Here is a 60948-nt window from a genome sequence, read left to right as displayed (position 1 = left end):
GCCCAGGCTGGCCCAGAACTCCTGATCCTCTTGCCCCTTCCTCCCAAGGCATGCATCACGCCTGGCTCACTTACTTCTAACACACAGCCTGCTACCACTAATATCTCAAGCCACCATATATATATATTTGAGGCGAGTCTCATTTAAAAAAAAAAATAATGTCACCACTATGCACTTCAAAGTATTGCCTTAATAATGACCTCATTAAATTTTAACATCATAATGGGACTATCGACAGACACAAATGAAGAGGAGGGACACCTTTGCTTTTTCCTTCTTTCTCTCTTCACTTTCTTTTTATTTCACTTAAAACAAATTTATCCTGTACTGTGTGTGTGGTTTTGTTTGTGTGTGTATGTGTGTTTGTGTGTGTTTAGATTCATTTATTTATTTACGGGGAGGCCAGAAGAGGGCACCAAATCTCATTATAGATGGTTGTGAGCCGCCATGTGGTTGCTGGGAATTGAACTCAGGACCTCTGGAAGAGCAGGTGGTGCTCTTAACCTCTGAGCCATCTCTCCAGCCCCGCCCCGCCCGTGTGTGTGTGTGTGTGTGTGTGTGTGTGTGTGTGTGTGTGTGTGTGTGTGTGTGTCGTGTGCACCTGTGCTGCAGGTGCCAGTGCACACCTGGAGGCCAGAGGAAGAGGGTGGGTGTCGTGTTCTATTACTGCCCACCTTATTCCTTTGAGACAGGGTCCCACCCTGAACCTGGAGCTATGCTGGTGGTCAGCAAGCTCCGGTGGCCTTCCTGTCTGTCCCTCGCAACACCAAGATTACAGGAGCCGCATCTACAGCTTTTACATAGGTGACAGGTTCTAAACGCAGGTCTCCGTGTAGCAGCTATCTCCCCAACTCCTCCTTCTTTTTATGTATACGTGTGTGTGTGTGTGTGTGTGTGTGTGTGTGTGTGTGTGTGTGTGTCTGGGTACACATGCATGTGGAGAGGCTATATGAAGGCCAAAGTTCAACACTGGATGTCTTCCTCGGTTATTCTTCACCTCATTTTTTTTTTGAGACAGTATCTCTTACTAAACCTGGAGCTTGCTGATTTAGCTAGACTAGCCAGCCAGAAAGCACAGGGATTCTCCCATGTCTAGTTTTTTTGGTTTTTCTGTTTCTTTTTTTTGGCTCCATGCCTACTTCTTTAGTGCTTGGATGATGAGCACCTGTTGCCACACCTGGCCTTTTTTTTTTTTTAAAGTGGGTGCTGAGGATCACATCAGGTCCTCAGGCTCGCACGGCTAATATTTCACTAGTGCGCCATCTCCTCAACCTTTTTCTTTTTCTCTTTCCCTCCCTCCCTTCCTGCTTTCCCCCTCTTCCTCCCTCCCTCCCTCCCTTCTTTCCCTCCTTCCTTCCTTTTTAACAGGGTCTCATTATGTAGCCCTGGTTGGCCTGAACCTTGCTGTGTAGACCAGGCTGGCCTCAAACTTGCAGCGTTCCTCTGCTTCTCCTGCGTGACTGGAGGCCAGGTGCACAGCTCCACGCCTGGCTTGCCATTTTCCTGTGCACTAGCATTTCCTGAACTCAGAAGATCTTTATCTGCAGTTTCTCAGCAAGACCTCTTTAAGTCATTTTTCTATTTTGTAAAGATTAATTTAGCTCAAGCCCAATAATAATACATATTGTCATTTACGGTGCGGCATAAACTATGATGTTGCACCGTCTTTCTGACTACAAATTAAAGAGTCAGGGAGCCTTGTTGGCCTCTTCCCAAGGAGGCTTCATCTACTATACAGAGCCAGTGACTCCATGTCCAGCTGTACACTAAAGTCATAGCAGGGGCTCAGTGGCAGAGCTATGAGTTATAACACTAATCTTCACAAATAGTGGTGATCAGCTGGGCGGTGGTGGCTCACGCCTTTAATCCCAGCACTCGGGAGGCAGAGGCAGGGGGATCGCTGTGAGTTCAAGGCCAGCCTGGTCTACAAAGTGAGTCCAGGACAGTCAAGGCTACACAGAGAAACCCTGTCTCAAAAAACCAAAAAAAAAAAAAGGTAATTATACTGGGCATGGTGTTGCATGCCTTTAATCCGAGCACTCAAGAGGCAGAGGCAGAGACAGGTAGATCTCTATGAGCTCAAAGCCAGCCTGGTCTATACAGTGAGTTCCAAGACAGCCAGGGCTATGTAGAGAGACCCACATCTCAAAAAGCATCATCATCATCATCATCATCATCATCATCATCATCATCATCATCATCATCATCATCATCATCATCATATGGTCCAGGTGAGGGAGCTTACTACATCACAGTGATTTCTTCTCTCTCTCTCTCTCTGTCATCTTCCTAGGAGCCCTCTTTTCATCTCTTGCCTGCCCATAGCTGGGGCCATTTGACCTGCTGGCTTCCCTGCCACAGTCCCCTTTCTCTCTCATTTATCCTCCAAAGCTTGACCAATGAAATCTGTCCAACACACAGATTTGATTCAGGTGGCACCTTAAGATCCCCTCCTTTTGCCTCACGCTTATATAAGGTGCAAACGCTGTTGTTATCCTTACAGGGGTTCTAACCCAGAGCCTCAAGTGTGTCAGGGGAGGGGAGTCTGTCTTTGTGCTACATACACCCTAGTGGCTAAAATGCAACTTTTTTATTATTATTACTTTTCCTGAGACAGGGTTTCTCTGTGTAGCCCTGGATGTCCTGGAACTCTCTCTGTCAGCCTGGCTGTCCTGAGCCGGGCAGTGGTGGTGCACAACTTTAATCCTAGCACTTGGGAGGCAGAGGCAGGTGGATCTCTGTGAGTTCGAGGCCAGCCTGGTCTACAAAGTGAGTTCAGGACAAGCAAACACACAAACAAAAGCCCTGGCTGTCCTAGAATTTGCTCTGTAGACCAGGCTGGCCTCAAACTCACAGAGAGCCTCCTACCTCTGCCTCCCAAGTGCTGGGATTAAAAGTGTGCACCACCACTGCCCGGCTTGGCACATTCCCTTTTAATTACCTGTCTTCCCTTGGTCTGCTCCTTGCCAGGACCAGCTAGCCTGCCTGCCTCCCAACACTAAGGACAAAGGCTTTATCTTCGCCTCCCAGAGGTTGGTACAAAATATTATCATGTCTGCTTTGCACAGAATACTCTCGTATCACACTGAAATGTGGCTGCTTAATTGTGTGTATCCTCCCATCAGGTATTAGTCTCCGAACGCATAGGTCTGTGCTCTATTTACCACAGATCGTCTTCTTTCCTGTTTCCTCCTGGCTGGGCGTGTAGCAGGCTCTCAGTGAAGGGTCACCCGATGGCATTAGTTTTTAAGAGTGTCTCTCCCCAGCCTTGTGTGGTGGCGCACGCCTCTAATCCCAGCACCAGGGAGGCAGAGGCAAATGGATCGCTGTGAGTTCGAGGCCAGGCTGGTCTACAAAGTGAGTCCAGGACAGCCAGGGATACACAGAGAAACCCTGTCTCAAAAAGCAAAACAAAACAACAAAACAAAACGAGTGTCTCTCCCACCTAAACTGCCCTCCATCATACCTTCCATAGCCAGCTTTAAGAAGTAACATATAGTCCGGGCGTGGTGGCGCACACCTTTAATTTCAGCACTCAGGAGGCAGAGGCAGGTGGATCGCTGTAAGTTTGAGGCCAGCCTGGTCTACAAAGTGAGTCCAGGACAGCCAGGGCTACACAGAGAGACACTATCTCAAAACAAAAGACAAAAGACAAACAAACAACAACAGAAAAAAGAAGCAATGTGTAGGGACCAATAACTTTGATATGCTCACTTAATCTTCTCCACAATGCTACCAGGCCACCACCTACAGCCATGTACTGTCCACAGATAAGGAAACGGAGACAGGGAGACAGGAGTCAAGTACTAATCCAAGGCCATGCGACTAGTGAGGGCCAAGTCGGGCTTGCGACACCCAGGGCCCCGACTGACACCTCTGCAGCACTGACTCCATTCAGCTATTTGCCTCACTATTTTTTTCTCTCCCCCCCAACCCCCCCCCCCCAGAGTGAGGGAGGGTCCTGGCCAGCTAGATACCCTTCCCTCTCTCCCTCCCTAGGGTGGATGGTCTGGTGCCTCTTCTTTCTCAGAGACTATATAACAAGCAAGCGGGACGGGCTGCCCTCTGAGCCTCCAAGTCCCACTGACCTGACGGGCTCTGCTTGTCTCTCTCAAACCTGGGGATCTGAATCCTGGTCTCAGTGGACCCACATCATCTCTCAGCGAGGACCTGCCTGAACGGCCTGCCACCAAGGGGACCTGCAGAGCCTGCCTCTGAACCTCCACCTGATCCACTCTCAGCCATTAATAACACCTCCGTCTTCTTTGTTTGTATGTTTGGGGTTTTTTTTGTTTTTGTTTTTTTTTTCCTCTCTCTCTCTAGAGTGCCTCCCCACACTTCCTTCCTGTGCTTATTTCTCTTTAGAGCAAGGTTGGGTATTTTTAACCTGAGGTTTTCGTTTATCTTGTCTTGTCTATCTGATGCGGACTGGGCTGAGCTGGGGGTGGGGTGGGGTGGTTGCTGGCATGCTGCCAGGGCTAGGAGTGCCTGGCTAGTCATCAGTGCTGAGCCCGGCTTCTGCCCTGCTCTCCGGTCAGAGCTCTCCCTACCTGCCTTCTGAACTGCATGCCGTACAGTGCAGTACAGGGCTCTGGAGCAAGGCTTTGGCCACCACACAAGGCACCAAAGATGCTCACACCGGGGATGTTGGCAAGACTGACTGTGCATCTAGGAAAAGACCAATGAACGCCTTGAGCCTCATGGTCCGTGCATCCTTGGAACTGCCACCAGGATGTTTCTGTGTCCACATTCCTGATCCTCACTTATGAGCATGGCGCGTGTCAGGGACTTTCAGAGCAGCCGCCTCAGGGACTCCCTCCCCTTTCCCTTTCTCCCTTTGTTCTCTAATCCTGGGGAATTGAACCCAAGGCCTTGAGCTCAAGGCCCCTGCGCTGAGCCACACACCCAGATATTGCTGCAGTCTTCTGTGACGTAGCTCAGGAAGCACCATGCTCCATCCTGCCCACCGCCCCCCCCACCCCCCCACCCTTTACCCCCTCCCCCCCTCCCATACACATCTGCTCCCATACTGCCCTGTCTTGGCCCCATCCTTGCACACCTGTCATTTTCTACTGTGTTCTCTTCTCCATCCTCAGCCTTCCACACCTGTCTACACGTCTCTGCACCCAGGAGCTTACCAAAGAAACTTTCATTCAAAGTCTAAACAACTGCAAAGAAAAGATGACTGGGTGTTTAGAGCTTTGTGTGTGTGTGTGTGTGTGTGTGTGTGTGTGTGTGTGTGTGTGTTCTTTTCTTTCTCCATCCAGTTTTCTTAAAAAGCAAAACAATAACAACTAAACAGGTTGCTAGCAGAGAGGTTTCTTCCTCCTCCTCCTCCTCCTCCTCCTCTTCTTCCTTTTTAGTAGCTGACAGTGACTCAACCCAGGCTGCCAGGCCCACATCTAATGTTCTCCAAAGTAATTGATAGTCATAAAGATTGCCCGAGGCCGGACGGAATCCTACTTTGTACTCTGAGTCACGCTGTAAAGGATTAGATAGATGTCCAACATTATGCTTATGTCTGACAGCAGCCTTTTCAATTACATTTATTTACTGTGTGCATATGGCTGTTTTGTCTGCTTCTGTGCTTGTGTGTCACATGCCCGAATGCCCAGGCCAGAAGAGCGTGTCGGATCACCTAGGACTGGAGTTACAACATATGGGGGCTGGGAATAGAACCAAAGTCCTCTTAGCCATCCCTCCAGCCCCTCTGGCAGTACTTTTGAATTTTTTTTAATTTTTTATTTGGTTTTTCGAGACAAACCCTGTGTTAGCCCTGGCTGTCCTGGAGTCACTTTGTAGACCAGGCTGGCCTCGAACTCACAGCCATCTGCCTGCCTCTGCCTCCCAAGTGCTGGGATTACAGGTGTGCGCCACCACGCCCCGGCCTCTGGTGGTACTTTTTAAAGCCTGCGCTCCTTTTAAACATTCCCCCTCTGTCTGATGCCTTAGAGAGTCTTCAGCTAGGCGGCCTGGCTCCATGTGGGCTGGCGGCACGCAGGAGTTGTCGACAGCACCAGATATCTACAGTTCCCATCTCCAGCCTCTGCCCTGGCCACACCTCTGTTTCACACTCTTGTACCTGTCCCCACGCCTCCCGCTGGTTCAGCTGGCCCGTGGTGCTCCCATGTAGCAAGGCTCTCTGGCCCTGTCCAGAGCCAAGCTCTGTTTTGGAGCCCCACTTTTGGGATTGGTTGTTTAGTCTGTAAACATTAGGTGAGCATCCCAGCAGACAGAGAGAGCTGTGTGGGTCAGACACCAAGAAAGGCACAAGAAAATATGTCAGTGCTGCCTCTAAGGGGCAGCACATTCTTTTTTTTCTTTTCTTTTCTTTTTTTTTTTTTAAGATTTATTTATTATTTATACAGTACTCGTGTCAGAAGAAGGCCCAGATTACATTATAGATGGTTGTGAGCCACCATGTGGTTGCTGGGAATTGAACTCAGGACCTTTGGAAGAACAGACAGTGCTCTTAACCTCTGAACCATCTCTCCAGTCCCAAGACAGCATGGTCTTATGACTGTCACCTAAAGAGCTGCTTCAGAGGTGTTCCATGTCACAGTGGTGGAGGCTAAGGGGACCCAGGCAGGGCTGGGTTCATCAGAAAAGCCTTCCTACATATGGGGGAGATTGGAGCTAGACTTTCATTGTCAGGAAGGCTGGCTAACCTGGGCTAAACAGGTGCATAAGGTAGGGAGCCCATTCTGGCTGTGGGGCCAAAATTCCTTGTCGCTTTTACCAGGAAGTTGCCTTCTGAATTCTGGGCTGCTCCTTCCTCCAGGCTAAGTGGCTGATAAAGACTAGGGGCCAGCCTCACCAAAGAGGAAGCAGACCGGCTTCCTGTTTGTTTGTGACTCTCAGAGCCACATGGCACAGCCACGTACAGCAATCAAACAAAACAATCTGGCCCAGAGTGTCTTGGGGAGCTCGTTTGCTGACCAGCTCAGCCTCCAAAGCTGGCTGCCTCAGCACTCCATCCCAGAGCAGAGGGTGCTCAGGAGGGCAGGCCTGGAGCAGCTAAGCCTGCAGATCCGGAGAGAGAGAGAGGCAGCAACTTCTCCAAGGAAGCCAAAGCCATATATTCTCAACACTAAGCCACTGGGAAGCTGAGGGCCCAGAGCACCACTCTCCTCCCCACCCTACAGGTCATTTCCTAGAAGAGACCCTGGGTACAACCCTGTTACCGGTGATAAACCAGGTACAGGGATCTCTTGGGTCCCTTTAAAAACCAGACAGCCAAGCCAATTGTAAGATTTATTAGCAATAGCAAAAGCCACCTAGAGACAGCAAAAGCAAAAGCAAAACCAGAAACACTTTCATGAATCCACATGACCTGAGTTTGATTTCTCAGAGCCTACACTGGAAGCAAAGAACTGACTTTTTTTTTTTTTTTTTTTTTTTTTTTAGACAAGGTTTCTCTGTGTAGCCTTGGCTGTCCTGGATTTGCTTTGTAGACCAGGCTGGCCTCCAACTCACAGTGATTCACCTGCCTCTGCCTCCCAGTGCTGGGATTAAAGGTTTGTGCCATCACTATCCTATGAAAATTGACATGTGTGCTGTGGCATGCACAAACAACTCTCTCTCTCTCTCTCTCTCTCTCTCTCTCTCTCTCTCTCTCTCTCTCTCCAGTATAATGCAAATAGCACAGAATTGTTATAAAAAGCGAAAGTGCCTCCAACCATTTCTCTCACAGTTCTTTCCTTCCCAGATAACTTGTTAAATTTCTAAGTTTCCCTCCCTCACCCACCCCCAAAATCATTTAGTAGTGCAATCATTTAGTAGTAGTGCATATAATTCTTAGCCTCTGTGTATCTTTTTGTTATTATTTACAAAAAATAGGCATCCACCTGCCTTTGCCTCTCAAGTGCTGGGATTAAAGGCATGTGCCACCACCGGCCTGTTCCTTCTCCTTTCTAAACCAAACATTTACTGTTATTCATGTATATGTGTCTATAATATATGTATTAAAAATAGTGCCAGAGAGGAAAGAGATAAAAGTCCATTCTGTTTTCTTTTCTTTTTTTTTACATTTCCCTTTGTCATTGACAGTCAGTATTAGCCTGTCAGGATTCTTCTCAAGGGCCATATAAAGAATGGGGCAGTAGACTTGCAGGGTGACGCAGGGTGGGGCTAGGGTCAGTGATCCTCTGAGATCCTGGCAGGGAGGAAGTCGGGAATGCTTCACTTTCAGATCGGAACACACTCACAACAGTGTAAGGGATTCCGTACTCTGCTTTGTGGATCCCTTGTGGCAAAAGTCTGAACCCTCCAACCAGTAGGCTCCCATTTAACCACTCCCTGTTTCTTCCGCATTTCACCACCTCATACTTTAACTTTTGGGCTGAGCCAGATAATAAAGAAGAGAAATCTGAAGGAAAAAGAAGAAAGTCAGTAAGTCCTTCACAACAGATGACCCAATCACCCAGCATGTGGACTAAGCCTTTTAATAAAGTTATTTATTTTCTTTATGTGTGTAGGGGGTTTGTTGTCATCGTCATTTGGTTCTGCATGTATATCTCCGCACCACGTGTGTGCCTGGTATCTGAGGTGGCCAGAAAAGGCCATGTCATTCCCTGGGACTGGGGTTACAGATAGTCATGAGCCACTTTGTGGACGCCGGGAATCAAACCTGCATCCTCTGTAAGAGCAGCCAGTGCTAAGCTACCTCCCCAGCCCCTGAGTGGAGCCTTTTAAAAAAGACCGTGTCAGGTGGGTGTAGTGGGTGTAGTGGCACATGCCTGTAATACCAGCACTCCGGAGGCAGAGACAGGTGGATCACTGTGAGTTCGAGGCCAGCCTGGTCTACAAAATGTGTCCAGGACAGCTAAGGTTGCACAGAGAAACCCTGTCTCAAAAAACAAACCAACAACAACAACAAACCTGTATTCTATCTGTATTTTAGTAACCCCTGAAACATCCCCTAGCCTAGGACTGCACATAGTAAGTGTTCATAATACTTGCTGGATGAATGGGGAAACAAACTCATATACATAGCATTTGCCTTTTTAGGTCTGTCCACTTATAAAACACGTCATGTCAGGATTAATTGTGCGCCCCCTCCCCCCGCGCCTCCCCCCTAATTATTTTGGGAATTTACAGGAACACTCTGGGGCTTCAGAAAGAAAATCTAGTGTCCCTTCTGTGCTCTATAAATTCACTAACAACTGGATAGGCTCCTTCAAACTGACTTCGAGCACTAAAACCTGAGCATTCAGCACCGTGAGTTCCTCAGTTGTCTAAGGACGAGTGAGCCCAGAGCTGCCTAGAGGTTCGGTTTCCCCCTGGTAGAACCGTGGGTAGCACCGGTTGGCTTATGGTTAGAACACTTAGTATATTTGCAGCCACGGATGCCCAGGGCATTCTCTATCAGAAAACCATCCACAGAGGGTCACCTTAGCCTATTTGCTTATCTTTAGCGTTGGCCAGAACAGATGGATCTTTTTCTGAACATCTTGTTCCCGTCACCCAGTCTGGAATCCGCAATGGCAATTAGGCTGCTGCCACCTGCTGGAGAAGAGCGTTATAGTCACACCCTGGCCCAGGGTTTGGCTTTGACTGTGAGGGAGACTCCTGAGAAGACACGCTGGATTCCAAGCTTGCCCAGCAGAGAACCTCCCCACCACCACCAGCAGCGTCTACGGTCTTCTTGGGAGGCAGAAACACTCCGCAATCCTGTTTTTTGGCGAGTTCTTCCTCGCAGCCCATCCCTCCACATCACTGTCATATGGAGATGGTGGCCAACTTCTTGTCGCTGCAAAAAGTTTCCTGAGAAACACCAGTTTAAAGGAAGAAAGGTTTGCTCTCCGCCAGATCGCTGCCATCACGGACAGGAGCCGCGTGCAGCCCATAAAGCTGGCTAGGGTAACCAAAGTGCCGGGCAGGACCGGTTCGAAGGGACAGTGCACGCAGGAGCGTGTGGAATTTATGGATGACACCAGCCGCTGTATCATCTGAAATGTTTTTTTTTGTTTTGTTTTTCGAGACAGGGTTTCTCTGTGTAGCCTTGGCTGTCCTGGACTCGCTTTGTAGACCAGGCTGGCCTCGAACTCACAGCGATACGCCTGCCTCTGCCTCCTGAGTGCTGGGATTAAAGGCGTGCGCCACCACGCCTGGCTTCATCTGAAATGTCATCCTATTGGAGTCAGAAAGAGAGGCTCGGAGGTTGCACTGACCCTGCTGCTGGGTCCTGGATATCCATCACTTAACCCATCGGATGACCAGCAACTGTTAAATAAAGCATTTGTATTAAAAAAAGAAAGAAAGAAAGAAAGAAAGGAAAGAAAAGGAAGAAAGGTTTATTTGGACTCACAGCCTGTGAGGCTTCAGTCCACCGTCAGCTGGCTCATTGCTTTGAGACAGAAACGTCATTGGTCATTACAGCAAGAGCATGTAGAGGGACACGGCTTCCCTCATAACAGCATTGGAGAGTTGGGGGTAAGGAGGAAGAAAGGAACAGAGGGCCAGACTCATGCCCACTTCTTCCAGTGAGGTCTTACTGCCTAGTTTCCACCTTCTCTCAAGGTCATTACATTGTGAACCCATCAATGGGTTAATCTTGTGTGTGTGCGCGTGCATGTGTGTGAGTGTATGCACACACGAGAGTGCCTGTGTGCACAAGCGTGTGTGCACACATAGGTACATGCATATACAGTTGTGCACAGCTACCAGCCTATGTGCAGAGACTAAAGGGAGATGTCCAAGTCTTGTGTTTTGCTCTATTACTCTGGATTTTCATAAGATAGGGTGTTTCACCGATCCTGGAGTTTGCTATTTATTTAATTCTTTTCTGGATAGGCCAGTGGCCCACAATCCCAGCAAGCCCTTCCGTCTTTATCCAAGCCCATGCTGGGGTTACAGATACTAATAACAATGCCTGCCTTTTTTTTATATAGGTGCTGGGGATATGAGCTCAGGATATGTATGTATGTATTTATGTATGTATATATGTATATAATTTATTTTTATTTTACATACAGTATTCTGCTTGCGTGTATGTCTGTATGTGGGTGTCAGAGTCCCTGGAGCTGGAATTACAGACACTTGTGAGCTGCCGTGTGGGTGCTGGGAATTGAACCAGGGCCCTTTGGAAGAAAAGCTAGTGGTCTTAACCGCTGAGCTATCTCTCCAGTCCCTGAACTCAGGATTTCATGCTTACGTAGAAAGCGCTGTTATCCACTGTGAAATCTTACTGATTTAGGTTAGAACCCTCATGACTTACTCAGTTCCCCCAAATTACACCTTTGGACATTGCATTAGGAACCAAGTCTTCAATGCATGAGTGTTTTATTTATTTATTTATATTTATGCCTTTTTTTTTTTTTTTTTTTTTTGGTTTTTCGAGACAGGGTTTCTCTCTGTAGCCCTGGCTGTCCTGGACTCCCTTTGTAGACCAGGCTGGCCTCGAACTCACAGTCATCCGCCTGCCTCTGCCTCCCGAGTGCTGGGATTAAAGGCATGCGCCACCAACCACCTGGCTGCATGAGTGTTTTATATCCAAACGACAATAGTAAAATCCTCAGGTTTTTTTTTTTTAGCTAGTTTGTCGTTGTTATTGTAGCTGAAGTTGTTTCTTTTGTTTTTTACTGTTTGGTACTGCAGATGGAATGGCTCCACCCCCAGACTCCCCTACCCCACTCCCCCACCCCTCCACCCCCCACCTTGTACATGGTAGACAAGTGCTTGAGCTCCATCTCCAGCCCTCTCACTTTTGTTTTTATTTGTTAATTAAAAAGCAAGCAAAAAACAAACAAACAAACAAACAACAGGGGCTGGAGAGATGGCTTAGTGGTTAAGAGCACTGGCTGCTCTCCCAGAAGATGATGACAGTCCTGCTCCCTGGATCCTGTGGGATGTCTGTCAAGACTCCTGGCCCTCTGCACCTAAAGGAAGGCTCCCTGCTCAGGTCTTTGCCATCTGGGATGTCAGTGGAGTACAGTTAGAAGGGAAGGGGGGTCCTGGAGGAAAGATGTGCCGAAGAGGACCTTGCCAGAGTCAGAGGAGGCAGCTCAGGGTAAGGGGAAAATCCCTCAAACTGCAAAAGGTCAGGTTTGGTACAACTGACCATAAAGAGCCTTTGCAGGTTCTCTTCGGGTCTGTGACTGTCTAGGACGGGCAGGACCTTAGCTAGCATGTCAGGACCTACTGTGCTAGAAGCCATGATTTTCGGGGGTCAAGGGGCTCATCACTCCCCTTTGTCCCCATCCTTGGCTGTAGCCTCTTCTTCCATTTGTCAGGATGGTCCAGCAGTAAATGCCTCCCAGAGGACAGAGCCAGAGAAATAAGGGCATTTGACCCACATCTAGACCTCATCGTAGACCTATTAGGTTCCCCTTCCTTCCTAAACCCCATTTGCTCCCACATTCTCCTTCTAGTGCTTTGGACATGTGTGTAAGCCAGTGAACAGCAGATGGTGCAGATCTGCATGTCAGGGCCTCAGTGTAATTGCTCCTTGGATCATTGTGGCCATGGGCACAATCGAGGACCCTGGTGACAATACTGTACCTGACAACTCCCCCTGGGGCCTGAGGCCTCCTGATTCTAGCACTCTTACCTTTGAGATGGTCAGATCCCCCAAGTCAGGGGTCAGCCATGTTTTCTAGAGAAGGAGAGAGAGAGAGTACTTTAAGCTCTGCTACAACCCTTCAGTGCTGTGGCTGGAGCATAGACAGTTGCACCCCAAACCACCCCAGCTATGGACATTAAACATGCACAACTTTAACGTGTCACAAGGTATCATCCCTTTGATTTCCCCCTTCAGCTATTTATTTATGATTTATTTATTACTATGTATATAGTGCTCTGTACTATAGTGCATGTACACCTGCGTGCCAGAAGAAGCCATCAGACCACATTATAGATGGTTGTGAGCCACCATGTGGTTGCTGGGAATTGAACTCAGGACCTCTGGAAGAGCAGCCAGTGCTCTTAACCTCTGAGCCATCTCTCCAGCCCCCATTTCGGCCCTTTAAAAGTATAGAAGCAGTTCCAGCTTGTAAGCCATACAAAAACACGTAGTGGCTACGGTGGCTTGTAGGTGACAGTTCATCAGCTCCGAAGTATTTACAGCTTTTGCGGCGAAACTTAGATGGGCCCAGCCTATGTCTTGTCCTGCTAGTCAGGCAGTTTGTTCTCTTCTCCCAAGATTACAACAGCCTTCAGATCCCCCACAGCGGCCCTGCCATTTTGGCTTTTCCTACTCTGTTTGTTTTGTTTGTTAGTTTTTGGTTTTTCGAGACAGGGTTTCTCTATGAAGCCCTGGCTGTCCTGGACTCACTTTGTAGACCAGGGTGGTCTCGAACTCACAGAGATCCGTCTGCCTCTGCCTCCCGAGCGCTGGGGTTAAAGGTGTGTGCCACCACGCCTGGCTTGCGTTTCCTCCTCTTTAGCAGTGGCTGGACCAGAGGGGCTGGTAGAGGAACTCCCTCTCCTCCATCTCCCCAGAGTTAAGGGCAAGAGAGCTCTCTTCCGGCTACAAACTAGGCCCAGTATATTTCCATCCATCCTCTCTCCCGGCTATGCCTCATCTGGGCTTTGCCAAAGCATCCAAGCATCTACCATCAGGAGTGTGGATGACACTGTTCAGGCCAGGCAGAGGCAGTAGGGGAGGGGACAGGAGACCATGGACAAAAGTGTTGCTGAAGAGAAGCAACTGAACCAAGACTTAAAGGTCAGGGCATCTAGGAGCTGGCGAGATGGCTCAGTGGTTAAGAGCACTGAATGCTCTTCCAGAGGACCCGGGTTCAATTCCCACCACCCACATGGCTATCTATAACTCCAGTTCCAAGGGCAACCCTCACGCAGATAGATATACATGCAGGCCAAACACCCATATACATTATATATCAGAGCATCTGGACCTGTGGGGTGTTGGGGAAGGGCAGGCTTCCCAATATGAGGTGACTGTGAGAAAAGATACAGCACAGGAATGGGGTCGGGGACAGACAAGATCAGTGCTGGCTATCAGTGCTATTGACAAAAAAAAAAAAAGGGCCTTGCTCACACAGCCTCCTTCTTACCCAGGTTACTTCCCACAGAGCCGGTGGCTTCATCCAAAAATTATTGGCAGATGGCAAAGGTCATGGGGAGGTCCTAACTACACAGTTCCCCTTGCTGTCGCTGGAAGGCCCCGTTAGACAGCATGGCATTGGCAAACCGGGCATAGGGTGACAACCCTAGCTCAGGGTGGAGAGAAAGGAGAATCAAGAAATCCAGGCTAGCCTGTGCTACACAAGAGCCTGCCTCACAAAAATAAATACATAAATAGCAAATAAAGACAGATGTCCTTTGCTAACCAGCTATTTGACAAATACTCCATCGCCTTTCTCCTTTTTTCACAGAAGCCCATGCTGGGATGACTACAACCCTGCCCCGCCAGCAGGAACCAACCTAGCAAGTTTTCCCCGAAGCGAGGAAAAGGGCCAGCCGCTGAGGTTTCTTTCCCTTGCCTGTTCAGGGTCCACTGTCTTAGCATGCAAGCCTTCGAGCCTGAACAAGGACGCTATTCATCCTCCACGGCGCCAAAGGAGAGGAAGCCACTTCCTGTTCTCTCCCTTCCTGACCAGACCAGGACAGGACACGGCTCCTCATCCCAGCCAGGGAGAGTGGGGTTGATAAAAGCCCATTGTAACAGTCTCGCAAACCTGGAGGCAACGGGGGTGGGGGTGGGGGTGGGTGGGGGTGGGGTGGGGGGGTGGGGGGGTGGGGGGGTGGGGGGGGTGGGGGGGTGGGGGGTGGGGGGGTGGGGGGGTGGGGGGGGGTGGGGGGGTGGGGGGGGTGGGGGGGTGGGGGGTGGGGGGGTGGGGGGGTGGGGGGGTGGGGGGGTGGGGGGGGTGGGGGGGTGGGGGGTGGGGGGGTGGCTAAGAAGCCCCTTCCCAGCCCTTGAACATTTGTAAAAAGAATTATTCTGTGGAAGTGAAGGCAGAGAGGGGCCTCAAGGTTGCCACGAGGATGCACCTCTGCCATCCGCCACAGGGAGGCTAACAGCGGAGCCAGCAGGGGAGCAGCCTGCCACCCTGTGGGCTGCCCTGAGGCAGGAGGGAATCCAGTCACTACCAATAGGCAGCTTTACAGTTCGGGGGCTCCCGGACACCTGGAAATGAAACCCAATCTCCTGACCAAATGCAGGAAACACAAGGGTCCTTAAAAGGGCCTGAGGGAGAGAGAGGGGCCTCTTGCCTCCTCCTCCCAAGGGTGTCCAAAGTAATAAATAGCAGGAAAAGAGGAAGGCTGTGGGGTGGATGCTGCTCTGGAACTTATTAGAAAGAGGCCTTTCTGCTGCAGCCTCAGTGTGCTTGAGCCAGCCACCTCATCATCTGCAGGCCTCCCTGGCCTTGCAAGCAGATGCACAAGCAAGGAGAGACAGCAGGGCTGAGACTGCAAGGGACACCCAGGCAAGCAGTGAGACGGAAGCCTCGGGTACCAGCTTTGTGGGCCAGGAGCCCAGAGATCAGATTCTGCATAGGCTCAGGGAAAGGTGTTGGGAAACCCCCCATCCTTTAGCTCCACCCCAAATCTGTCCAGCTGTCCAACCTGGCCCCGTGGGAGAGCACTGCAGGGTCCAGGTTAGACAGGAGCTTGGAGCCTTCCTAAGGGCCCCTCTGTTTGGCCAGGTGGCGAGAGGAGAAAGTGTTTCTGCCTTGTTCCTAAAAAATTCGTGGGTGGGTGGTTGGTGCTGTTCATTTCTCAGTCCTGGGCCAGCATACATTTAATATTCCTCAGATGCCAAGACACGGCCAATCACAAGCAAGGCGAGGCAGAGTAACCCACTGCAGAGAAATTCCAGCCACCTGCCGTCCAGCAGAGGCCAGGAAGGGCCTGGGTGTGAACATCTGATACTAACTGCATACATCCTAGCAGGGGAGCCCTGACCAGGGTTTGGTGAGTAGAGCAACCCCGTCTGTGGTGGTACTCAAACACAGAAGGAAAGAAACCTCTTCCCCTGCCTCTCCTCCTAAGAACTCATTTCACGACAAACTCACCCAGGGTTTGGTACCAAGGTTCACTTCAGGATGGGGTAGGATCCAGCACACATCGCTAGGCGCGCTTTCTGCTTTTCTGCCTTGCTGGCTATCCCTCCCCCGTCCGGTGATAGAAACACGCACACACAACTGCCGGCAGGACACTCTGTTCTGATCCTCTGGCTCCCACAGGTTACAAACAAACCCTGAAGGCAGCTGGAAGGTCTGAGTGTCATTTACTGACAGCAGCTTACACTGTGCTTTCTTCCCTTGATTGCTTCCTTCGGAGCACTGGCCCGCAGCCCTTGGGAAGGAAGGGCAAACTCTGAGAGAGAGAGCGAGCGGGAAGGCAGATGCACGTGTCCTTAGCAGGTGTGCTGGGGGTCCCCCCACTCCCGCCCCCCCCCCCCCCGGCAGGATGCAATCCTTCAAGTTGGAATCCCATTGGGTATTTAAGAGGACCGAGGTGGGGGGTGGAGAGGAAGTCTTCAGCAGGACTCACATCTTAGTCCAGGCCTCTTGTACTATCCAAGTCCATCCCTGTTTTAGGACTCTGGTGGGGGCAGCAACATCGGGCCCACGCACCTTGATGGGCCGATTCTTCACTCCATGCCCTGTTCCCGCACACCTGCTTCCGCTGGTCAGTTAAGAGGGAACGGGCCTTAAAAGTTAAGATGGACCACTTCCTCTGGCCCCTCCCCAGCTGCATTTGCGCAGGTTCAAATGGCTGGAAAAACTGAGAGCTTGCCTTTTTGGTTCAACCGTGGCACTGTCTTTAAATCTTCAATAAATGACAAGATGGAGGCTATAGGTCTACTCAGGCTGCCAGCCGTGCTCCCCATCCATCACACACACTGCCCTGCCTTTCTTCTGCCGACTGCCAGTGCCTAGGGTGGAAGAGGCCAGCAGGCTCCTAAAAGCTCAGTCAGAGCCAGTCTGCATAGGCACTTGGCAATTCTGGATATCAAAGTAGGTTAAAGAAAAAACGCTGAACAATAAAAGCTTCGTTTTATAATTAAAGATCTGAAGTGATTTTACTTTTATTTCCTTCACTTTAAGCCAATCATGAAATTTCACAGTGATTTCTGGGGTGGGGCAGAACGTAGGCGCCATTCAGAACGCTCGAGGCTGTGGCCTGGCTGGCCTGAGGAGTCGAAGCAGGGGAGGCCTCACTGGGGAAGCTGCAGGAGCACGGACTGCCCGGCTGGCAGGTAGGTGATGTTGCGAGAGCGGGAGAGCTGGTATGCAATGTCCTCAGCTGCTTCCAGCTTTCGCAGCTCTATCAGGCCATCACCGGCTGTGGCCAGCGAGTTGGCGATCAGCTCAGCTGCCTTGGAGTCGCCCTCAGCGGAGATAATGGCTGCCTTCTTCTGCTGCTCAGCCTATAGGAGAGGAGGTGGAGAGGCTGGGATTACATCAAAGCATTGCACATCAGGCTGTGGCCTAACCAGGACCGAGCTAGGCACCCTCACAGGGCCCTCAAGGCACTCTGGGAGCATCCTTCCCTTACAAGGGAGTCAATACTGTCCACCTAAGCCTCCTCTCCGCCTTCATGCCCACTTGTCATTGTAGGACATGCTTCTCTTGGCTGTACAGACGTGGCCACTTGTACTCTGATTGAAAGCCACAGAAAGCTGGAGTCAGATCAATCCTTAGGCCCATCTTTCCTTCTGATGCCAAGTCAAAATGACTTCCATTAAAGCCAGGACACCCGGGTGCAGTGGCTAACAACTGCAATCTTAGTGCTAAAGTGAGAGACAGGAGGATCACTGCAAGTTTGGGGCCAGCCTGGTTTACATAGGACATTTTAGGTCAATCAGGGCTACAAACAAATAGTGCCCACGAAAACCCTAGCAGAGTTGGGCTAGGTGTAGCTCAGTGATAGCACATCTAGGGTTTGAACCCTAGCATTGCAAAACAAAACAAGCAAACCAAAAAAAACAAAAATCACCACCAAATTAAGAGCCCAAATGGCTACAAAGAGCAACATGTGCCTAGGACTCTCCTTGAAGTTACATGTGGAAAACCCTGACTCCTCAACATGTACCCCAAGATGCCCTTGGCTCAGCCTACCACTACCTACAGGATGCATCTATCAGGGCATTTGGTTTTCAGAGTATGGGAAGAGAGTGGCTTTAAGACTCTGGCCCCAATACGGTCTTCCCTCCCAGCCTCCACTGTGGCACTGGGCAGAATTCAGCACCCAGCACATGCTAGGTAAGTGTTCTGTCACCAAGCTACATCTAGGCCTAGCCTAGAGCAGGTCAGCATCCAATTTGAAACGTTACATGTTTTCATACATGTTTATTATGCACCCTAGGCAGTGCTAGACCTGCCACAGACCCTGGAGCCACAGCACACACAGAAGGAAGGGCTTATGCCCTCTACAGCTAAATCCCTTTCCTTCTAGATTTAAGAATTGAACATCTTTAGACTAGAAAAATTTAGCAATGGGGCCTGGCAGACAGCAAACAGCCTTTACATACACGAGGAAGAAGAGGATGCTACACAAATACATCGTGTTCCATCACTCTCTGAAACATCTGGATGGATTCAGCAGCAGGGAAAAAAAAATAGCACATCTGGCATATTTGATCTTTTTCGCTGTCAGTTTCACTATGTAACCATGGCATAAAAATAACTCCTCGGTGAAGCCGAAGACACTCCAGGAGCAACATTTTTATGTGTAGGAGAGGGCTTTTGATCTTAGGTGAGGGGAAATGAGTGGGCCGTCAGTGATTTAGGAGCGAAACCTCGTGACAGCTCCCAAAGACTCTGGGACTGATCACAGGAGTGAGGTTCCCCTGACCCTCTTCTGGTTATCGCAGACAGATGACAGATGACCAGTTGTTTCTAGGCCACCCAGCAGATGGGGAAGCCGAGCACAGGAGAAGGGAAAGGCAGCTCCTGCCATCTGGTTGAACGCTCACCTTTTCCACCACAAATCTGGCCCTCTCCGCTTCCTGCTGAGCCACCTGTTTGGCTTCCACTGCTTCTGTGAACTCCTTCCCGAAGGTCAGATGTGTCTGTGGGGAGAAAGTGAGCCCAGCTGAGGCAGTAATTGCTTAGACAGCATCGCGGGGAGGCCGCCCGGCCACTGGCAGGAAGAGGCCAGGAACGGCTCTCGCAGCAGCTGGAGGCACAGGGAGATGCTCTTCTGTCTCGACTTCCCTGTTCGCACTTCTGTATTCTCAGCTGCTCACACTGCTTACACAGAATTCTGTCACCCGCACTGTGGTCGCCCCCATGAGGAAAACGGCACCTGGGGCTTTAGATGGGGCCCGTGGACACTAGAAGGGATCTACTCAATCCATCACCTCCCTAGGAGACTGATGGGTCCCAGGACCCCCACCACTGACTGTTGCTCTTCCAAGATCTTTTGATGCCCTGTTCCAAGACTTGGGGGGGTGGGGGGGGGAGGCAGATGGAAAACTGAGCCCCTGAGAGCAGGGGATACAGCTAGTTCCCAGGGATGCAGGCGCCTCATGCTCTCTGCTTATGGATTAACCAGGCCGCTTCCTTCTCACGGCACTTCTACCCCTAGACAGGAAGACAGAGAAGGCGGCGTGCAAATCATGGCATCCCCAACACACAAGTAGCTCTGGTAAAGGTTTTAAAAGAAAGGCAGGTAAAGCCATTGGTCAGGGTGAGATCTTCCCTAAGCACATAAGTAGCTGGGACTATCTGGCTGAAGGGGCTGTTCTCTAAAGATAGTACAGAAAAGGGGACAGATCTCAGAGCGCCCAAGGCCTAGCCTAGAGCAGGTCACAGCACCCAACATTTTATTGAGAAGAAGGCACAGGGGCTGGAGATGGCTCAGTGGGTAGGAGCATTTGCTGTTCTTGCAGAGGACCCAAGTTTGATTCTCAGCGCCCACATGGTGACTCACAACCATCTGTAGCTCTAGTTATAGGGCATCTAAGGCATGCACGTGGCACACTTGCATACATGGAGATAAAACATAAACACATGAGTAAAAACATAAATAAATCTAGGGGGGAAAACCTGAGAGGGCCAAGTGAAGAAAGGCTCAAATACAATCAAATACAATCAAATAAAATCAGGTTCAAATACAATCTGCCTCACTTCCTCCTTCAGCCTCCAACCTAAGCGACCCCAAAGTTTAGTGGAGAAAATCTTGGCCCCACATCTTCTACAGTTTTACTCGCCTAAGTCTTCCAGTTTGTTTCTGCTCCTTTCTGAGACAGTCTTACTCTGTGGCCCAGGTGGGCTGGAACTCACAGCAAGACAGGGCCGAGATTACAGGCATGGGCCAGTATGCCCAGTGAAGTCTCTACTACAGCTGTTCTACTCTGCCGGATCCACTCTTGGGCTCTTGTTCAAAGGCTGGATACGGAAATACAATCCTAAGAATTGAAAAGCTAAACGTGTCATTAAAGAATAAAATCTCTTTCAGGGCCAGCTGAGGGCAGCAAATTCCCCAGGAAATCTAATTTTCTTCTCACACCTCATAGCTCTGGTTTCTTGTGGTCAGCCCACATTTCCCCAGGATGGAGCATGTGGTCAGAGTCTAGAAGGATGCCAAGTTTCTCTTAGGCTTTTACTCCATGCATTCTCACAGCCAAGGTGCTTGTGTTAACAGTGGAAGAGCCTGAGGTAAGGCCCTCTGCAGAGCCAACGGCTGCAGCCTGGCATGCTGCCAGGAGAGGGAGCCCTTCCCCTAGGAGAGAGAGAGAGAGGAAAGGGGCTGTGCCTGGAGGGGAGTAGAGACTGCTCACAGAATGGCTGTTTGAACAGCTGCACAGATGCTGAGGGAAAGCTCAGCCTTTCCCAGGTCGGCCACAGAGAGAACAGGAAACACTCTGCCTTGCTACCCGATTTCCCGGAGACCCTGGAAACAGTCAGAAACGCTATGCTGCCTGTACCGCCTTCTGTTTAAGTTACGACACCCAGGGTCACATTAATATGGAGAATATAAAGACTCAAGAGGCTAGCTTACAGCTCAGGGGCATCACCTGTCCCTGCACACCAGGCCTGGGGAGACGGTCGCTTGTCCTCCATCACCTTTCACCAGGGGCCCCCAGGACTTCCATCACTAAGCTCGGACCCTCGGTGCTCCGGAGTCCTTGAGCCAAGCTGGACCTACTAAGGAGGGGAAGACTATCCGCCTCTCCCTGGGCTGACAAAGCCAACAGGAACCACTTTCCACGGAGCTTTGAAAGTAGTCCAGTGGTTAGGGACCACAGGGCAACCAGAGGTTATTAGAAAAATGTGTGTGGCAGATGGGATGTAAAAAATGCTCAATCAAAAACAGACCCGAGGCGAAGATGGCTTCAGGCACTAGGAAGTTTTCTCAACATTTTCAAGCCCCAGATCCGGTTAAGTGGATCTAGGACCAAGCCCAGAAAAAAAAAGCCAGTCACTAAAGCAAAAAAAGCAGCCGCTTTCCCTCAGCCTCCCCACGGATCTTACCAGGGACACGTCATCCAGGATGAGCCCAAATGTCGCCGCTCTCTCTGTGAGGTCATCGCTCACCTGCCTGGAGACCAGCTCTCGCTGGGTAATCAATTCTCCAGCGTCGAAGCGAGCCTGGAAAAGGGACAGGCGGAAAGCCGGCAGGTTACTGAGGAAGGAGGGCTGGGACCCGGCCATGTGCCCCTTGCTACCTGGCCACCTCTAGGGCTGCGCTTTGGGCTTGAGGGTCCTGTTCACTCACCACCACTGACTTGAGGATCTCTGTGGTGATAGAAGGCAGCACCCGTTCATCGTAGTCCTCGCCGATGCTCGTGTAGATACGAGGAAGCTGGCTGGCCACCGGCCGGAAGAGGATGCGTAGTGTGATGTTGACGTTCTGCAGGTCTTTGGGTGGGGAATACACGGGAGTTAAACACGAAAACCACACTTCCTACCGTAAGTCCACTACCAGCCACCTACTGAACTTCAGCTAGACCCTAGAGGAAGGAGGCGGCTATGCTGGTTCCTCGGCAGAGCCCAGCAGAGCACTCAATACCACAGAACCAGGAACCTATGACAGTATGGGGGTGCACTGGCTTTTCAGTACACCCTGAATGCTCTCTGATGAGAGCAGTTCTCACTGGGTGACTAGAGAGAGCGTTTGAAACCGTATGCCTTAAGGCAACACATAAGCTAATGCCAAGAATTCTAGAGTGGGGGCTGGAGAGATGGCTCAGAGGTTAAGAGCACTGACTGCTCTTCTAGAGGTCCTGAGTCCAATTCCCAGCCACATGGTGGCTCACAACCATCTATAATGTGATCTGGTGCCCTCTTCTGGCCTGCAGTTGTACATGCAGACACAACATTGCATATGTAATAAATAAATCTTAAAAAAAAAAAAAAAAAAAAAAGAATTGCAGAGTGAGCCTTTCCAAGGGCTAGTGTGTGCTCAAGTCAGGAATCAGGCCTGGGGTACTGGGACTGGCCACCTGCTGGTTACTAATGAGGCAGCCCGTGAAGCCTTAGCCAAAATAAGCGTATCATTCTGTGAGAATGGGGAAAAACCAAGGGGGGGGGGGGCGGGAACCAGAGGAGAAACCAGTGGAGACAACACCATCGCACACATAGACTAATGGTAGTTATCAGATCCATCCAGAGCCGGCTTCCTGATATCTGAGAGCAGGTGGCAGATTGCCCCACGACACTGATACGACACTGATGTGCAAGGAGTTCTAACAGTCTAAATACAGGCAGCTAAGCCAGCGGCAGGCTCAGTACCCACATGCATGCGAGGAGACAGTCAGCTCCACCTGCTCCCTGACCAGTCAGGCCTGCGCAGAGCCTAAGCCTCCAGCACCACCAGCCAAGAGCCGCCTATGAGTTGAAGTCCTGACCCACGCACCGAGAGGTGGGAAATTTCATGAACAGGGTCTCTCTGTGTAGCCTTGGCTGGCCTGGACTCGCTTTGTAGACCAGGCTGGCCTCGAACTCACAGAGATCCTCCTACCCCTGCCTCTTGAGTGCTGGGATTAAAGGTGTGCACCACTGCGCCCCAGCCTAGGTCCCAAAGTTCAGGTACAAACACAACTTAACACAACTGTGAGACAACACAGAAGGGAAGCCCCAAGGCAGGAGGTTTGGAAGCAGTATTTTTATTTTGTCTTTTTTTTCTCCCCAGAGCTGAGGATCGAACCCAGGGCCTGCAAGCGCTCTACCAGTGAGCTAAATCTCCAACCCCTGGAAGCAGGATTTTAAATTCAGCCTCAGTCTTCTCCATTATGCCTCGCCCCACCTTTGATTTCCTCTTTGCAGCAGGTGAGGCAGTCCCAGCACACTGCAAGGAGCAGCAGGAAGACTTCCTATCCCCGCCCCCCGCCTCAGATTCTCCCAACGAGAGGTCTGTGGCAGGGAGACCGGGCAGCTCTCTGTGCTCCACACGCCCTTGGCCATCTTCTCCTTGAGAGCTGTTACAGCGGCTTGTTCTCACAGCCGTCCTCCTGAGGACTCTTTTTGGTCAGCTCTGTACTCCAGCCTTCGACTCAGTACCAAGTTTGGCACAAGGAGCAAACATCATCAATGGCTGCAGCACACCAAGCCCATGGGACCCCCCTCCTTCCCACAGTTCCCTTTGCTGCCTGCACTCGCTGGGGGAGGGGAATGGTAAGGGCCGGCCACTTCAGGCTCTAACTAGAAAGCCAGTGGAGTATCTCACGCACAGGGCTGTGTGGCCCCGCCTGAGAGAGCAATTTGAGGTCCGCCCCGCTGGAGCAGAGGCCATGGAAAGCGAGGCAAAGGGAAAGCTGTCAGCCACAAGGGCAGACAAATGGCCAAAGACCAGTTTGGACAGTCACTCTGGGGAACAAGCACTGATGGGAAGCGTCAGCCACGGCAGAAGACACATTTAGAGCTCCTCAAAGTTAGAACAGTGTGCAGCTTCTCCCCCTAAGCTTTATTTTACTTTATGTATACGGATGCTTTATCTACATGTAGGTATGAGCACCACATGTGTGCCTGATGGATCCCCCGCAACTGGGGTTATGGACAACGGTGTCACCATGTGGGTGCTGGAAACTAAGCCCAGGTTCTCGGCAAGAGCAACAGTGCTCTTAACCACTGAGTCATGCTTCCAGCCCCTAACACGAAACTCTTAGGTTATAACCCTTTATATATTTGTCTCTGGATTTATCCTGCTGCCTGTGTTTACTTGAAATATGTATTTCAGTCTACAAATCCATACACAGCCCTCTAGAGCAGCCACACTACGAGTTTTGTTTTTCGAGACAGGGTTTCTCTGTGTAGCCTTGGCTGTCCTGAACTCGCTTTGTAGACCAGGCTGGCCTTGAACTCACAGCGATCCACCTGCTTCTGCCTCCCAAGTGCTAGGATTAAAGTCGTGCGCCACCACGCCCGGCCCATATGTGAGTTCTTTATACATTTTTAAATTACAATTTTTATTTACATACTTTATGTGCATGTGTGTGTGTTTGTGTGTATCACAGTACATATGTGGAGGTCAGAAGACAGCTTGCAGGACTCAGTTCTCTGCTTCCACAGTGTGGTTTCTGGAGAGCAAACGCAGGCTTGGTGCCAGGAGCTACTCACTGACCTACTCACCAGCCTGAAATAATTTTATATTTTTAATTAACCTTTAAAACATGCATTTGCGTATTACGCATTATGTGTGTGTAGAGGTCAAAGGACAACTTGCAGGAATCAGTTCTTTCCTCCTATCACATCAGACCTCGGGACTGAACTCAGCAAGCGGAGCACTGGGGTTTATTATATATAACACTTCTTTTCCTTTCCTTCCATTTTTTTTTTTTTCTGAAATGGGGACTCATATCTATAAGAGGCTAGCCTCAAGTTCACTATGTAGTCAAAGACGACCCTGAACTTCTGATCCTGCTGCTCTGCCTCCTCCGCAGTGCTGGGACCACAGGCCGTGCATCACAACACTCACCAACTGAGTTACGTCTCCAGACGCACGCGACAGCACTTTCCTATATTGAGTCTTTATCCTTGGTGTCCCTTCCTCCAAAGCCCTCGAGGACCCCTGCACATTCCCATGCTAGAAACTCATATGCTCTCTCTGGTTTTCTGAGACAGGGTTTCTCTGTGTAGCCCTGGCTGTCCTGGAACTCGCTCTGTAGACCAGGCTGGCCTCGAACTCACAGAGATCCGCCTGCCTCTGCCTCCCGAGTGCTGGGACTAAAGGCGTGCGCCACCACTGCTGCCCAGCAGTATCCTAGATGCTTCTAGAATGAACACAACAGCACAGTGCACCTGCACACATCTTTTCTATAGCCACAGGCGAGACTCACCTTTGCTGCCAGTGATGACTGGTACATTCCGTGGTCGAGAGCGGCAGTCGAAGATAATTGGTTTCTGTACCCAAGGGATGAGAAAGTGAGTCCCTTCCCCTACCACAACGTCCTGTACTCCTCGGAATCGGTCGAAGATGACAGCTCTGTGCCCAGCATCCACTAGGAAGGAACAATAATGAGAAGTCAGAAAAACCCTGTCGCCCTTTAGCACGGAGAGTCCGCTATCTCTGCAAGACCCTTCCTTGCCTCTTTCTTTACTTTAAAATCTGTAAAAATTCCTAATTTCAGAGTGTCTATATGTCCATGTGTGCACGTGCCTTGATGCTCACGTAGAGGTCAGAGGTCAACTACAGGAGTCAGTTCTCTCCTCCCACCAAATGGGTTCTGGGAATTAAACTTAGGTTATCAGGCTTGACAGCAAGTGTCTTTGCCCACTGAGCCACCCTGCCAATCTTTTATTTTCAGAAATAATATCCTGTGATTGGGAGGGGGCCACGTGCAGGCTGTTATGCATGTGTGGATGTCAGAAGACATTGGAGCCTGTTTGTTTCTTCTGTTTTTGCACAGGCTCCCAGGACAGAATGCAGGTCACCAGGCTTGTGCAGGGCATGCTTTTACAGGCTAAGCCACCTCACGGCCTTTTTACATTTTTATTTATTTTATTTTATTTTTAAATATTTGAAGAGTTTAGACCCCTGCCCTTTCCTCTCATTTATTAGGTTTCCTCCTTCTGCGCTGTAAGTCGCCCTAGGGACTTCCGTAAAGGGCTGCTCCTTGGCACGCTTTCCCCTTTAAAGAACCGGCCACTGAATCTCTCTGATCAACCAACCACCCGACCCCAACCCCCACCAACCAGCACCATTCCAGGAATCACCTCCCAAGAGTTCTATAACTCAAGAGACCTTCCCCAGATGACATGTATACACTGGCTCCAATTTAACCTGAAGCTCCCAGAAGCAGGGATCATCACCATGGGAACCCTAAGCTATAGATATTTCCATTGCTTTGTTTTGTTTTGTGACAGGGTCTCAGGATATAGTGCAGACGAGCCTGGAACCCAGTCTCGCCCCGCCCTGGCCAGCAGTGCAAGTATGAGGAGGGTATCTCTCTGCTCAGCATCCCTCTCTGTTTTGTAAGATAGGTTCTTACTATGTAACTCTGGCTGTCCTGGAACTTGTTTCATAGACCAGGCTGGCCTGGAGCCTCCGTTTCATGAGCACTGGGTTTAGCGGCCTTCACCACTGCCGCCACCACCACCTGGCTTGTTTTATTTTTGCTTTTGGAAACAGGGTTTCTCTGTGTAGCCTTGGCTGTCCTGGACTCGTTTTGTAGACCAGGCTGGCTTCAAATTTAGAGAGAGCCACCCGACTCTGCCTCTCCAAGTGCTGGGATTATAGGCTGGCATCACCAAGACCAGCTTTGTTTTTCAAGATAGGTTTTTACTATGTAGATCAAGCTGGACTTAAACTCAGAGATCTCTTGCCTCTACCTCCCGAATACTGGGGCTAAAGGTGTACATCACTGTGGCTGGCTTGCCCAGCATCTTTCTATCAGCTGTTTCTCTACCATTTGGAGGGGATGCAGAGGTGTCCTGTGGTGGACTCAGAAATGTAAAGATATTGTCTAGTTGTACAGATGAAGCCACATGAGCCATGGCACCAAGGCGTGCCTCACAAGCCAAGCAGATCTCTCCCTCTCCCTCCGTCTCTCTCCCTCCCCCGCTCTTCTCTGACTTTTTCAGACAGGGTCTTGCTATGTAACCCAGGTGGGCCTGGAACTCAGGATTCTCATACTGCAGCCTATGAGTGCCGGGATTACAGTCTGACCCCACCAGACCTGGCTGAAGTAGCTCGTTTCCTATTTGAACTTAGAATTGGTCTAAAAACGTTCACTCTGAAAATAATACTCATCAGAAAATCATTCAAAGCCATCCTGGGCTGCTGGAGACATTGTCTTAAACAGCGGGATGCAGCTCTGAGTTGCTTAAAGCGACTGCATCTGTGCTAGGTATAGAGGTGTACACCTTTAGTTCCAGCGGAGGCAAGCAGCTCTCTGAGTTCCAGGCCAGTCAAGAGCTACATGGTAAGACTCTGTCTCAAAAACAAAACAAAACAACATTAAAAACAAAAACAAAACCCCAAACAAACAAACAAACCCACACAAAACAAAAACCATACAGGAGTTGTATCAAATCTGATAGTGTTTTGAAAAAATATCAAAGTTGGAGGGAATCTTTTTTTTTTTTAAGATTTATTTATTTATTATGTATACAGTGTATACAGTATGCTGTATGCATGTACTCCTACAGGCCAGAAGAGGGCACTAGATCTCATTATAGATGGTTATGAGCCACCATGTGGGTGCTGGGACTTGAACTCAGGGCCTTTGGAAGAACAGGCGGTGCTCTTAACCTCTGAGCCACATCTCCAGCCCCTCCTCCTCGTTGCAGGGAATCTTAAGAGGATAAAATAGTTCAGTCACATTGTTTGACCAATGAGAAAGCTCAGGACTAAAAGAAGGGACTTGCCCATAAGGCCATATAATACAGTCAAAGAAAACGCAGTTTAGGCCCTGTGGTACTCTTAAATGCCCAGCAACGTATCTCAAAAATTATTTTCTCTGCAACTAGCTGAGCAAAACCTCCTTTCTCAGGACCTTGTCTCTCAAACCGCTCTAGAGACTTTACCAAGTTACTGCATGCACAGGCAGAAGAAAACCAATGAAATCCTGCCACTCTGCAGAGGCATCTGGGAAATACAGCAGCACTTCAAATGGCTAAAACACTAGAAACATCCAACCAGCAAGCAGACAGGAGGGCTCCTCCTGAACAGAAGTTCTAGGTCGTGCCTCTAAATCTGTGGGTCATGACCCCTTGGCAGGAAAAGAGGAGGGGGGGTCCAAATGCCCTATTATAGGGGTGCCAAAGACCGTTGGAAAACCCAGATATTCACATTACGATTTACAACAGTAACAAAACTAGAGTTATGACGTAGCAATGAAATCATAACTGTATGGATGGGGGTCACCACAGCATGAGAAACTGTATTCAACGGTCAAAGCAGTAGGAAGGCTGAGAACCACTGCCTAAGTGAAGACAGGGCCTCTGATAACACACAACCATGGCTTTTGGGGTAGCGGCAGGTGAGCCCCCTGAAGCCCACACACACACCTTCAGAGAGCAGCTAACATCAGGAGTGTCATATGGGCTTTGCAGACCAACAGGTATCATTCAGAAAGCACCACCCCGCTCGGGGGTGGGGGTGGGGTGGGGTGGTGTGTCTCACCGTTATACAAGGCAGAGTTCACCACGCCTCCTGCAACTGCTAAAGCCAGGCCGAACTTTCCGATGGACTCAAACACCTTGGCAGCCATGACTCCTTCTGTTGCATCCACTCACACCTAAACGAGGGGTGAAAAATAAAACAACTTGACACCAACTTCTCAGAGAAAGCCCTCTCTGGGGCACAGTGTTCACTTCTCACTCATCTAGAATACTCCTTGGGAGCTCTGACTCACTCACTGGACACCCCATAGTAACACACTTTTGCAGGTGGTTTTCTTTTTTTTTCTTTTAAGATTTTATTTAGTTATTTAATGTATATGAGTGCTCTGCCTGCACATACACCTGCAGGCCAGAAGAGGGCATCAGATCACATTTATAGGTAGTTGTGAGGCACCATGTGGTTGCTGGGAATTGAACTCAGGACCTCTGGAAGAGCAGCCAGTGATCTTAACCCCTGAGCCATCTCTCCAGCCCGCAGGTGGTTTTCTTTAGAACCACTCGAATTAAAGAGTCTGGGACACTTGGCTCATCGTAGGAACCACGCTTTGTACCCACGAAGAACTTAGCACCACAGGAAAATCACACTCCTGTTTCCTAGACAAATAGGCCCCAAGAGAGAGGGATGATGCCAAGAACAAAAAAAAGATAATTCCTGTTGGTATTTAAGTTAAGTCGTCCCCAACGGTTCTGTTTAACCTTCAGTCACTTCATGAAAGTTATGACTGGTGAGATGCACGGGAGGTTACGCTATTAAGTTAGTAGAAGCGGGGTTAGAATGAGGAGATCGAATTCTAGAAGGCACTGCAGAAACTCCTCCCCATACCTGTTAATAGGAAAGCGGGCGCTGGCAGGGGTGCAGTGTGGCAAAGCGGCGATGCCCTGGAGGTGGGGCTGCGGCGGGCTGGGGGGGAGCACGTAGCCGACTGACCAGAAACCTCTCAGCCTTGAACTTTTTAATGCCCCGCCCCTGCGTCGCCCTCGGTGCACTCTTCAATTCCTCCCTCCTCTTTCTCAGATTTCAACTGCGAGTCTAGCCCGTTTCCCCCGACACATATTTACCCTCCGTCTCTGACAGTAAGACAGCCCTGTCTATTTCTACTAGTTTCTGGATTTTTCCTCCTCATGTCCCCTCCCCTTGCACAACTCCCACCTCGTTCTGGACTCAGCCTCTCCCCCTTCTCCACTAGGCGGACGCACGCAAGCATCCCGTGCCCTCACCGTCCATAGCAATGCAAAGGAGGGCTGCAAGGACATAGAAACAGAGGCCCGCTCTGCCCCTACCACGCTCACCTGCTTTCACTCTGACCTCCACATGAATTCCCCAGCCTCGCATACTGCGCATGCGCCAGGCAGCTCCTCCCTTTCCCCCCCGCCCTCTTCAAGATTAGTCCCTTCAATTGGTGGAGCCGAGAGAAACGCATTCTGGGAACCGTGGTTTGCAGTCGTCCTCGGGCTCTTGTGACTTTTCTGAGGTCAACTACAATTCCCAAAAGATTATGCAACATCGGGCTCGGTCAGGAAACCTGTCTCTGTTTGGTGGTAACGGATGGGATGTTGCCGCAAAGCCTTTCGGGGGTTGTAGTTCTTTGGTAATAAATGCACGTGCCTACCTACGCAAAAAAAAAAAAGAAGAGGTAATTGCTAGAAGCAGAGTACAGGCTGGATCGCAAAGGAGTTAGGCGTGCACTTGGATGGCGGAAGTAACTGGGTGGTGAAGGAGGGCATTTTGGAAAAAGGTGAGGTGAAAAAAAAGGTGAGGCAGAGGCAGATGGATCTCAGTGAGTTCAAGGCCAGCGTAGTCTACAAAAGCGAGTCCAAGACAGCTAAGGCTACAAACAGAAACCCTGTGTAGGGGAAAAAAAAGAAAAAAGAAAAAAGAAAAGAAAAGAAGGAAAAAAGACACAAGGAAGACTATTTGAGTAGAAGAAAGAGACTATGGAAAGGGAAAGAAAGGACTGGAGAGGGTAATTAGGTGAATATAAGCAAAGTGCTTAGAAATTAATAAAAAAATAAATTTCATCAGAATAAAATAGAAGTGTGAATGATGTTGTTAGGATTAGGCTTCAGTCGGCCTGCCTGTGATGTCACTGCTTACCTGCCACAGGGGCGTGGCCCTGCTCTGGGCCATATAAAAGACACCCTCCACATAGCTGGCGCTCTCCCTCTCTCTCTACCTCTCGACTTCCATCTCTACCTCTCCTCTCTCTCCTCTCTCTCTGGGGTACCCCCTTCCCCCTTTCCTTCTCTCCCCATGTTCATTTAATAAACTCTGTATAACATTATATCTGCCTGGGACCTTCTATTCTATCATTAATCTTTAATTTTTTATATATAACATATGTTATATAACTCAAATGAGTCAATATGCGAAGAGCCTTCTCTCTTAAAAAAAATTATTATTTTATGTTTTTTTTCCCCTCAGAGACAGGGTTTCTCTGTGTAGCCTTGGATGTCCTAGACTCTCTTTGAAGATCAGGCTGGCCTCGAACTCACAGTGATCCACCTGCCTCTGCCTCTCTGAGTGCTGGAATTACAGGTGTGCAGCACCAGAGCCTTCTTTTTAGCAAACAATTAAATAAGTGAACCACAGGCCTTAATTTTAGTGTATGCAAGGGCTGTTGGCTTCACAGAGGAAGAGGAGAACACCACAAGTGAGGTTGCTGAGGCAGAGCAGATGCCTATTGTATGTCAGGTCTTCACTTCAAACCTCAGCACTGTTAAAAAAGAAAGTACTTATAGAATATTCAAAATGGGTGGAGGGCTGGAGAGATGGCTGAGTGGTTAGAGTCACAGTGTCGCTCTTCCAGAGGACCTGAGCCTGGTTCCCAGCATGGTAGGTGGCTCTCAACTGCCTGGAAACCCAGTTCCAAGGGATTCAATGCCTTCTTCTAGCCTCTGAGGCACTAGCACACACGTGGCGCGCGCGCACACACACACACACACACACACTTTAAAAACTGAGAATGTATTGAAAATTCATATTTCTTTAGGGAACTTTGGCATTACACATATTCAATAGACACTGAGTATTTAGTAAAAAAAATAAATAGTTGTCCTTTTAAGCCTCATTAAACCTACATCTCTATTTAGAAGTTTTAAATTGAGGGTTTTTTTTGGGGGGGGGCAGGTTTTTAGACATGGGTTTCTCTGTGTAGCCTTTGCTGTCCTGGACTTGCTTTGTAGACCAGGCTGGCCTCGAACTCACAGAGATCCGCCTGCCTCTGCCTCCTGAGTGCTGGGATTAAAGGCGTGTGCCACCACGCCTGGCTGGGTTGGTTTGCTTGTTTGTTCATTTAAATACATTGATGGGGATGTAGAGATGGCTCAGGGGTTAAGAGCACTGGCTGCTCTGCCAAAGGACTTGGAACTCCATTTTCAGGAGCTCTGAATGCCTTCTTGAGGGTAAGGATCAGGCAAGCAACTAGTGCACAGACATACATGCAGACAAAACACCCACAAACATAAACTTTGTACAGACGTTGATTCATCTGAGTGTGTGTGTGTGGGTGGCCGTCGGTGGCCACGGTGTACACGTGGAAGGCAGAAGACAACTCACAGGAGTCGGTTCTCTCTCTCTCCTTCCACCATGTGAGTTCCAAAGGTCATGGTCAGTCTGTCAGGCTCGGCAGCATGCACCTTAACCCACCGAGCCATGTCGCTGGTCCCCAGGGTGGAGTTTGGTCAGAGAAGTCAAGCGCATGCTATAGTCACACAGCTGACAAATAATAGAAGTGTTGATACAGCAACCTGGAATTTTCCAGGCTGCAGGATGGCGTGGCCAGTAAGTGACGCCCTTAGCAACCTCAGGTTTTGAGCTCCACAGCGAAGGTGATCAGAGAAGAGGGTCTCTTTTACTTGATTCACTTAACACACACATATATACGAGAAGCCTGTTGTTCCAGGCATTTCCGGTGATGAGCTAGATGAGGAAAAGGGGACTCTGACTGCATAGGATGGGTAGTGTCTAGACCAGTGGTCCAGACCCCTTTGGCGCCTTTAATCCCAGCACTTGGGTTTCTCTGTGTGACAGTCCTGGCTGTCCTGGAATTCACTTTGTAGACCAGGCTGGTCTCGAACTCACAGCTGTCCGCCTGCCTCTGTCTCCTGAGGGCTGGGTCAAAAAGGTGCACATCATCACCGCCACCGCAGCTGCCACCACCCGCCTATTGTATGATTCATAACAGTAGCAAAACTGCAATTATGAAGTTGCAACAAAAATAATTTTATGCTTGGGAGGGTCACCACGGCACGAGGGCCTTGTATTAAAGGGTCGCAGCATTAGGAAGGTTGAGAACCACTGGTTTAGACAAAAAAAAAATTAGGAATGAAACATTAGGTGAACGTTTGGGTGGTCTCATGAAGGACATAAGTGAACAGTTGGAGGATGTGGGGAATTCGAATGGAAGGTTTGGGCTGCAGCAGCAAGGCGGACTGAGCAGTAAGGAAAGGTGTAGGAGCTAAGGCTTGTCCTGAGGGGGACCATTCAGCGGCTCACACTCTTAATTACGTTCTAACTGCTGTGACAAGATTCCTCACAAAAGCGGCTTGAGGGAGGAAGGGTTTATTTCGGCTCATCATTTGAAGGCGCGGTCCACTGGGTAGAAAAGACCAACTTGGGCGGCAGGAGTGTGGGGCACCTGCCATTGCATCAACGCTGGCATTCCACTCGCTTTTGCCTTTTGTTTTTGTTTTTGTTTTTGTTTTTTTGACACATGGACCTCTCTATATAGCCCTGGCTGTCCTGGATTTGTAGACCATGCTGGTTCTCGAACTTATAGAGACCCACCTGCTTCTGCCTCCCGAGTGCTAGGATTAAAGACGTGTGCCGCCGCGCCCAACTTACTTTCTCCTTTTTATTTGGCGCAAGTGCAGCCTATGGGATAACGCCATCCATACTCAGCATAGGTCTTCTCAGTTAAACCTCTCTAGGAACTCACAGACACCAGGAGGTGTGTTTCTGTCCAGGCTAGGGGACAGTGAAAACTTAGGATCACACGCACCCATCTCACGGACAGTGGAACCCTACATCTAGTGTGAGTCCTGACATCTATAGGTACCAACTCTTGTTCTCACCCTTGCCACCTCAAGGTCACAAGATGCTACAGGAGGTTGAGCCTAATCTTCTCATAGTATAACCAAAAGCCAGAAGGCAGAAAACAGAGTGTGCCGTCTTTTGGGGTCTCCTATAAGGCTGAAACACTGTTTCTCAGGTATGCCAATCAAACATTCACTCCTGGGCAGAAGTGTGCCACTGATCAGGCAACCGCTCCCAGGCGGGCTTGACTTCCAAGCCGTGTCTTTGCCAGCACCCTAGCAAATCAGAATGGGCATTCCCCCCCAGGGAGGAAGAAATGGGGAGGAGAGATTGGAGATTGGGATCGGAGCCAACAATGTCTTCCAGAATGATCCATCTTGGACGAGCCAGTCAAGGATGCTTCTAGGAGGAGATGGTGTTGAAGGCAGGCTGCAAAAAAAAGGCCAGGCAGGTAAGCATGACACATGACAGGACATCATTTCTGAGGAGCTGATGCCATGCCTCACTGATGTTGGCAGTTGTGACAGGACATCATTTCTGAGGAGCTGATGCCATGCCTCACTGATGTTGGCAGTTGTGTCTTTTGGGGAGGGCAGGGCAGTGTAGTGGATGTAAACATGCTTTTGTCTTGTTCCCAAGTGTGGGATGTGAAACAGACTTGAGAGAAGGTGTGTGGTTTTTCCCTTGGAAACAGACTTTTGAGAGAACATGTGGTGTTTGTCCATTAGAAGAGGAACTGCCTCTTGCAGGGGCATGGTCTTTGCCAACTGATAAACATCCTAATATGGGGCCTGAGAATATATATACATATATATGTATATATATACACACATACATGCATATATAATACATATATGCACATATATACATATGTGTGTATATATACATGTATATATGTATGTGTATTTATATACATATACATATATAAATACACATATACACATACATATGTATATATATTCCCTAAACAAGAGGCTTGGCTCTATTCTTGGCATCATTTCCTATTGTTTGGCTGTTCACTGATGTGCTTTGAGACACTCCTAGAGATAGATGCTCCCAGAGAATTCTTCGAGGTTCCTGGTTCTGGCTGCTGCTCAGGATTCCAGATGCTGTGGTTGTGTAAGGGCAAAATTAATGCCATATTCTATATGTAACGTATATTCCGCATCTAATGCCATGGTCTGTGAATGTTCTGTGAGAACTTGTCCTCCAGGTGACTTGACTTCTTCCTTCGTTCCGGGAATGACCACGCACTGCCATAAACTAGACCTGCCAGCCGTCTCCAGAAACTCCACCAGAGCGATTAGATACAATCAACTCCCAATGCTCCTCTGAGATAAAACAACTGCCCCGGGGCTTGGGGATTTAGCTCAGTGGTAGAGCGCTTGCCTAGCAAGTGCAAGGCCCTGGGTTGGGTCCTCAGCTCTAGGAAAAAAAAAAAAAAACTTCCCTGGAGACTCAGTTTCCACCCAACCTGCCAAAAGGTTGACATTCCGGGGTCCCACAACCCCCCCTTGTCTTTATGAACCCATTGCCCTTAAAGCTGAGGGTCACTCTCCTATCCTGCTGCGCCTGGAAGGATTATGATCTGAAACTCGAGTCCATAATACAGGACCCTGTGTATGTTGGTCATTTTGGGGGTCTCGAGATTTGGGTGATCTCGGTATTATTACACTGGGCCATCTCAATATTACAGCTGCAGTCACCTTTGCTGAATTGCTGGTTTGCTTTCTAACAGGTTGGCTGAAAACCTGACTACAAAGAGTGGAATTGCTCCCAGGAACTGAGTCTACAAAGGTCTACGTCTCCTGTTCCCCATTAGCCTCTTTTCTCGCCTATCTAGGGTAGGTGGGTTGGAAGGGAGGTATAAGTATTAAAGACCCCCAAATAAAGTAGGTTTGAAAAGGGTTGAAGCCTACAGGGCAGGAAGCTAGGACATTGTCAGAGCTGGTGGCCAATGAGACACTGCCTTGTGGCCGTGTGACTGGAGGACAGGCAGGCACGCAGGGCCTGGCATCATCTCACAAGCCTCCCTTGTGTTCAGGAGGAGCAGAAGTCATTCCAACAAGTCTGTGATTCCACTGCGGTTCCTTCTGGTCTACCTTAAGGGGGTCTGTGTGTGGGCATATGTTAGGTAGCTGGGCCACCATGGTGGTGCTATTTCCCTATAGTGCAAAAAACTTGACTGGACATGGTGGCACACGCCTTTAATGCCAGGACTCAGGAAGCAGAGGCAGGTGGATCTCTGTGAGTTCGAGGCCAGCCTGGTCTACAAAATGAGTCCAGGACAGACAGGGCTACACCGAGAAACCCTGTCTTGAAAAAGACCAAAAAACAAAACAAAACAAAACAAAAAAATTGATTAAGCTTGCAAAAAAACCTGAGGCCGACCCAGGTTGGCCCAACTGAAGACATCAGGTGAAGATGAAGATGTCCAAAGTGTGGGCCCAGGGGTCCCACTCAAACTATGGCTCCAGCCAAGGACAATACAGGCCGTAAACTTTAAACCCCTACCCAGATCTAGCCAATAGGCAGGACATTCTCCACAGTTGAGTGGAGAGTGGGGTATGACTTTCACATGTACTCTGGTGCCTCATATTAGACCATGTCCCCTGGAGGGGGAGACCTGGTGGCACTCAGAGGAAGGATAGCAGGCTACCAAGAAGAAACTTGATACCCTATGAGCATATAAAGGGGGAGGAAATCCCCCTCAGGAACAGTCATAGGGGAGGGGAATAAGGGGAAAATGGGAGGGAAGGAAGAATGGGAGGATACAAGGGATGGGATAACCATTGAGATGTAATAAGAATAAATTAATAAAATAAAATTTAAAAAATTAAAAAAAAATGTCCAAAGTGTAGTGAGTGGGAAAGTGACCGCGTGTGAATGAGGGTTCTTGCAGAGGCCCAAAGACATGAGATCTGTGGGAATTGCCATTATATGTGCTGTAAGCCACCTGATGTGGGTGCTGGGAACTAAACTCTGTCCTCCACAAGGACAGCAAACACTTCTAACTACTGAGCTGCCTCGTTGGCCCTTAATTTTTATTTTTGGTAGCTCAAAGACCGGACCTCAGGGCCTCATCTCTTGCTGAGTTACACCTCCAACTATTCTTGAACTATTGTATTATAGTACACTGGTCTATTTTTAAAGCTATCAAGTTCCCCCAAAGAGTTTTAGAATATGAATTCCATATACTCAAAATAAAAATGAGAAATTTAATACTTGGAATCTATTTAAAAATAACAAGAGCAGCCAGGTGTTGTACACACAATTAATACCAGGCCTCAGACCCAGGCATGAGGGACCCGGGTTGGAGCCCAGTCTGAGCTACGTGTCAACATCTTGCCTCAAAATGCAAACAACAGCAGGACGCAGTGGGACACACCCTGAACCCCAGTGTTAAGGAGGCACAAACAGGTAGAACTTTAGGAGTTCAAGGCTGCCCTAGTTTAGGTAATGAGTTCCAGGCCAGACAGGACCTGGACAAAATAACAAAACATCAAACAGCTCATGAAAACTTGCAGTCTCTCAGAACCGTTTGCTGAGGAGAGTAGCGTTGCTTAGAGTTATTGCAAGTTGTGGGTCCTTTATTTAATCTGCCGGGCTATTATCAGTCAAGTGGCCTCTGGAAAACTCCGGAGAAGAGCAGTGAGCTAGACGTGGTAGCACACGCACACACGACTTAACCTCTTGAGTTAGGAGAATTATACATTCAAGGCCTGTTTGAACTACACAGTGAGATTCTGTTTCACGAGAACAAATAAAATGCACAATAAAAGAAGATTGAGACAGTGGGGATTCTCAGTCAGTAAAATGAGCCTGAGGACCTCAGTGTGGTCCCGTATAGCATGTCTGTACAGTTGCATGAGCCCAGAGTTGAGGAGATGGAGGCAGGGGAATGCTGGGACCCACCAACCATCTGGTCTAGCTGAATTAGCAAGCTCTGGGTTGAATGAGAGACCTTGCCTCAAAGAATAAGGTGGGGAAGATGGAGGTGGTGGCGCACGCCCTTACCCCAGCACTTGGGAGGCAGAGGCAGGGGATTGCTGTGAGTTCGAGGCCACCCTGGTCTACAAAGGGAGTCCAGGACAGCCAGGACTACACAGAGAAACCCTGTCTCAGGAGAGAGAGAGAAAAAAAAGGTGGGGAGCAATTGATGAAGTCATCTGATTAGGACTGCTAGCTTCCACATGTATTCACTCATATATGCACACACGCTAACACATACATACACACAAAAGAAGATAGAAAGTAATTACTTTTGAGGCTGGACCCCAGGTGTGTGCCACCATGTTTAGCAGAGCTTAATTTAGTTCCGCCCTACAGGCCGCTCACAGGCTCAATTTCTTTTCAGTGTGTTGGGTTCTGTAATTTTATTTTATTTTTTTCTATTTTATCTGTAGGACTGTTTTTGCCTGTATGTATATCTGTACACCATGTGCTTGCCTGGTGCCCACAGAAGCCAGAAGAAGGCATCAGATCCCCTGGTACTGGAGTTATAAGTGGTTGTGAGCCCCACCCCACCATGTGGGTGCTGCTGGGAATGTCATTTTGGTCGTCTGGAGTTGGTACTCTTAACCTCAGAGCCATCTCTCCAGCCCCCTTATTGTGTTTTGTCTTGTCTTGTTTGGTTTTGTTTTAACCACCCCATAGACTAGGATCTCCCACTAGCCACAGTACATCTGTGTTCTGACTTGCGGGCAGGAGAAAACAGAGAAAACAGACAGTAGTGATTTTATTTTTTTGGCAAACAAAGCAGAAACAGCACATACATTTTCTGCTCTGCTTTATTAGTGAAATTTCAGTTACTTGATCTCGTGTGGTCACAAAAATGGGCTTGGAAATGTAGTTGTGGCTGAATGGCCAAATACACGGGAAGAAAGGACCTGGGGGCTGACTACCCATCCTAGGGGTCTTATTCTTCTCTGTGAGCAGCCAGACAAGTGACGTAATTCAACATAAGAAAAGCAATAGCAGGAAAGAAAATCAAAGCAAAAACAAACTAACCCAAACAAGAAAAAGCTTGGTAGAATCTGAGACCAAAAAAAAAAAAAAAAAAAAAAAAAAAAAGCATAAAAGATCTAAACAAACCATTTGTTGTAATTGACACAGTCAGAGAAAGATTTTACCATTCACGAAAACAGAACAAGATGGTATTAAGAAAAAGAGAATGCGCTGAAAAAAAAAACCTACCAACTGTTTTCTTCTAAATTGGAGAATATGCCTGGTGCTGGGGAGCCGGCTTAATGACTGGAGCTCTTGGCAAGCATGAGGACTAGGGTTCAGATCCCCGGAGCCCACACAAAGGCTGGGTGGGCGTGGCCATCTTCCTGTAATCTGGTGCTTAGAAGGAAGATCTCTTAAAGTGACCTGAATAGCTAAATTATCTGACTGGATGAGCTCTGAGTTCAGCACGACCACCCTGCTTCAGGAAATAAAGTCAAAGAAGACACCCTACCTCAACCTCTGGCCTCCACACACACGAACACACACATATGCTCACACTTGCAGCTTTTCCCCCACCCCACCCCGACACACACACACACACACACACACACAAATGGCACTCACTCTCAGTCATTCAGCATAGTCCTGGGGGCGCCTAGCAAGTGCAGTTGCCTCTGACAGACAAGAAGAAGAAGAAGAAGAAGAAGAAGAAGAAGAAGAAGAAGAAGAAGAAGAAGAAGAAGGAGAAGAAGAAGAAGAAGAAGAAGGTATGTGGTTAGGAAGAGAAGGAAAACTCCATTAGCAGATGACATGATTCCAGGTTTAGAAAACCCTAAAGAATATGCAAAAAGCCTGGCATGGTGGCGCACGCCTTTAATTGCAGCACTTGGGAGGCAGAGGCAGGCAGATTGCTGTGAATTCGAGGCCAGCCTAGTCTACAAAGCGAGTCTAGGACAGCCAAGGCTACACAGAAAAACCCTGTCTCGAAACACCAATAAATAAACAAACAAATAAATAAATAAAATGAAATAAAATAAAATAAAAGACTAAGTAAAATGTTAAAAATACATATACAAAAGTACTGCTCTAGCCAGTGACTGCATTTACAAATGATAGGAGATGCAGGAGCAACTGACATTTGGAAACTGGCGTTCAAAACAATCACTTATGATGGCATCAAAACCGTGACATATTTAGGGATACACATTTATACCTGCCTGATAAAGTGATAAATGCTTTAAGTCTGTCCGGTCCCTGAGAAAGAAAGCATCTGCGGGCCGGCTCACAGCTTTGCTGAAAGTGACTGTGTCCTCTGTGAGGAGGAAGGTCTGTCCAGGGTGAGGGTCACTGGGACTGGGCTCAGTTTGGAGATGGATCAGACAGCTCCAGGACCAACAGCAATGCTTCATGTGGCCACTAGGAGGAGCAAGTGTTCTTGAGCACGGGGTGGCGATTCTCTAGGGATTCGGGAGCCATCTACCGGGGCAAAGGGTCAGCCATTCCCAGGTCTCCAGGCCTCTCCCAAAACACCTCCCCCTTGGCTCCTACCCCGCCCCCCGCCCCGTCCGCCCCCTCCGGTGTGCTAGCTCCTTCTCTCTGCCATACATATGCTCCGTGGAACTAAACTGCATGGATCAAAGGTAACCCAGATTCCACCTCCCGACTCTAATGTAATCTTTTTTTTTTTTTCTTCTTTTTTTGGTAAGGCCATTTTCCGTATCTGCATCTGAAAAAAACGCGAGGATCTGATTAGTCAGATGTTTTCTAAGGCACAATCACCAGGGTTTTGAAGTCCACCCATGGTCAGCACCGCCATTCACCCTCTGGCCGGTGCTGGTTTTTACGGGTGCACACCAGTTCCTGGCCCAACTTCTCCCAGTGTGAGGACGGTCCTCTGGAAGGTGTGAGAGGCAGCAATCTCCTTGGGACACCCCGGACACCAAGAGGGCGTCTTTTGAGATCCATGCTCTCGGCATGACTCTGGGCCCTCTCCCCAAGAGTACACTTCATCTCCAAGCGTAGACTAGGTTTCCAGGCCTCCCGGGGTACCGTCCCTTCCGTCTCTGGACGTCAACATACCCCAGGCTTCCCCTCCCCCAATCATCGAAGCTTGAAATCTAGGTGTTAACATCAAACTCTTGTCTCGCACGTCCAGTCCCGGTTCCTTGTGTACGAAGCCTGGACAGGCTCTCCTTGAACATGTCCCCACCCCTACTGTCACCACTGCTTCCGGAACCAGTCCGTCTCCCTGACTCCAGCCTGTCCTCCCCTCTCTGTCTCTCTGCTGCCAGAGAGTGCTTTTCTGAAGCACAAATCCGATTACGGGCATGGACATTCGTGTTCTAGCATCTCCACTGTAGCCTTGTGGTCTGAAGACGCAGCCAAATCCTAATGAGGCTTCCCAGTCCGTTCATGGTCTGACCCTTGCTTTCCCAGCAGCCCAAGCTCATTTCCCAGCATGCTCCTTGACCTGTCTGTACCTCACTTGTCTCCTGGCTACAATCAGCCCACGTTCTTTTTTTTTTTTTTTGGGGGGGGGGGTGTCCTGGACTTGGCCTCCCCACCAAGAATTCCTGCCTTGGTGAACTCCGAGTTCAAGGACAAAACATTTGTCTCCTTTGCCCACTCGTCCTCCCGGTGCTATTTCTCCAACTTTCCAGACAGGCCTTCCCATTCCACACCCGACATTTCTCTGTCATCTGTCTGCCTTCCCCCCGCTAGGCCATAATCCCTATTTATGTACGGTCGAGCCTAACTAGTGTTTGATTCAGTGGAGGGATTCAATACTGTGCTGAGTGATTAAATGCTTGCACAAATGGTCTGGGGGGGAAAAAAAAAACCACACTGGGTTGCGATCTTCCCTTTTTCACTTTTGAACCCCATGGAGTCAAGGAAAGGGAAGCCTGGCAGATGAGATGGGAGACGTGGGTGAGGAGTGTGGCTTCGGTTGTCTTTGCGGGATCTCGGGTACGCACGTGCAAGCATAGTCCTTAAAGTAAGGGTGTGAGCCTCTTCCTTGTCATCAGTCACCTGATTTGGGGGTGGGGGGAGCTCCCTCCTCGCACACAGTGAAAAGTCAAAACACTTCTTTTTCTTGTCAGTCCTTCCGCCCTTCCCACTTGGCTTACAGCAGAATTGGAGTTTCATTCTCTGAGCAATGAGAAGTCTGTGGAGGAAGCTTTTAAGTGAGGAAGTGACATGATTTGATTTCCATTTTATAAAGATCGCTCCGCCTGCTGTGTGGCAAATGCATTGTAGGGGGGGGGGGGGACAGGAGTGGAAGAAGAGGCCAGAGGGAGGTGGCCGGTGTGCACAGAGGAGAGAGGGAGGAAAGCGGACACAGGCTGTGGAGGGAGAGATGTGCAGCTGGCAAATGAGAGAAAAAGACCTTGCTCGGCAGAGAAGGTTCTAGAAGTGTATATAGAAGAAGTTTAGGGGCTGGTTGGGAAGAGAACGGGAGAAGCTGGGTTTGCATAGCAAGCACACTTATATGGTGGGGATAAATGGATTTTTTTAGGGAGATAAATGGGGGAGGGGCAGTTCTGTCTCCTTGAGCCAATCTTTTTTTTTTTTCTTTTTCTTTTTCTTTTTTTTTTGGTTTTTGAAGATAGGGTGTTTCTCTGTGTAGCCTTGGCTGTTTTGGAATTCGATCTGCAGATCAGTCTGGCCTCGAACTCACAGAGATCCACTTGCTTTTGCCTCCTGAGTGCTGGGATTAAAGGCGCGCGCCACCACGCCTTAATGCCACCGCTGGCCACAGAGCCTTTGCATGGAAAAGACTCTTGCCCTAAATCTATCCAAACGTGTGTCTTTCTTCACTGCTATCTCAGCCTGCAGGTCATCTCTGGCAGGACACAGCTTGGACACAGTGGCCGGAGAGAGGACAGACATGGGCCCTCACTCACTCCTACTTTTGGCGATGTCTTTTGTTACTTCACCTTTCAAAGCTCTGGTACAAGTTTCTGATGCGGCCCTTTCTCTAGCTTTGCTCTTCCCAGCTCTCTGGTACAGAGGCCTTGAAAGGTTTTGACAGAGAGAGGGGAACCAATTGAGCACAAGAGATGGGGTGTGTTGGGTGGCGTGGGGCGGGGGGGGGGGGGGGGGGGGGCGGCTACCGCTGGAGGCTGGAAGCCAGCTTAGAGCAAGAAGGTGGTAACTGCCCCCCTCCACGACTGCTGCCCCTTCCCCCACCTCCACCAGCTGCTGGGGAGGGAGAGTGAGGAGGAAGGAGGCCCAGTGATTAAGAGCTTCGGTTGTCAGGGCTGGGGGCCAGGGGGCACGCCCCCTGGGTGACATTTTCTCGCATTGTGTCCTGCGAACAAAAACGAGTCTTATTTGAGGAGCTGGAGTGGGGAGGGGCAAGGGGGGCGCCGAAGCTGCCGAGTGGAATCGTGGCTCCAGGGAACAGCCATTACTCATCAAAGGCCGGGGCAGCCCGCGTCTTTGTGTGCCCTCCGCAACCCGCCCGTGCCTGGCCACAGGCCCCGGCTGCTGCGATGCTCAGGGCTGCGGCCAGAGCTGGGATCGTGTGTGGGCTGAGCCGGCCCAGACCCTGGCGGGCTTCCTGGAGGAAATGGTGTGGAGCAGGGTAGCAGAGAGCAGCAGCGCGGGCAGGTGAAGCACCGCACGCAGGCTGAGCGGGGGAAGAAAGGACCGGGGCTCGGGAGATCAGGGGCGAGGAACCTCTAAGGTGTCAATGAAGCCCCCGGATGGAGTGTCCTGGAGGGGCTGGGGGAAGGGGCCCGCTTCCTGCTACACTGGCTATTTTGGGGCCTGAATCAAATCAAATCCGCCGCAGCCCCCAAAGCCCCCAGCAGCTGCGCAGAACAGCTGTCCGGGCCACCGAGGGCGAGGGGAGGCTGGAACCCGCGCTTCCTGCCCACCCCCACCCCCCCACCAGCTCTCCACTGCCCAAGGGTGTAGGCTGCAAGAGACCCTCTTAAGAGGGCACAGGAAAAGGCTTCCCCCACCTTGTGCTGGGCTACGGTCACAGTTGAGATCAAACCTCTCTGTGCTCTTTTCTGCACATTCTCTCTTGGGTAAGGCCCTTCCTGGTGTATTTCTAGGCCCGAGCCAGGCCTGCCAGAGCAAGTTCCTCACACCTCCGATCCCCACCCCCAGTTCCTTCGGAAGCCTTCCTAGTCCTCTCTTGCCGGGATGGACTTTTCCTCCGAGCCCTTATCCTCAATGACGGTCCCTCTGTCGCTTGCTTTTGTCTCTCTCTAGGTTTCTTTGGCATCCGTTTGGTGAGCACCTCTTTGATCAGACTGCACACTTCGGTCTTAAGGGGCCAGTGAGGGAAGGCGTGAGGGTGTGCGCTGAGCTCTCCCTCCCCAAGCCGGTTCCAGGTGGGCTGGGCAGCGCTTCTCCTCCAATTTCAACCCTCAGTTCTTCCTCTCTCTCCCCTCCCCCCCCCCCAGCCCTGCTCTGGGTGCCTACTCATTAGGTGCCATGTGTTGGCACCGGAAACAGGTCAGCCCCGGCAGGTGCCTTCAGGCTCCAGCTGTGCCCTCTCCTGCCAACTAGGATCCCAGGCATTGGCTGGCCAGAGAGTGAGGAGAGACTCTCACTTTCTCCTTAGTTCACCCTGGTCTAAGGCCAGCGACTGACCACAAGTGTGAGCAAGGCTAACCACGGCCTGGGGCAGGCTTGTCCCCCTCAGGTCACAAGTCTGTGACGGGGTCCCCTTGTGCCCCTCTTGTGCAGAAAGAACCCCATTGTCCTGGGGCATAGCTGAGGGGTGAGTTCAGAGGCCAGAAGACCACTGGCTTGGTCATGGTCTCCTGACCTCAGCGGGGCTGTGGCTCAGGAAAACACCCACTGTGGGGGTGACAGGACAAGGCACACAGCTAGAAGCCTCAATGGGGGGGGGGCGGCCAGCCCCTCCCCTCCCCCCACCTTGGGGACAGCCCTCCCTCTCTTTCCGCATTCCCGCTGGCGGAGGCATCTTTTCCTTTCCCCCCAACAAGTGGTCGGTCTCCCCCCCACAGCTGGGAGGACGCCAATGCAGCCACTTGGAGGGGGAAGCTGGGGGTGTGACACCTGTCCCTAGGGGCCCCTGGGCAGTCCCTGGAGCCCCACCAACACCAGTGTGCTTTGATCTCCTGCGTAGCACATTGATGGTCAAAGCTGCCAAGACAGGGGGAGATGCGCCAGGCAGGTCTTTAGGCCACACCCACTGCGAAGCTTGTCTTCTTTCTGGTCTGAGGCCGCCTCCTCTTCCACACAGCCCTTCCCTGACCGGCCCTCTGCTGACTCTTTGAGCTCTCTTCCTTCCCCAGTCTCCCCACTCCTCAGACTCTGTTTGCCTCAGGACGACAGCGTCCTTTCCTCCTCTGTGGACACAGAGGACATAGAGGCATAGATGGTGGCTGAGACAGGTTGTGCCAAACACACGCGTGTGTGCGCGTACACACACACACACACACACACACACACACACACACACACACACACTGCTCCTGCTGTCACCCTCAGCCCCTGCAGCCAGCCAAGGCAGCCTGGGAAAGCTTGAAAAAGGAAGACATTTCAGTAGGTGGGATCCCCTCAGCCTCTTGGCCCTACAGGGCTGGCAGGGTGGAGTGGGTGGGTGAGTGGGTTGGTGGGTGGGTGGGGGTGTTTCTAGTAGACACTGGTGAGAAGGGGGTAAGTGGGGCAGGGGTAGACTTGTGACCAAGCGCTGGCAGAACCAGATTTGGTCCTGGTCTGTGCGGCCAGGAGCCTACAGCAGAGACTGTCCGTGGAACCGTCACATATTCATTTGTTCCCACATTACGTCCCCGCCCCCCCCCCCCCGAACCCTCTCCCGCGCCCCCCACACAGTAAGAAACACTTTTCCCTCTGCAGGGATGGCCCACCCCTGTTCTCAGAAAAACTATTGTATCTGTGTCCAGCCTCAATTTTTGCTGGTGCAGCCCCACTGTTCACCCCAAATGACTGTGGGACTGTGGGATTCAGGAAAAGGAGAGAGACAGTGAGACCCAAAGAGCCAGGAGCTGGGACAGAAAAGCCAGCAGAGGCAGCAGTGGAGAGGTGTGGGGATGGGGGGGGGAGGGGGAGGACAAGGAGATAGCAGCAGGGGGAGGCAGGGGTGGGGGGGCGGAGCGGGGAAGAGAGCAAGAGTGAAGAAGTGCTGAGCCAGGAGCAGAGAGGAAGGAAGCCATCAGCCTTGGCCTCCCCCCTTCCCTCCCTCCCTCCATCCCTCCAGCCTCGCAGGCACCCTTCCAGACACAAATGCATCCGATTGGGCGATTGGGCGTCTGCCACGGAGGCTCCTCAGGGCTCTGCCCTGCAGAGCTCACCTGGCCAAGGGTGGCAAAGTACTCACTGCCATCACCCCAGAATCATCAGCAAGCTAGGCCATCTGGCTCCAGGCTGAAGCTAATCCTGGGAACCCATTCAGGATTCTGGATCCTTCCTAGCTCCTGGACTGTACTAACCACTAGGAGACCCAGCCACTGGCCACCCCCACCTTCCGCTTTGCCAGGCAGTGACTATTTGCTGACTGTCTCTTTCATGTTGCTAATCGCCCAGCCCCATCTAATTGGTAATTAGCCTTAAGAGCCCAAGCCTGTGCTCCACTAATTGCTGTTTGTCTCACCCTCATCTCCGGCAGAAGAGCCGTGCCAACTCAGTGCCTGGGCTCTATCCGGGGCTGCTGGCATCCATCTGTGCCAGACTCAGTAGAGGCTTCTGTGACCCCACCCTACTCTGTCTTCCAGGGGTGCCAGTGATCTACAGCCTGGCTCAGCAACAGTCAGCCCTGAGGGTGGGCGGTCCCCAGTAGCCCTTCTTGTTGATGGCCGACTGTGGCCCTCAGTTTTCACGGATACTCCACACCGAGTTAAAAAAAAAAAAAAAAAGTCAGCCAAGAGTGGGTAAAGGAACTGGCCACATAAGCCTGACAGCCTGAATCTGATTGTCAGAACCCATGTAAAAGTGAAAGGCATAAACCAATTTCACAAAGTTGTTTTCTGACCTCTATATGTGTGGCCACTCATATCATGTGCATAAACACAAAATTATTATTGTCTTGGTTTGGTTTTTTGAGACAGGGTCTCTCTGTGTTAGCCCTGGCTGTCATGGACTCAATTTGTAGACCAGGCTGGCTTTGAACTCACAGTGACCCGCCTGCCTCTGCCTCCCAAGCGCTGGGATTAAAGGCGTGCGCCACCACTGCCAGCCAGGCTTTGTTTTTGTTTTTCAACGAGACAGGGTTTCTCGGTGTAGCCCCCCTTGTCCAGGCGGCGGGCCTGGAACTCGCAGAGATCCGCCTGCCTCTGCCTCTAGTGCTGGGATTAAAGATGTGTGCCACCACCGCTCGGCACAAAAAATGATTTTTATTTTAAATTAAAAGACAGCCATGAGCTCCAGCCCCTGCCGCGGAGGAGAATCTGGAAGAGTTCCCTTGAGGAGGTTGTCCTTTTTTTTTGGGGATACTAAAGTCTATCTAGGATTTAGCCCTCAGGGAAGGGAGAAGAGAGACAACTCAAGAGAGAAATAAACGGACCCTCACATGGGCGGCCTGGGATCTGAAGGCTGTGGTGCAACTCCAGGGTCTGGCAACATGGTGGTGGGGTGGCGCTGCTGACTGGAGGACTAGCTTTGGGTGTCACCCCCACCCCCCACCCCCACCCCCACCCCCAGGCAGTGGGAAGGAACTATGGAAGGATGTTGAGTTGGGAGAGAGACACAATCTGTTCTGCTCGGGGGGGGGGGGGGGAAGATGAGGGTGGCAGAGGGGAGGGGCCAGGACAGTAGGGCACAGAGACGGCTGATGCCTCTGGGTTGAGACTGAGAAGAGGAGAGGGCTGAGCAGGTTATGTAAGAACCCCCCTCAGGAACCTGTGACACTGAAGGGGGCTGTACTCATCCCCGCCCCCCGCCCCCACCCCAGGCCTGTGTACCAGGCTCTGAGTGAAGACTTCATTAGAGGGCCACGGAGGACCAGCTCTTCCCTAGCTAATCCTGCTAGCTAGGAGTAAAGCAGGGGCATCACACCTGTCTCTCATAACTCACAAAGCAGTTTGGGACCACTTTTCGAGATCCGGTGATACAAGTTCTTATCATAGGCCTGTCATTGTGCACCCAGAAGGGCCCGGTGGTCCTCTCGTCCCCTGCCCTTCTCCACAGTGCTGGAGTTACGTGCGGATGATGGCATGGGTCTGCCCATCTTTTTATGTGGGGGCTTGGATTTGAACTCACACCCTTATGCTTATGCTCTTACCCAGAGCTCTCTATCCATCTCTCTAATCCCAGAATAAGCCCACCTCCTCCAGAAAGTTAGCCTGGATTCTGTAAACCCCTCTCCCGATGCTGAGGGTGATCTCTTCGGCATGCCCTTCAGTTAGCCTCTAGGAGGGTAAGCCTCCCCCACCCCCACCCCTGCTTCACCCCAGGGGGTCTTACACATTTCCCTAGACTGCTCCAGAGTGGGTCTTATTCTCCCTGTGGGGGCAGCAAACATCCTCAATCTCTTGGTTATCATTAACCCCCCTCCTCTGTCACCCCAAAGTTGCAGCATGTGTATGGCAAGCCCCGATGCATAGCTCTGTGTGTGTGTGTGTGTGTGTGTGTGCGCGCGCGCATGCGCGCGCGCTGTGATGCTCACCTGCCCACTCACTCTACTTTCACAACATTGGGCTCCAGGGACCCCTGGGTGTTCCCAACTTGAGAAGAGCTTTGCTAGGAGAGCCAGGAACTTGAGCGACAGCTCTAAGACTGGCCTAGACAAGGCACTTCCCAGGCTGTTGGGGGCTCTGGGGTAGATTGCTTGGGAAAGCACAGTGTGTGGTGAGGCCTGGTGCTTTCATCAAAACCATCAGTGACATCTTGTGTTTTCCTTTCAGGCCTTTATTTCCTCCAGCAGTGCTGGCTTGGTGCCTCATGGTGGGGTGGGGATGGCGGGGGAGCACGGGGGTGGGGCGGGGGTGGGGGGCAAGCGGTTCCCCGCTATGCCAGAAGGGCCTCGGGAATAGCTGTTGAAAGTGGAGGACGGGCTGGAGAGATGGCTCAGTGGTTAAGAGCACTGCCTGCTCTTCCAAGGGACCAGGGTTCAATTCCCAGCAATCGTATGGCATCTCGCAACTGTCTGTAACTCCAAGATCTGACACCCTCACACCAATGCACATAAATTACAATTAAATAAAATATTAAAAACAAAAGAAAGTGGGGGACTGGGTTGCTGAAAGTGGGGAGCAGTGGGCAGATGAGCTTCAGACTTTTGTTTGCCCTTAAGTGTGTCTCAGACCGAAGATTTGAGAGGGAAGATGCTGGGAGAAGGGTTAGGGTGTTTTCAGCTGCGTTTTGAGACCCAAGGGGGTCCCTTGCAGGTGTTGGGGCCAAAGACTGCATCTCTCACCTTAATCTATCCCATAAATGTTCTGCCATCCTGGCTTCATGCTCTTTGGAGATACAGGCTTAGCTAGCGTGGTCCCTCTTTTCTGTGTGGCCTCCAGCAGGTCACTGAGCATCACATGGAGTGATTATTTCTGGACCTAAAGGTGGGCTGTGACAGTCACCAAGAACAGGATATTGTGCTAGGCTCCCAGTAAGGATTTATACAATTAACTCACATTATTTTAGTCATCTACTCTTTTTCTTTTCTTTCTTCCTTCCTCTCTTTTCTTTTTTCTTTCTCTCTTTTTTCTTTTCTTTTTTTCTTTTTTCTTTTTTTTTTAAGGCAGGGCTTCTCTGTGTAACAGCCCTGGCTGTCCTGGCTATGCTTTGTATACCAGGCTGGCCTCGAACTCACAGACATCCACCTGCCTCTGCCTCCCAAGTGCTGGGATTAAAGGCTGATATTTTTCATTGCTCTTTGCCTTTTGTTCTTTTAATTCTCTCTTGTCCACCTGCCCTGCTGTGGGAAAAGGTTGGATCGAAGCAGGCAAATGTAAAAGATGCCCCTAGACTGTCCCACTTCCCGGAGACCCCCTCTTTCTGACCAACAGAGGCTCAGGGCTGAATGACAGAGAGAGAGAGAGAGAAAAAAAAAAAAGACACAGGTATCCCACAGGCTTGTTCTTCTAGTGCGCCCCTGCCCTTCCTGCCTCTGAAAACATCCCAGCCTTTTAGATGTGCTCCGAGGCTGTTTCTACACCATGAGTGACAATGGAGGCTCAGAGGGACCCCCGGGGTTGGGACACACACAGCCCCTCTGTGAACCAGAGCCAGCTGCTGAGCTGGTGAACGTCTGAAGACGCATTCCTCATGGATCATGGGCAGAGGAAGAGTCCAGGCAGAGCACTGGGCCCCCTGGCCTCCAGCCCTGACCCAAGGGCCAGTGGTTGCTGCTTTCAGACAAAGGCCCCCCTCTTGAAGCCTCCGTGTGTGTGCCCACTCGGGAAGTGATGCCAACCAGGGTCTGCCTCAAGGACCAGGAGGGGAGGCATGAGGCTGGGGTGCGAGGGAGGGCTCCTCTGGCTGCTGCTGGGTGAGGTGAGTTTGTCATCCCTCTCAGGGGGAGCCTGCTGGGGGGCTTGTGAGACCCTGGGGGACCCTGTGCCTTACACTCCCTCCTGTGCCCTCAGTCTGCAGTGCTCCTGGCCACTCTGGGACATCTCAGGCTTTCTTCATGCTCTGTTTGCCCCTCAGGAACAATGCCTGAATTCACCCCAAATTAAGGAAGGAGTGTGGGTAAAAGGATTCCAGCGCCTCACTGCACCCTTTCTTCCAGTGGAAATCAGGATCTATAGGTGTGGCTACCCCTGACGCCCTGGAATGGTGAACGTGAAGGCCTGCCTGGGTAATCGTCCAGCCCTGCCCCCACCCCATCCCCAAATACAGTTCTGTCTGCACTCAGGGCTGCGGGAATACCAACAGTGGATGTTAACCAGGCCCTCACTGTGGGCCAGGCCTTTAGTCATATTACCTCATTTAAGGTTTGCATGGGTAAGCATTAATAGTAAATAACATTATTACCCCCATAGAGGGGAACATATGGACTCTCAGAGCAGTTAGGTAATGTGTTCAGTGGCTTTGATGGGTCCAGAAGCCTATTACGCTTAGTTCTTAATGAAGGGTGCTGATGAAAGTAGCAAGGAGGAGAGGAAGATGGGGGTTAATCACAAGGAAGAAGAATGTGCTGGCAAAGAGGTGACTCTAGGAAGCCCCTTCAAAAAAGGTTATTAAATTGTTCATTCAATTCTCCCACCACCCATCCTAAAAGTTCCGTGCACAGAGAGCACGCGCTCTGGAACCTCATGGGATGAGTTCAAGCCCCAGCTCTGCCAGTCCCCTGTGTGAGCTCAGGAAAGTCGCCTCACTTCTCTGAGCATCAGCCGTTCATAAAGTGGGGATAAGAAAAGAGTCTATCTTGTAGCATTGTGGAGAACGTGCGCTACGTTACATAGACTTACATGGAGCCCTGAGGAAAATAGTATTCAGCATCGGCGTTAGCTGTCATTAAGGCTTCGACTCCTTACCGGGTGCTGGGGCTAAGGTGCCAGAATCCAAAGATGAGCAAGACAAGCTGCTGTGTAGATTCAGAAGGAGGCGGACACCAACAGATAGGGCGACATACCAGGAGAGACTCATATAAACACAGCCATGGGGACATTCACAGTGCCAGAGGGATCCTAGGGGAAATCAACTTTCTCTGGGACCAGAAGAAAAAGTAGGAGAAAGAGGTGAATACACCCCAGCTGAGGGAACAACAACAGGGAAGAGCATAGACGACACAGAGAAATCCCCTGGGGAGCAGGAGAGGCTGGGTCCTGCTTTGGTACCAGGAGTGGGGCTAGCAAAGTTATCTAAGTAGCTCGTGCCGAGCAGGGCCTCCATGTTCCTCTGAGAACTTTGCATGCTAACAGAGACAGTGAGTAACCAGCAAAGGGCTGGGGAGGACCGAGAAACTGTAGGTTTCATCTAAGACGTTCCCAGAAGTGGACCCTGAGGACGTCGTCTGGGTCCTGAGATGTTCTATGATGGAGACACTTGGGATTTTGTCATGGAGGGTGGCTGAGGTGTCAGCTGATGAGGAAGAGCAGTGGACAGCTCTGGGTAGACCTGAGCTGCTGTAGGTGGGGAAGACCAGTTATGGACCCCAAAAAAGACACCTACCAGACTTCTCTGTGTGGTTTCTGAGGCGCATAGATTAGATCTGCCCATCTGGAGATGGGGTTGGGGCAGGGCTGGGCTGGGGGGGATGGTAGGGGGGCTGAGAACTGAGTGAGGGTGGAAATACACAGGGGACCTGGCCTGACCCTGATCCCACATCTGGACTTCATAGAGGGCACAAGCACGATGGGATCTTAAGAAATCAGAGCCCTTGGGGCCAGTGGGATGGCTCGGTATTAGATCCTTGCTGCGCAAGCCCAAAGGCCAGAGTTTGATGCCTGGAACTCACTAAAGAAAGAAGAAAAACTGACTCCACAAGTTACCCTCTGGCCGCAACACATGTGCCCCCAACACAAATAAAAAAGAAAAAAATAAAAATAAAAAGAAAAAAAAAAATAAACCAGAGCCCTGCATTAAGCTAAAGAGATGGGGGTGGGGCAGCGGGTGGGGATGGAGTGGAGGTGGGGGTTCGGGTGTAGTTGGCTGGGAAGGCCATGTCTGGAGTTCTGCCCATTAAATGGGAGGCCCTAGAACAGTGATTCTTTTTGTTTGTTTTTGAGAAGGGGGTCATAGCACTGGCTGTCCTAGATTCAATTGGTAGACCAGGTTGGCCTGGAACTCACAGAGATCCACCTCCCTCTGCCTCCCTGAGTGCTGGGATTAAAGGCATGAGCCACTATGCCTGGCTTAGAGCAGTGATTCTTTTTTTTTTTTTTTTTTTTAGAGCGGTGATTCTTAAACTGTAGTATCTCTAAGAATCTCTTGGAGAAGCTTGTTGAGATAGATTCTGATCCCATGGCTCGGTGGGACCTAAGAATCCAGCAAGCCCCTCCGCTAGCTTCTAGCTGTGGGCCTGGGATCCTACGGCTATCCATAGCACACAGTCAGCTCACCTGGGGAGGCTTTTCAAAGAAAGAAAAAGGTGGGCTGGGCGTGGTGCCGCACACCTTTAGTCCCAGCACTCGGGAGGCAGAGGCAGGCGGATCGCTGTGAGTTCGAGGTCAGTCTGGTCTACACCGGGAGTCCAAGACAGCCAAGGCTATACAGAGAAACCCTGTCTTGAAAAACCAAAAAAAAAAAAAAAAAAAGAGAGAGAGAGAGAGAGAGAGAGAGAGAAAGGAGGAGAGAAAAGAAGGAGACAGACAGAAAAAGAAACCCAGAGAGAAAGATGGATGGATAGATGGGTGGGCGGAGGTATGTATGTACGTATGTACAGTCATCCAGATAGATGGGTAACCAGGGTCTCACCTCAGACCACTTAAATCTCTCCCAAAGCTCCCTTGGTTACTGGACTGGGTAGTGAATATATGAAAGAAAGTTCCAGAGTGTGAGCATTCAGGCAGAGCTCCCCTCTTCAGCAAGCGGCCTAGAAATAGAGCAATTCACCCACATTGAGACCCTTGCCCCGAGAATGGCATTCCTAGTAACCCCAGAAGGGCCACCGAGGGGTCCCCATATCAGGAAGGGGGAAGGAACAGGAAGGGCGACCCTCCACGTCCAGCTCTGTTCCCACCAGCCCCTTGGAAGTGGCTTTGTCTAGTGTCTGAGGCACTCGGCTAAATATATCCCAGGCTGGTGGGGGGCGGGGAGGCGGGTTGAATTCAGGGTATTGAGGCCTCTAGATGCTCTTGACCCAGCCTGGAATTCTAGTGATGGGAGAGATGGGGGCAAAGGAGGAAGGAGTGGGGAGGTAAGGAAAGGGCAGGGGCTAGTTTGCTTGGTCAGCTGAAAAGGAACTGCCGGGTAGCTGTCTTTACAACCGGGGTGCAGTATGGGAAAGGGCGGAGCCATTTTGGTGCTGCAGTTGGACTGTTAAAGGCCAGACCCGAATCTGAGTAGAAGAAGGGCCTCTTAAGGAGGAGTCAGGTTAAAAAAGTGTCACAAGGGGCTGGAGAGATGGCTCAGAGGTTAAGAGCACTGACTGTGCTTCCAGAGGTCCTGAGTTCAATTCCCAGCAACCATATGTTGGCTCACAACCATCTATAATGTGATCTGATGCCCTCTTCTGGTGTGCAGGTGTACGTGCCGGCAGAGCACTATACCTAATAAATAAATACATTTTTTTATTTTTATTTTTTTAAAAAGATTAATTTATTATCATGTATACAGTGCTCTGCCTGCATATACACCTGCAGGCCAGAGAGGGCATCATATCATATTATAGATGGTTGTGAGTCACCATGTGGTTGCTGGGAATTGAACTCAGGATCTCTGGAAGAGCAGTCAGTGCTCTTAACCTCTGAGCCATCTCTCCAGCCCCAAATAAATCTTTTCAAAACTATTATTTTAAAAATAAGAGCCTGGAGTGGCGCACGCCTTTAATACCAATACTCGGGAGGCAGAGGCAGGCGGATCGCTGTGAGTTCAAGGCCAGCCTGGTCTACAAAGTGAGTCCAGGACAGCCAAGGCTACACAGAGAAACCCTGTCTGGAAAAAAGAAAGAAAGAAAGAAAAAAAAAAGGTGGAGGATGACTGAGATTGGTGTTGACCTCAAGTTCGGACACACATGTGTTCATACCCCATGCATATGTATACACATGCTACACACATATAAAACTCACATCTTTGATGGGCTGCCTACTAGAGGTTTAAGGGAGGCACAGGGTCAGGGTAGGGCGCCAACGGCCTCTTGCATACCCACCCTCTTATTGCAAGCGTCTCCATAGACAGGCACCGCTGGAGCACACAGAGTCCAGCAGCATCCTTGGTACACAACTTGCCATGGCACCAAGCCCCACCCCGAGGAATGCAAGCTCTGTGGCTGGTCCCCACCCCGGGGGCCTGTTTAAGCGGTAAATTTGTATAGCAGCAAGGCCAGAGGCACATTAAGGATTAACTTCCTGGCTGCAGCCAGCCTGGCTCAGCCTTCCTGTTAGAGGATTCTGTGGGCAGCCTCCACCCAGAGCCACAGTGCTGTAAAACCGCAGCCCCCTCCCAGGCCTGGGCCACCAGCCACCAGGCAAGAGCTGTTGCTGACTTCTCTGTCAAAGCCCTTTCCGTGCAGCTGCCTTCAGCAGTGGGCTGCAGTGGCAAAGGGGTCTCACTCAGGTTGTGGGAAGGGGGTGCAGAGGAGCCTCAGCTCCCAGCACGGGTGGTTAACGAGGTCTAATTGGTTCAGTTACGTTATAGGCGGCCAGGTCCTGCGCACTGAAGTCTCCTCCTCCACTTTGGAAATCTTAGGAAGATAGCTCATGCTTTCTGGCTCCCACCACGAGGCAGATGGGCCCTCAGTCCCCTCAGGATCTCTAATCTCATAAGACTGTGAAGACAGCCCACCGTTGCCTGAAGCAAGACCGAACGAGTAGATGTCAGAATTTGGGGAGGGGGGGGAGGGGAGGGGAGGGCGTGGGTGGGCTAGGACAGGTACAGCAAGGCTATCCGGTGCCCAGGATTCCAAGAGGTTATGACGACAGGGTCAAAGCTGGTGGCACTGTCGAAGAACCCTCAGAGGCCTGATTGACAAGGGCCCCCTCTGCCTTCTGCACCTCATAGAGGCGCGCGGGGGGCGGGGGGGTCCTATGAGCTGGGACAGCCAGGACCTCCTCCGGCACCCTGATGGACAGACAGACAGAAGAGGGCCTTCCAGGCCAGACTTACTCAAGTAGATCTTGACGAAGAGGACTTTCCAACTGGGCCCTGGGGGTTTCCCACATCTCTTTACTTCTGCTCCAGTAATAACTGCCTCCAAGTTCTAAGGAAGCCGGGGTGGGGGTGGGGGGCGGGGGAAACGGCCCTGGGTGGGTGGTGGGTGGGAGTCTGGGCTGAGGGGAGGGGGAGCCATTAGGGAGTCATGCTGTGCAGGGCTAGGAGGGTTCTGATCGATCTGCTCATGTTATATTTATCAGCCGCAGTACTTAGGCGCTACCCTGAGAAGGGCTAATGGGCTCCCCATTGGAGACGCCATTACAGGAAGTGTAGGGGGAGGGGCGAGGAGCTGAAAGGAGACGGGGACCTGGCAAGGTCTACTCCTGGCAACGTCTGTCCCTAAGCCCCTACTACACTGGCTTTGCAGTGCTGTTGGCCTGGGAGGCAGTTACCGTGAGGTATGCACACGTGTTACTTATTTCCCTTTGCCCCGCTGTCTGACTTCGAAGTCATCGTGGAGAGTCTTTAAGCCAGCAGGTCACCCCAATTATCCCTCTGTCTCCCCTTCTACGCAGTCATCCCTCTGTTTCCCCTTCCACGGTCTCTCTTTTTTTTCCCCCTCTACCCTTTCTGGTTCTCCAGACAGAAGCCGGTCTGGCCACCTGTCTGTCTGAATGACAGCTATGTGGGCCAAACAAGTGGCTCAGCCTGTTCTGGGGGGGGAGGAGCTGGCTATAGTTACCATGGTGATATTTCAGGGTGGTGGTGGGGGCACCTAGCTACTTCTTCTAACAGCCTTAATTGCTCATTTATTTAGGACAATTAGTCCCCAGCGTCTCTCCCTTCCTTGACCCCAGCCAAGGCTATTCTCGGCTCCCATAACATTCTACCCAGATAGGGTGGAGCTCCTAGTCCAGAGTGACTAGGGTGGGGTGGGGGTAGGCAGGGCAGGGGACAGATGACACTGCAGCCTGAAAAGCCACAGTAAGAGGATGACCTGGTCAGATCATGTCCTGTCACTAACCCATGCTCTCAGCATTCTCTCTGACTGCCCTTGGCCCATTCAGCTTCTGGCGTGGACCCCACCCACCTCATCCCTTGGACTCTGGTCAGCAGTGAATTCCTCCAATGGCAGGGCTGCCCCTCCCTGGCCAGCCAGTCGGGGCCACATGGGGATCTGTTCCCTCCCTACAGGCAGCTGCTCCAGTAGCCACAGGCCTCAGGGAGCTCCTGCCTGTCCTTCTGGGTCTCCCTGTGTCCCACTGAGTGACTCTAAGGTCCTCTAACCCTGTCCTTCTGTCCCTTGGTAAATGTCAGCATTCTTTGCCTACACAGCGGGAGCAGGATGGCCCAGGGACCACCTAGTGACATCACACTGCATTTGAAAGACTTTGCCTTTCCTCTAGGCTCCATCGTTTTATCCCAGGCTCTACTCTGTTCAATTAGGCCTCACAGTCTCTGGATAGAGCCGGGTTTTTGCCTCCACGGGGAAGGAACCTTGGAGATTTGTTTAAAGCTCTCCTCCGTCTGGTCTAGTTGGGGTTCACTGGTTTTCTGAGGGGCCCTTGGTCTAGAGTTAGAACAACACCCAGAACCTTTATTCCCAGACCCTCCACTTTTTCCTTTTGAGTTCTGAAGCACTTTTTTTTTTTTTTTTGCCAAGCCACATTTGTGCCTGGAGCTCCTTGTGAGGAAAGCCTGCCCACTTATGGGGGACTATTTCTCAACCCCGCTCTGGACCTGTCTTTAGTACCTGCCACACTAGCCACCTTCCCTTTAGTGTATCTCCCCGTGACCTGGAGGCAGGCCTTGGGAAGTGGCCAGGATTTGAGGACAGAGAATGCAAGCAGACACCCTGGACTCAGCCTTGATGTTTCGCTGGTTACGGGACAAAGAGGGCCATGTTGAGGGTGACCTCACCCCTTGGGCATCCTCTGCTGGACAAAAGGCCGGTTGTTCTCTGGCCTGGACGCAGAAGGCAGAGATGACACTGTAGGCCTGTGACCCTCTTTAGAGCCCCGCTGTACACCCAAGCAGCCCGGCTCTGGGAGGCCTAACTGAGGGAAGCCACCAGTCCATCAGTGAGAAAAGCCGGAAGACCGTTGGTGCTCTTCTGGGGTCTGACCTCAATCTGGACAGTGAGCATGCTGCCCAACAGTAGGGGGTGCGGGGAGGGGGCCCTCTGCTCGCTACTTTTCTTTGTTTCCAGCCTTGGCCTGGCATAGGGGCTTTCTTTTCCTTCTAGTCCCCAAAAGAAGTGAGAGGGCCCTTCAGATAAACTCTCCTAGAAGAGCGAGGTGATGGGGAGGTATGGGCCAGAGGCTGCTGCAAGCCTGCGCATGCCTCACTCACAGCTTCGGCCTTCTGCGGCAGCTCCCTCTTTTCCCCAGCCCCTACCTCGGCTCACAGATGTCCCATCTCCCACCTGTCTCTGAAAATGACCTCACACCCACATCTCCCTGGCCCCTCCCCCAGGAAGCTGTCCGTCCTCTCCTCTTGATGTCACCACCCAAGCTTAATTTCATAAGCCCCTTCCACCTCTTTGTCAAGGCTCCCCTTAGGTGTTGCTAACATCCCTTTCTCTAAGAAGTTTCTAAGGGCGGGGGGACCCTAGGTTTCCGTCTGAGAACCCCCTTACCTAACTCCCTCAAGGCCTTGTGGGACAGCAAGTGCTGAAGACCTTGCGCTTTCCGAGAGCCAGCCCTCCTGAAAGCCGCCACTCACTGGAAGTCCCCATGGGTGGGACCTGAGTGTGGTGAGGGTGGGGGAGGGGGACAGCCCTCCAGATGTTGTTGGAAATCTAACACATTCCCCTCCCCACAGCCTTCTCCCACTTCCCCGCTCCATTTCCCCTAAATATTTACTGATTTTTTATTTACATTCTTTGCCCGAGGTGCCCGGCCCCTGTCAGGTCTCATTTGCTTGCCCGTCCCCCTCCCCCCAGCTCCCCTCCTTGTCCCCTCACATCTGGAGCCAGCAGTCCTGTGTGGCTGGCCACAGCCTCCCCCAGGCTCGAGGGAAAAGGGGAGGGGAGAGCAGCAGACAGTAGATTGGTAGTTCTGGGCAGGGCTGGTGTGGGAGTGACTCTGGGACAGGGGCAACTCGCAGGCATGTTTGGCCTGCCCCAATCTGGGATCACTTTAGTCACCCCCCCCTCCCTTTGTTTCACGAGGACTTCTGGAAAGGGCTGATGGATGCCAGATGCTGGGAGCACCCTCACCCTAGGAGGACTCCAGAGGGAAGGAGGGAGGAAGGGAGGAGGTTGATGAACCTTGACTGAAGTGATAGCCAGGGAGCCAACTGTGTTCCTGGCATATGGGGCAGAGTTAGGACTACCATCCTTGTGAGTCTGCTTCCTCACAGCTGAGCAGGGAACCTGCTAGAAAGATCATGACACTCTTCTCCACTCCTGGGCTCCCAGCAACCTTCTAAAGCTGGTCACTTTTTAGTGACTCTGTACCTCCTGGGGGCCAGGTACTGTCCGGGGTGCTGACGGGATGTCAGTGAATCCGCTGACATTTCCTACTTCTTTCTTGAGGGGAGTTAAGTGATGGAATGTTCTAGAAGGTGCTTCTGTGGCAGAACAGCCCAGGCAGGCAAAGGGAACTGGGGAGGGTGGAATAGCTGATGTGCAACATTCCATGACAGAATCAGTGGCTTCACAGAGCAGTCTTAGGGAGGCAAGGGGAGAGCCGCAGCTCTGTAAGGAAGTCTCTTTAGGCAGAGCAGATGGCCCTAGGTGCGCCGGGACCCCATGGGCTCTGGCAGTGGAGTGAGAGGACGTTGGGGGAAATGGGAACAGGGCAGCTAATCACTGATTCTCTGACTGAGATGGAGACCCTAAAAGCAGTGGTTCTCAACCTGTGGGTCGAGACCCCTTTGGGGTTGAATAACCCTTTCACAGGGTGCGCCTAAGACCATCGGAAACCACCGATATTTACATTATGAATCATAACAGTAGCAATTTTACAGTTATGAATGAAGTATCAATGAAAATAATTTTATGGTTGGGGAGGTCATCACAACACGAGGAGCCGTGTTAAAGGGTTGCAGCATCGGGAAGGTTGAGGACCCCTGTCTTTAAGTATTAGGTGGAATTCATAATTATACTTCCCCAGATGCCTCTGAGAGCTAACAGGAGCCCGAGACTCTGAGGACCTGACTGGGTGACTTCCCAGCAGGCACATCACTCTTTCGAGTTTTGCTCATTCGAACAGTTATTCATCGACTACACGCCAGAAACCGTGCTGGCCTGGGGACACTGAGCAAGCGGCACACACTTGGCTTCCACCCACAGGCAGCCCTGCAGCTCAGTGGGAAGCAGATGTCAATCAAATAGGAGGTCCACAGCTGGAGTCAGAGTGACAGCCTGGATTGGTGCAAAGAAAATAAGATGACAGCGCGTGAACATTCAGATCTGATCAGCGTGGGGAAGCTGGAGGCCTTGTCCAGGAGATGGATGCACAAGATGGAACCTGAGGGGACGGGAGAAGAGGCAGGCAGAAGGGATAACAGCTTCAGGGGTGCTGATGCTGAGAGGAGCATATACAAGCTGTTGGAAGAGGATGAGGCTGGAGGCAGAGAACAAGGGGACAAGCGAAGAGAGAGGGCAGGAGCTGGGTGGACAAGCTCTTCTGGGTCAGGCTCAATGCCTAGCTTAGGAATACAGTGTGTGGAGCAGTGTCAGAAAAGTGAGGAGAGCACTTGGGGGCCAAGGCAGGGGTCCTGGTGAGAGCTGCCTTGAGTCCTTGGCTTGAAGCAGAAGGAACAGAGAGCTGGGTTGTTCTAGAGAGGGACTCATCTCAAAGGAAAAGAAAGCTGCTCCACTTTCTCCTGGCCACAAATGAATTAATGGATACTCCTGCCTGGCATGGTGGCTCATGCCTGTAATCCCAGCACTCGGGAGGCAGAGGCAGGCAGATGGATCACTGTGAGTTCGAGCCCAGCCTGGTCTATAAAGCGAGTCCAGGAACAGCCAAGATAACACAGAGAAACCCAGTCTGGAAAAACTAAATTAAAAAAAAAAATGGATACTCCCTCCCCCAGAAGATTTTGGGAGCAGCTGGAGGAGCAACATAGCTCCCTCACTCCAGCCGGGCAGTCCTGCCGTGGTTTTACCAAATCTTTCGTAGATACATACATCCCGTCCAGAGCCAGGACGCTGTGTCCCAGTCCTCTCTGTGATGGAGGACGCACTCGTGGAAGCCGACGACAAGTGGGTTGCGTGACGTCACACACCCCTTCTCAGAACTTCCTTCCAGGGCTTCAACTGCCAGTTTCCAGGCACAAGGGAAATAAAAGGATTGTGGGCAGCACATCACACACACACACACACACACACACACACACACACACACACACACACACACCCTGGCTGGTTCCTCTTTCTCTCCTTTCCACTCCAACTTCTGCTCTCACGGGCTTGGCAAGCCATCCCCACTCTGCCCCTCTCTCTCCCAGGCCCTACTGTGCTGCAGCGACCAATGCTTGGCACCCAAGGAAAGGCCAGATCCTCTCAGGCCCTCTGACCACTTCTCCACCCAAGGAAGGTCCATAAGCCGGCATGGGAGGGGCAATTTTGGCCTATAAGATATATACATTCGAGGGCTGGAGAGATGGCTCAGTGGTTAAAGAGCACTGCCTGCTCTTCCAAAGGACCCAAGTTCAATTCCCAGTGCCCACATGGGCAGCTCACAACTGTCTGTAACTCCAAGATCTGACACCATCACACCAATGCACATAAATTAAATAAAATGTTTGGGTTTTTTTTGTTTTTTTGTTTTTGTTTTTTCGAGACAGGGTTTCTCTGTGTTGCCTTGGCTGTCCTGGACTCGCTTTGTAGAC

General features: G+C 50.8%; 1 protein-coding gene across 1 annotated transcript; it reads right to left on the bottom strand.

Annotated features, from left to right (window-relative positions):
* Positions 1 to 16959: 16959 nt before the first annotated feature.
* PHB1 (prohibitin 1) lies at positions 16960 to 29839 on the bottom strand. Its single transcript, XM_084749956.1, has 7 exons — positions 29769 to 29839; positions 28480 to 28594; positions 25193 to 25354; positions 21634 to 21776; positions 21390 to 21506; positions 18887 to 18982; positions 16960 to 17338 (listed from the first exon to the last, which is right to left on the bottom strand). Exons 2-7 carry the CDS (start codon positions 28565 to 28567, stop codon positions 17126 to 17128), a joined length of 819 nt encoding a protein of 272 aa, XP_084606082.1. The 5' UTR covers positions 28568 to 28594; positions 29769 to 29839; the 3' UTR covers positions 16960 to 17125.
* Between the last annotated feature and the right edge of the window lie 31109 nt (positions 29840 to 60948).

Source organism: Acomys minous (genome assembly GCF_964271855.1).
Source record: "Acomys minous genome assembly, chromosome: 12".
Taxonomy (NCBI): domain Eukaryota; kingdom Metazoa; phylum Chordata; class Mammalia; order Rodentia; family Muridae; genus Acomys; species Acomys minous.
This window is presented reverse-complemented; position numbering and strand designations above follow the sequence as displayed.

What these genes read in the sequence shown, in the direction of transcription:
- PHB1 (XM_084749956.1), bottom strand. Translation starts at nt 28,567, where the DNA reads ATGGCTGCCAAGGTGTTTGAGTCCATCGGAAAGTTCGGCCTGGCTTTA. An exon ending in GAACTCTGCCTTGTATAACG is followed by an intron (nt 25,355 to 28,479) that starts GTGAGACACACC and finishes GTTCCTTCCTAG; the next exon opens with TGGATGCTGGGCACAGAGCT. An exon ending in AGATCCTCAAGTCAGTGGTG is followed by an intron (nt 21,507 to 21,633) that starts GTGAGTGAACAG and finishes TCCCTTTTCCAG; the next exon opens with GCTCGCTTCGACGCTGGAGA.